The sequence below is a fragment of the Triticum aestivum genome, chromosome 5D (genome assembly GCF_018294505.1).
Source record: "Triticum aestivum cultivar Chinese Spring chromosome 5D, IWGSC CS RefSeq v2.1, whole genome shotgun sequence".
NCBI classification, from domain to species: Eukaryota; Viridiplantae; Streptophyta; class Magnoliopsida; order Poales; family Poaceae; genus Triticum; species Triticum aestivum.
The window spans coordinates 434,833,344-434,905,432 of record NC_057808.1 but is presented as its reverse complement, the minus strand read 5'-3'; the positions used below and the strand labels follow the sequence as shown (position 1 = coordinate 434,905,432).

The following is a 72,089-nucleotide window of genomic DNA, read 5'->3' as shown; positions in this document are numbered from 1 at the left end:
GCTCCTGGACTATTAACCCGGACCCTTATGTACCTAAGACCACAAGGGTACCGGAGCCATCACTGAAGCCTCTCCTCCCAAGGCCTTGGGAACTTAGTGAAGCTGAAACCAAATTGGCCGCGTCTGCTCATTATGAGAAATGGAAGGCGGATATGAAGGCGATAAAAGAGCCTGAGCCCAAGCAAGTATTCACTGAGAAGCAAAAGAAGTGGGCTAAGGATTTTTTGACGACACCGTCCCAAGCCGAGCTGAATATGCCTGACGACTATGGACATGAACTTCGTAGGCAAGCAAAAATATTGAAGGAGGAGAAAGAAGAAAGTAAAAAAAGCGGGAAACAAGTTGACCAGCTCGGGATGCAGAATAAACAATCGATCCCCCCGCTCATAGTGAAAGCCGGTCCGGAAGAGGACCCCGAGATCATAGCAGCTGCGGCAGCACTTGGATTGACTGTAGCGAGTGCCATGAAACAAGCGTCCGAGATGGGTTTGACTCTTCGTGCCTTCTTAGGCCTTGAGGATGCGCCAGTATGTGAGATAGCATTACAATATGTGCGGAATGGGCCTCTCGTCGAGCCTGCGCGGGAAAAGAGTCTACCACCACAAATGCGAAATCTGCTACGTTGGTACAAGCAATTCATAACATGGGCTGACAAAGAATATGTTTATGCGGATGTTACAGAGGAGCATCACACCAAACGGTACTCTGTACAAGTTCATATGAGTGAATTGTTCCAGCTGTTCAATCTGCGCGACCTCGACAAATCTATGCTGAGTTGCTACGTTCTGTAAGTGATTTATTTCTACCTCATCTCGTTCTTCATTGCCTGCACTATATATATATATATATATATATATATATATATATATATATATATATATATATATATATATATATATAGTCCTAACTATATTGTTGCGTACGCTATTATGCAGATTGAAGATTTGGGAATGCAAAATAAGAAACATCCATGATGTTGGGTTCATTGACCCACATATCGTTAATGGACATGTGTTACAAAATCACCCCGAAGACGTGGAGAAAGACTTGTACAAGTTTCTTAGAAAGCATCAACTCAAAAGTCATATTCTATTTCCTTACCATTTTGGGTGAGTGTTTCTCTCTTGTGCCCATTCTCTTTTGTTTACTCCATGCATGGTATGTCTAATCGATGAGTTATGCATGACTGTGCATGTAACGTGTCCGCAGGTTCCACTGGATTCTGCTAAATATTGAACTTCACACCTCCAGAGTTCTAATCATGGACTCTATGGATTCGGATCCAAAGCGTTGGGCCGACATGAGAAAAATGCTGCAAAAGTAATTATTTTCAATCATTTGAGCTCTATATCGATCGGTCTCTTTCGTTCATTTCCTAATATCAAGTAACTAATAACTCCCTTGTTCATTTAATTTTCTTTGCCCTGTAGGGTTTGGAGACGGTTCTCAGAAGAAATTGTCGGTGAATTCAAACATGAGCTAGATTTTAGAAGGTTAGTTAATGTGGATAAGCAGCCACCGGGGACCAATCTATGTGGATACTATGTTTGTGAGAACATCCGGAGACACACCTCTGAGCGGAAGGCATCGGATAGCGTGCGGAAGGCGACGGATAACTTGCGGAGGAGGCTTAGTCCAGAAGCTCGCTTCCGACCAATTCAAGATGAATTAGCAGGATTTTTCATGAGGGAAGTCATCAATCCTAAAGGAGAACACTATACCGAGGACGAAGAAATTTATATGCATACCCGATATTGGAACTTGTTCGAAGTTGTATATGGTCATCCATCCTAATTGTGTATGGAAACTTGTTCGAAGTTGTATATGGTCACCCGAGATTGAATATATATTATATATTCCTCTTGAATTCTTCTTGTTTGAAATTTCATATGCATGTATATAGTAGCGTAGAATATGTGTACTGAAACTTCATCAAAATTAAAATAAAACACAAAATAAAATATAAAAGAAATAAAACACTACAAATTAAAAAAAAAACCAGGTTTAGGGGGGCTAAAACCCTAAACCTGCGGAGGAGGCCTTTAGTCCCGGTTAGCCACGAGAACTGGGACTAAAGGTCCTCCGCCCCGACGGACTCCTGGCGCCCACGTGGACGGGCCTTTAGTCGCGGTTCGTAAGAGGCGCGACTAAAGGGGGGGGGGGCGGCTTTAGTCGCGCATATTTAGTCCCGGTTGTACGGCCGGGATTAATGGCCTTTGCGAACCGGGACTGAAGGCCCATTTTCTACCAGTGTGTTCAGAAAAGAGGGTAACTCATACTGACTCGACAACAACAAAATTGTACGGTGTCACTGAAATAGAGTATCACCGCCAAACATTTAGCTAATCTCTGTTTTTATGTGATCTCTACATGCAGAAAGTCCAAAGGTTTTTTCCCGGAGGACGTGTGCTTTTGGTAGATTACTTGTAGCGCATCCTCAACTACATTTGTTCTTGTCAACTATACTACTTAGTGGCTCATTTTTCAGTTACATATATAGAGATTACTGGTCTGTTCAATTCCATCATGACCTGCAGTTGTAGTAGATACTTCATTTTTTTCACACCATATATAGAGCGTAAAAACAACCATTTTGCATAATTCTGAGATCCACTGGTTATAAATTTTGAGTTGAATTAAATTTTGCTGTACTTTTTTTGTGCGGGGGGAGATGAATTTGGTTATCATGGACCCAGATGTCTGGGCTTGTTTTAAGTGGGTGGAATGTATGGACAGGGAAGAAGTAATTGGGCAATAATATATCAAGATTATTATTAATAAGTATAGTCAGGATTTGGTGCCCATGGGGTGGTGTACTCAATGTGACCATCGTTCCTTCTCCCGCTGCAATGCGTTGAGATTCAGTGATGAGCAACCTATAGTGTATTATTATCTTATCAACCAAAAATTGTTGTATGAGACCAGGGACGGGCAGGTATAGGAAACAATTTGGTAAGTCAAGTACTTAGGAGAAATGTCACAACATGACACAAGAACACAGTTGTTAAAACTTAATGTGATTATGCTAGCATCTACTGCTTTTCACGGTTCACACGGTGTTCAAGATGTCAGCACTTGAACTGCGTCTCTGGTATTTTCATAGCGCAGTGTGTTGTAAATGGTTTGGTATGGTTCTGTTCCGTATCTTCTTATAGAGTTGGTATGTTCTTAAATAAAAAGAGCAGTGGTAGGAACAGGGGAGAGATGGCGCATATCTTAGCCGTTGGCTATATGTTGGATGGTCAGGTTAGGGGCAACTGCTTAAGTTGCACTGGTAGTTGACTAGTTGTAACTGCACCTGATATGATCTGTCCTCCTTGTACCGGGGTGGATGCCATTATTCTGCCAAATGGAAGTTGAAACGTGTATTAGTACAAGTGCACGTGTACGACTAGGAGTAACTATTGGCTGAATGACACATATTAATGAGGTAAGCATCCATGCATAACGTGGAGTATATTTAGTACGAACTTGAGTCACTTATTTTGAGACGGAGGGAGTAGTATAAATGAAGCGCGAGCTAGAGCGCTAAGAAGCCGGTGTGGATAGCGTGAGGGGACTCGAGCTGATCGAGGAAATACAACTCCATGGATCTGCATACACCATGGTGCTGAGCAACATAGCTAGGTAGGATCGGGAGGCAACAGGAACCTAGGGGCGTAACTAAACGGGCCATTTTGCAGCAGATGAAAAATATATCCTAGCTCTCATCAAGAGAAAGAGACACAAACGCCAAAGGGTGGCTCTGAGAGATGAAGATCCAGAGATTTGGAGTGATTGCTTCTCCAATCTCCGTTGCAATTCAATACGATACTCTGTGCTACTCCCTTCATTTATAAACATAAGCCCTATTAGAGATTTCAAGACGGACTACATACGGATATATATAGACATATTTTAAAGTGTAGATTCACTCATTTTGCTATGTACGTAATACGTATTCAAATCTCGAAAAGGCCTTATATTTAGGAACAGAGGGAGTAGTAAATTCAGACGTTGATGTGGAGAGGATTTGTTGGTTCCGTTCATAGGTGTATACAAACAAACCCTATGTAATCCAAAAGGATGGTGTTAGTCCTCGGTCGACCAATCGTGCACCCGCACCATCTAATATACATCAATGGGTTGTTATCCAAAACAAAGTTTACATCAATTAAACATGACATAGACAAAGTTGGATGCATGGTTACATCTTGCCAACCCCGGATCTGATCGCTTTGTTTTTTTTCTACATCTATGCATTGCTTTGGTCTTATATGACTTTACTATTTAATGTAGTGTTTTGTGTGTGTGTATGTGCGTGCGCTTTGATGTTGTTGATTGTGTGCATTTTGGTTATGCAGAGGCCGGGTGTGCTCTTTGGTTGTGTATCCTCTTGATGCTCCTTTTTGTGCTAATAAATCCACCAGTTGTCAGAAAATAAATATGCTTTCCCTGTTCTTACTTGATTTTGTGCCAGTTCATGGTACAACCAAAGTAAATTGCCCATGTATTTGAGAGACGCGCATGCGAGCAGCTCGATGCTATGCAAAAAGTACGGGAAGGGTGGAAAAAAAGGGGACGAGTGCGCGGTAGGTGGGGCGTGTGAGAGAATAAGGTGGAAAAGTTGGGTGGTGGGTGGACCAACTTGTGAAACTCATTTGAACATGTGAAACAATTTATTTCAAAAGAGTGAAATAGGTTATTTGAAAAACGTGTGATTGAAATAGACCAATCTTCGATACATGTCAAACACATTTAATTTTTTACATTTCACATTCCATATGTTGTACAAACCAATGTTTGAATCTTATTTCAATTAACTCATATATTGTGTGAATGATGGTAGGCTTCAGCCTGATCGATGCTTAACGTCCTACTCATTTTACTGTATTTTGTAAACCCTCTACTTTGTTCACATAAACTCTGCTACTATATCCGAATGGGGAACGGGAAGGGATATCGGGTTCGTGTGCCTCCTTTTTTTTGAAGTAACATAGAGGGAGAGAGAGTACGTGTTGTCTCTATGTGTGTCGGTGAAATCCTTCTACTTGGGCCAAGCCCACGAAAAGTGCAAGAAACAAATACAAATGTAATATAATTTTCCAAAAAAATGTTCATCACCAAAAAATTGAATCAATTTTTAAAAATGTTCTGAAAATTACAAAAATCACATTTTCAAAATATAACTGTATTTTCCTGAAGAAGAAAAAATAAAATAGATTGAAGGACTATTCCATGCACAACTACTATTTCATCAGATGAAAGTGTGGAGCTGAATTGGATCCTGACAAACGCCATTAGGGTGGCTTCTTCACATCTCCCGTTCAAAATGCTATGCTGATGTAAACTTATTTCGTAAGAAGTGTTGTGTAGTGCCTAGAGCATGTTCAATTTTTTCGCCTGATGCAACGCACGGGCATTTGTACTAGTTACTCAAAAAGGTTTTCACTCGGCTTACAGGCGTCTTATTGATCACTTACTAACTGTTGTATATATATGGCTTATTGATCACATGCTATCTACTAGTATCTACCCCTTTGTAAACTTTTTATAAGACGTTTTTAGAGTCCATATCAGTATCAAAAAATGTCTTATATATTATGTTACCAAGGGAGTATATATATACACTTGAGCCGGGCGGTCTGGATCTGAATTGAAGAGAAACCAGTTGCAATGGATGTGCCATGAAGTCTACAGTGACCTTTGTTACTGCACCTGTTTTCTTACTGACACGTGTACATATTGTGCACTACTTCGAGTAAATTGTACAGAAGTACCACAATTGGGGCATTGGAAGCAGATTGGTACCAAGTTTGGTAATTTTTACGTGTCAGTACCAAGTCTGGGGCTAGACGTTACAAAAAGGTCTAAATCGCGTATAAACGCGTATTGACAGTGTATCTGACCGGTGGGACCCGCATGTCAGCTACCGATGTGGCATTCTTTTTGCAGAAAGCCCCTTGCTTCGCCGGCGCTACTGTTCATCGTCTCCACCTGTCATGTATTTGATTTTTGGTACTATCCAATACACACCCCCCTTGACAGATTGCGCTGGCACCGATGACACGGGGGCGTACGGCTGATCCCCCGCGATTTCCCTCCACTGAGGAGGAGCTGGGCCGCCCACGATACACACCTCCATCCCCATGCTGACGGTCCCAGTTTTACAGTCTGTCGAACCGAATAAGGACCGGACTACCTTGTACATGCCAGTGCGAGGATCACGGCCGAACCCAACGGGGTGGTGGATGAAGCTGGGCACCTTGTTGTGACTGCTCTCCGGAAGCGTGAGGATGTCCCTAGTGGCCGGGTTGAAGAGGTACACCTTGGTGCCCGTGGGGACAAGCACCAGGCCGTCACAATGGGAGAAGAAGCGAGCCAAGCGGAATAAGTCCCTGTCGTGCACGAGACGAGCCTCGGAGACGCCTTGCTGCCACTGATAGAACCCGATGTTTCCAGGGGAAATAGTGCCTTGGATGTCGCAGTCCAGGGTGTGCGGGGCGATGAGGAAGGATGGGTTACTTATATTGTTCGTGGAATACATATTGTGGGAAACATGCTTTGGACGATAGCTGGTGCAAAGAAACACTTCCTCCGAAAAGTACAAAACACCTCACCTCTGCATGAAAGCCACCTGTCATGTATGTTCTGAAGATTAATTCACAGCAACTTTGAGAAGTTGTTTGTGTTTTGGACCTTGAAAGTTAATTTCTGGCCACAACATGTCATCGCAAGTCCCTGCCTCTAGGGCACAAAGACGATCTACTAGCTAGTGTATTGCGCTACAGAATCAATATGTTTGAATCATTGGGTACTTGGACACATAAAGAGAGAGAGTGAATAACAACACACATGCAAGCCTCTTAGCATTATCAATGAGTTGTCTGCTTTGATTTTCTTCCCGCTCCTCACATTGCTCCTTGCTTTCTTATCATGTGTGTGAGACACGCGAAAGGTCACATATTATCATCGCACATGATAAAATCTCCTGCCATTAATTTTGCATCTTTCCTAGACCGATTCTATAATTTGAAGTCCAGTAAACTACTTTAGTTTGCTTATCCTACCAACTAATAGACAATTGACAATCCTTCCACCCATTTAGAGAGAGGAATGTCAATTCCTTTTCTCTATGGTTTTGCTTACTGTGCAAACACCGGTCGCCTCAGTCGATCAGAACAAACACTCTTTTCGTATGGTTCACAATTTATTTTCCATTTTTAAGAGGCACCCTTCATATAGACTACATAGGGTTGAGACGCAAACAAAAACTGGCATGTTCAAGTGTCATTGCATGCAAGACATGCGTGTCTCATTTAATTTGTAAAGTTGACATCATATTCGCCCAACAAAACTGCAGTAGATTCAACTAGGACCATAAGTTTGTAATGCACTTCGAGTGTTGTAAAAGAAACCGCTACCAACAAGCTGAATTTTGCTTCGTTATGGATGTTTGATTCCATTCTTTTCAATCTCTGTCTATTGTGGTTTGCATCAATAGAGACGTGTTATAATTGAAGGGAACTCCTTTGTGCTTTACAATTATGAACAAGTAATATGAGATGTGCAAGTCAAAGACCATATTACTTGTCCAAAGTTGACGGGTGCTATACCTTGAAGACATAACTGAGAGCTTTCATTCAACCTTTATATTCTGAAACTATCAAAATTTATGAATATTACAGAAAGATCATGCTTGGATTGAAAAATTGGAATCAAATTACTCCTATTTCTAACTCACGTACCAAAAGTGTTGGTTTTTATCTTGAAAGATTGAATTATGACATACATAACAACACCTCGAGTTTTCTTTATAGAGGCCAACCTAAAGTGCTAGCTTGGAACACATTCTGAACGTTTGGAAAACTAAATGATAGCAGCCAACATAAGTTGGTTGTCCTTCAATTAGATATTCACATTGTCTGGACAGCCTTATAAATGTAGCCTCCATAAGTCCCCCTCCAGGGTATGTAGGAGGCGAGGGACTAGTGTTATGTGTGACAACCACATTTCTGTTTCTATATAGGTTTGTGCAAATTGATGAATAGTTGGACACAGAAAGGAATAGAAAGTGAACAATGATGAAGCTACGTACCTAGGGTAGGGTCATAGGCCTGTCCTAGACACCCTCCCCTAGGACATCACCCTAAAGACAGAAGCATTCAAGGGATACCATCATCCACTCGACCAGAAGCATTCCACTCGGAAGAGTCAAGAGATGATACTCACTCGACCATAACAAGAATCACTCGACGGACAGAAGATCTAAAGCCACTCTGCGCAGCAACGGTCGGACGTTTACTCTGTAGGCTTAATGGTCATTTATGTCACTTTATTACTGGCGTTACCAGAAACGCTCCACCTTTATGTACCTTAAACCCTGTGTAACTGAGGGCGGGAGGGGTCTGGCGAACTCTATATAAGCCACCCCCCTCGTCAGGGACAAGGGTTCACACCCCCTGTAGCTCCACACACATATAATTCAGTCGACCGCCTCCGGGCACCGAGACGTAGGGTTGTTACTTCCACCGTGAAGGGCCTGAACTCATAAACCTTGTGTGTACAACTTCACCATAGCTGGGATCTTGCCTCCTCATACCTACCCCCCATTCTACTATCAGTCTTCGTACCACGACAGTTGGCGCCCACCCTGGGGCAGGTGTCTTAGCGAATTTTTGGCAAAGTTGCGATTTTTCCGATTCCCATCATCATAGTTTCCGGCGGTGGATTGGCTGAGGGCCGCGAGATCCATCTCGGCGTGCTCGTCTTTGTTACCGACGACTCCGCCTGGCTTCAGGAAGCTCCCCTCGACGTCGAGGCGCTCCCCGTCCGTGGGCGACGCACTTTCATGCGTGCGTCCGCGGCGTCCTTCTCCGGCAGCCGTCGACCCAGTATCGGTCGGCTCCAGTGGTGTCCTCGCTCCCCGCTGTTCGCTGACGCAAGCGGTCCGGTCGGTCGCGGCTTCAGCGGTGGGTGAGACACGCGGTGGCACGTCAGTCGGCCACCCCACAAGTCGCGGCAATCGAGCCCGATGAAACTCTCTACGGCCTGTTCGACCTATCGACTGGCTCCGTCAAGACCGCATCCGAGTGCGATAGCAGCGATCCTGCGGCTGAAGTCTTGATGGTCAATGGACCATGTAGCCCTCCTGGCTTCCCCCGCGACGACGGCGGCGATCCGTCGTGCGTTCACGAGGAGTACCGCCCCAAGCCCCTTTCTTCGCAGCAGAGGGAAGAGCTTCGCCGCCGCAACATGGATGGACTTCACACGCCCATTGTCGGAGAAACCCCCGAGGCCCGGGCCTTGGAGGAGGCGCGCCTGGCCAACCTGGCTGAGCGCACTCGACTGGAGAACCTTCAGCATGCACTCGACGAGCGTGCTCGGCAGTGGATTCCTGAGTCCAGTCGACGACAGCTTTTTCCGCCTCAACCTCAGGTATACAGCACTCCGATTCAAAATCTCACTGCTGCAGCCCGTATAGCAGAGTCTATTCAACCTTCCCAGTCGGAGGCTGGTCGAGGTTTGATGTAGATCCGGGCCTTACTCCGGGCAGCCGGAGAGCAGAACACAGCAGTGTCTCAGTCGCGGAATAGGATTCATAGCAGGTCTGTGATGGCAGATACAGTTCAGTCGGCCCATAGCCCAAGATCGCCCCACGGCGTGAGGGACGCGGGCACCGGCAAGATCAGTACAGAAACCACGAGCAGTATGATCACCGACTCGGCCGTGATGACCGTCGTCGAGTGCCCACACCTCCTCCGAGGAGTGGGTCATATGTGCCTCGGCAACATGATGACAAATGTCCTCACAGTGGCGAGCGAAGAATACCAGTCGACCCAAGGGAGCCAGGCTTTGATGCGAGATCTATTCTCGTTCAAGGTCTAGTTGACAGGAACAGAGCACACAGAAAGGGCCTTGACAGAGATCACCCGACTGGCAGCAGAGTTCATGTTTCAGGTCCAGAGTGTTTTAGCAGAGCCATCAGGGCCGCAGTGATTCCTCCCAACTTCAGGTTGGTGACGGGAATCAACAAGTTCACTGGTGAGTCCAAGCCTGACACTTGTCTTGAGGATTACCGAGTGGATATACAGATTGGTGGCGGCAATGATGAAGTGGCCATGAAGCACCTTCCTCAGATGTTGGAAGGCTCGGCCATGGCATGGTTGACTCAGTTAGCACCTGGCAGTATATTCAGTTGGGAGGATCTCGCCCGAGTGTTTGTTAGAACTTTTGAGGGTACTTGCAAACGGCCAGCAGGGTTAACAGAATTGCAGCATTGCGTGCAAAAACCGAATGAAACTCTGAGAGATTACATTCAGAGGTGGACCACTTTGCATCACACAGTGGAAAATGTGTCCGAGCATCAAGCAGTTTGTACCTTCAAGGAAGGCGTTAAGTATCGAGAGTTGGTCCTGAAATTCGGTCGGACGGGAGATATGTCTCTGACTTGGATGATGGAAATAGCCACTCGGTATGCTAATGGAGAAGAGGAGGATCGGCTCCGCAGTGGAAAGAGCAAGCCAGTCGGTCAAGACACCGGTGGAGGCAATTCCAATCGGAAACAGAGCCGGCAGGGCCTGGTGAAACTGCGGCAGTGATTCAAGGAAAGTTTAAAGGGAAACCTAAGGGGCCCTGGACCCCCAAGAAAGTAAAAAATCAAGCCGGAAATGACGTGTTGGATTTGCCATGTAGCATTCACACCAAGAAGGATGAAGAAGGCAATCTGATTTATCCTAAGCATACCACTCGACGGTGTCGAGTTCTGATCCAGCAGTTTCGAGAGAAACAACCTAATGATAAAGAAAAAGAGTCAGACAAGGATAAAGACAAAGAGGAAGATGATGGTTTTCCCAATGTCAATTCCACCCTAGTGATTTTTTCTGATGTTGAGAGCAAAAGTCGACTGAAAGTGATCAACAGAGAAGTGAATATGGTTGCTCCCGCAACGACAACATACCTGAAGTGGTCACAAACAACTATCACATTCGACCAGTCTGATCACCCTGCTCGCATAGCCACCCTTGGGAGGCAAGCGTTGGTGGTCGACCCAGTTGTTGGAGGCACTCTACTGACCAAAGTGCTAATGGATGGTGGTAGCGGCGTGAATATCCTTTATGCTGAAACCTTGAAGGGGATGGGCATTCCGATGTCCAAACATAGTGAGAGCAACATAAGCTTTCACGGCATCATCCCTAGCAAGAAGGCTGAATCACTCGGCCAGATAACCCTGGACGTGGTTTTCGGTGATTCAAAGAATTACCGTAAGGAAAAGTTGACATTTGAAGTAGTGGATTTCTAGAGTGCTTATCATGCTATTTTGGGAAGGCCTGCATATGCACGCTTTGTGGCTCGACCATGTTACGTGTATCTCAAGTTGAAAATGCCTGGTCCCAAAGGAGTGATCACGGTCACTGGCAATCGACAGATGGCGGAGGAATGCTTCCAGAAAGGTTCTAAAATTGCTGATGCACAAATGGCAGCAGTTGAAATGCAAGAGTATCAGAAAAATGCAGATCCGAGTGATTTATTGCGAGCCAAGAAGCCTGCCACAGATTCTGCGTTTCAGTCGTCCGGTGAAACAAAGCCGATTCATATTCACCCGACCGATCCTAATGCTGCTCCTACTCATATTTCAACATCACTCGACAGCAAATAGGAAGAAGCGCTCATCCAGTTCCTCCGTGAGAACTGGGACATCTTTGCATGGAAACCTACTGACATGCCAGGTGTACCCAGGGGGCTGGCTAAGCACCGTTTGTGAGTCGACCCGAAAGTGAAACCAGTCAAGGAACATCTTCGACGGTTCGCCGTGCAGAAGAGAAAGGCAATTGGCGAGGAAGTGGCTCGGCTCCTAGCCGCTGAGTTCATTCGAGAGATTTACCACTCCGAGTGGCTCGCCAATGTTGTCATGGTCCCCAAGAAGGATGACTCACTTCATATGTGCATTGACTTCAAGCATATCAATCGGGTCTGCCCAAAAGATCATTTCCCTCTCCCCCGTATTGACCAAATCGTCGACTCGACTGCGGGGTGTGAGCGTTTGTCTTTTCTGCACGCCTATTCCGGGTACCATCAGATCCGACTGTATGGACCCGATGAGATAAAAATAGCTTTCATCACTCCATTAGGGTGCTTTTGTTATGTCACCATGCCATTCGGTCTCAAGAACGCTGGTGCCACATTTATGAGGATGATTCAGAAGTGTCTGCTCACCCAAAGCAGTCGAAATGTGGAAGCATATATGGATGACATTGTGGTCAAGTCGCGTAAAGGTTCCGACCTGCTGACTGACCTCGCTGAAACCTTTGCCAACCTGAGAAGGTATGATGTCAAGCTTAATCCGTCGAAGTGCACATTCGGAGTTCCAGGAGGAAAGTTACTCGGTTTCCTCGTTTCCGAACGAGGGATCGACGCGAACCCAGAGAAAGTTGGGACCATACTCCGGATGAAACGCCCTGTGCGTGTGCATGACGTTCAGAAGCTTACTGGTTGTTTAGCCGCCTTGAGTCGATTCATCTCTCGCCTCGGTGAAAAGGCATTGCCTCTTTACCGACTGATGAAGAAATCTGACAAGTTCGAGTGGACTCCCGAAGCTGATGCAGCGTTTGCAGAACTCAAAACCCTCCTTTCCACCCAGCCGGTGCTTGCTGCCCTAATCAAAAAAGAGCCTTTACTGCTTTATATTGCAGCCACTGGACAAGTTGTCAGTACAGTGCTCACGGTCGAGCGGGAAGAAGAAGGAAAAGCTTATAAAGTTCAGCGCCCAGTGTACTATATTTCTGAAGTCTTGACTCCATCCAAGCAAAGATATCCACATTATCAGAAGGTTGTCTTGGAATTTACATGACCACGAAGAAGGTTGCGCATTATTTCTCTGATCACTCCATTATAGTCGTCAGCGACGCACCATTGTCAGAAATTTTGAACAACAGAGACGCAATTGGTCGAGTGGCAAAGTGGGCGATTGAACTTCTTCCATTGGATATCAAGTTTGAGGCAAACAAAGCTATCAAGTCCCAAGCAATAGCAGATTTCCTCGCCGAGTGGGTTGAGCAGCAACAACCGACTCAGATTCATTCGGAGCACTGGACCATGTTCTTTGACGGATCCAAGATGTTGAATGGTTCTGGTGCTGGGATTGTATTGGTATCCCCCCGAGGAGACAAACTCAGCTATGTTCTTCAGATTCATTTTGATTCCTCCAACAACGAAGCTGAATATGAAGCACTTCTGTACGGGTTGCGTATGGCCATTTCACTCGGTGTCCGTCGCCTAATGGTCTTCGGCGACTCAGATTTGGTGGTAATTAATCAAGTGATGAAGGAGTGGGACGTCAGGAGCCCGACTATGACTGGCTATTGTAATGTAGTGAGAAAGTTAGAAAAGAAGTTTGAGGGGTTAGAACTCCATCATATACCCCGACTGAAAAATCAAGCAGCTGATGATTTGGCAAAGATAGGTTCCAAGCGTGAGCCTATTCCCAGTAATGTGTTCTTGGAGCATCTTCACACACCGTCTGTCCAAGAGGATCCCTTCACAGAGGAGCCCCCACAACCTAAGAGTTCTACTGATCCGACTGAAGTCGAAGTCCCAGTCGTGGTCGACTTGGTTATGGAAGTTTTGGTCGTCATTCCTGATTGGACAGTGCCATACATTGCATATATTATCAGGAAAGAGCTCCTAGAGGATGAAGAAGAGGCCCGTCAGATTGTCCGTCAATCTAAAGCTTTCACAGTAATGGGTGGACAGCTTTACAGAGAAAGTGTTACCGGAGTTGCTCAGAAGTGCATAACACCGGAAGAAGGTCGAGTGATCGTCAACGATATCCACTTGGGGACCTGTGGTCAGCATGCGTCCTCTTGGACCATTGTGGCCAAAGCATACCGAGCCGGATTTTATTGGCCGCGAGCAAATGAAATGGCAAAAGACATAGTCGACAAATCTGAAGGTTGCCAGTTCTACTCCAACATGTCTCACAAGCCTGCATCAGCCCTGAAGACTATTCCACTCGTCTGGCCCTTTGCTGTTTGGGGATTAGATATGGTTGGACCTCTGAGGACTGGCAGAAGTGGCTTCACCCATGTGCTCGTAGCAGTCAATAAGTTCACCAAATGGATTGAAGCCAAGCCTATCAAGAGCCTCGAGGCAAGTAATGCCGTCAGCTTCATCAGAGAGCTAACATTCAGATATGGTGTCCCACACAGCATCATCACAGATAATGGGTCGAACTTCGATTCTGACGAGTTCAGAGCCTTTTGCGCTTCCCAGGGCACTCGGGTCGACTATGCTTCAGTCGCCCATCCCTAGTCGAATGGACAAGCTGAAAGAGCAAATGGATTGATTCTCAAAGGACTGAAACCCCGATTGATGCGTGTCCTCAAGCATGCAGCAGGCGCCTGGGTCGATGAACTTTCATCAGTACTTTGGGGATTGAGGATGACTCCTAACCGGTCGACTGGTTGAACTCCATTATTCCTGGTTTATGGGGCGAAGCTATGCTACCGAGTGACTTGCTTCACAATGCACCCCGAGTTGAGCTTTTCTCAGAAGATGAAGCAGAACAGGCTCGGCAAGATGCAGTCGATCTCCTAGAAGAGGAAAGAGAGATGGCCCTAATCCGGTCGACCACTTATCAGCAAGACCTGCGTCCGTTCCACGCCAGAAACGTGAGGGGTCGAGCCTTTCAAGAGGGATACTTGGTCCTTCGAGTGGATCAGCAGAAACCACATAAGCTTGCTCCTGCTTGGGAAGTCCCCTTCATTATCACCAAAGTGCTCCACAACAGAGCATATCACCTCTACAATGTCGAGCACAATAAAAAAGACCCACGCGCTTGGAATGCGGAGCTGCTCCGCCCCTTTTATACTTAAGCATTAAGACTGTTCAGATGTAATAAGAAATACCTTCTAGTTTGATTATCAAAGACACAGTTTTACAGTATCCTAAATGATTGTTGTTTTTTTATGTGTTCTAAATCCCCCAGTGGGTGCCTTAGATGCGAATCCGCTTCGCTTAAGTTTCAAAAAATAAAATCCTGCCGAGTGAAGAGCAAGCCTCTCACTCGGGGGCTTAGCTGCGAATCCGTTTCGCTTAAGTTTGAAAAATCCTACTGAGTGGTGAGCAACCCTCTCACTCGGGGGGCTTAGCTGCAGTCCAATACTCGCCTAAGTTTGAAAAATCCTACCGAGTGGTGAGCAACCCTCTCACTCGGGGGCTTAGCTGCAGTCCAGTACTCGCCTAAGTTTGAAAAATCCTACCGAGTGGTGAGCAACCTCTCACTCGGGGGCTTAGCTGCAGTCCAGTACTCGCCTAAGTTTGAAAAATCCTACCGAGTGGTGAGCAAGCCTCTTACTCGGGGGCTTAGCTGCAGTCCATTACTTGCCTAAGTTTGAAAAATCCTACCGAGTGGTGAGCAACCCTCTCACTCGGGGGCTTAGCTGCAGTCCAGTACTCGCCTAAGTTTGAAACACATCCCGATCCGCAAGGACGACGAGGTGCAGGTCGACTGCGGCCTTCTCCTCAGAGCTGTGTTACAAGTACAACGTGCGCTCCATCCTGATCCGCAAGGACGATGAGGTGCAGGTCGACTGCGACCTTCTCCTCAGAGCTGAGCCACAAGTACAATGTGCGCTCCATCCCGATCCGCAAGGACGACGAGGTGTAGGTCAACTGCGACCTTCTCCTCAGAGCTGCGCGACAAGTACAACATGCGCTCCATCCTGATCCGCAAGGACGACGAGGTGCAGGTCGACTGCGACCTTCTCCTCAGAGCTGCGCCATAAGTACATTGCGCGCTCCATCCCGATCTGCAAGGACGACGAGGTGCAGGAAGACTGCGACCTTCTCCTCAAAGCTGCGCCACAAGTACAATGTGCGCTCCATCCTGATCCGCAAGGATGACGAGGTGCAGGTCGACTGTTACCTTCTCCTCAGAGCTGCATCACAAGTACAAAGACTATTCCGAGTGAAGAACAAGTTCCACTCGAAGACAAACACAAGCATATTCAGAGATAAGCCAAGTTCAGATAAATCCTAAGGTTCCAGACCACGGATTAAAGTACTCGGGCATCAAGACCAAAGGAGTTTAACGGTTACAAAATCACTTAGCATCCCGAGGCAAATTTAAGGTGAGGCATAAAGTTTGTTCACTCTGCGGGAGGTGGGCTAGCGGACTCGACGAACTCGTCCAGGTCGATTCCGTCAGCAATCCGAGTGGCGGCAGCAATGAAGGTTTCCATGAAAGATTGGAAGTCGTGCCTTTTGGTATTGGCAACCTTGATTGCTGCTAGCTTCTCTTCTCGCACTTCCTTGCAGTGGACACGAACCAGGGACAGAGCCACATCAGCACCGCATCGAGCAGAAGACTTCTTCCATTCCTGCACTCGACCAGGAACCTCATTAAGTCGAGCCATCAGAGACTCGAGGTCATTTTGGAGCGTTGCCCTTGGCCAGAGTGTCGTGTCGATCCGCAACATCGTGACTTTCAGTCGAGCAAGATAGTCGACAACACCAGCAACACGGGATTCCAGTCGAAGCACGTTCATGGCAGCTTCGTCCTTCACAGGAGAGAGGATGGGGTCCAAGTTTGTCTCAACTCTCCCAGTTTCTTCCTCGAAGTTCTGGCAAAATTCTGCACACACAATACCATGATGAGTCAATGGTTGTATATCGAGTCGACAGCAACAAGTTAGTCGGACAAAGGAAACCACCTTCAAGCATGATGAACAACTTCTTGGCAAGCCCTCCCAAATAGTTCTCCAGGTCGTCCGGCTTGCGAGCAATGGCTTCCATCTTTTCGGTCAGATTGTTCTTGTCCTTCTTCAGACGAGTCGCCTCCTTGTTAGCTTCATCCAAAGCAGTCTTCAGCTTGGCGTTCTCTTCCTTCAGTTTGCCGACTGAAGCCAGCTTCTGGTCGGCGAGTGTAGTTTTCTCTTCGGCTGCTTTCTTCGCGGCTGCAAGGTCCAGATAATTCTTCGCCAGAGCTTGGTTCATTGTTTCTGAATGAAATGACGCTTGGATCAGAAAAAACAAACAACACCCAGTTCAGAATCAAATCAGTCGACAAGTTTTTCATACCAATGGCTTCATCCTTGGCCTTCTGCAACTTTGTCTTGGCTAGCTCCAGATCGAGATTGAGCTGAATCTGCTTCTGCTCCAGGTCAGCAAAACGGGCTCCAAGTTCACAAGATTTCTGTAATCAAAAGATGGCCAGTCGACGGATGGAAAGATTGGTTACTTCAGAGCAATAGAGTGATAAATTCAACAAGTTCTAAGACTACTGCCGAATCAAACATCCAACAATAGTCTCGGGGACTACACCGGAGGGTGCACTTAGCGTGCCCCCACTGGTTCGGTTTCCACTCGACAAGGTCTGTCCAGGCCGAGTGTTTAAAAAAACAATGACGAAGAAGGTCGTTCTCAGACCATAATCGACTGCCCGCAGTCGACCACGGTCTCGGGGACTACACCCAGTGGGTGCACTTAGCGTGCCCCCACTGGTTCAGGTTACACTCGACCTGGCCCGTCCAGACCGAGTGATAAAATTCCGATTCTCAGACCACAGTCGACTGCCCGCAGTCAACTACGGTCCCGGGGACTACACCCAGTGGGTGCACTTAGCGTGCCCCCACTGGTTCAGTTCCATTCGACTGGGTCCGTCCAGGGCGAGTGAGAAAATTCCGACTCACAGACCACAGTCGACTGCCCGCAGTCAACTATGGTCTCGGGGACTACACCCAGTGGGTGCACTTAGCGTGCCCCCACTGGTTCAAAGACTCAATCGGCATAACTTAGTCGACTCAAGATACAAAACTACGCAGCGGCATGTCAAAACACCCAGTGGGTGTACCAATGCAAAACGCAGACTGATGGAAAGATCATTCAAAGAAAGTTTTCAGGTAGCATATCCTAACAGAACAAGCGACAAGCTAAAGAGTCAGTCAGTAATCAGCTAACCTGGACGTTGCTCTAGAGAGCTGAGCTGTCGTCATAAGCAGCTTGGCTGGCCTCCCGGACCACCTTCATCTGCTCCATCATAATGCCCGCCTATCGTATAGCCTCCTTGGCAGCACCCACCTGGTCCTCTGGGACGTGATGTGCAGCAAAAAGTGAAGATGGGTCGGCTGGAGTCTGCGCGGTTGACGCTGAAGGCTGGGCACTCGACAGTGGTATGGCGAAGGTGACAGAAGTCGGATTGGCATCACCGGCCTCCTGGATTACCGGTTCCATCACCGGCGTCGACTGAGGCGTCTTACTAGTTGACGTCTTCCTGTTTCTTCTTCCCAAGGGCCTCAGCGGCACATCCTCGTCGTCGTCTGGAAGATCAATGATATTGGGAGGAGCTGCAAAAAGATCAGTCGCCAGAATTCAGTCGACCGCAGTTCAATCGACAAAACAAAGACAAGATTGCGAAGGTCATACCCGGGTTAGAAGTAACAACATCTTCCATGTCCTCGTCCTCGTTTTTGTAAGCAGAAGTCCTAGAGGTAGCAGCACTACTGGTTTTAAGATTCATTCGGTCAAACCAAGAAAAAGTCTCGGGAACCTCGGGTAAAAAATGAAGACAAAACACTCCGGCAGAAGCAACAGGGATGTCAATTTTGATTTTGGGCAGGGTCTTCTGAGACTTCGATGCTACAACTTTGGACTGCTTCGGGGCCTCCTCAGTCGGCACTGGAGAGGACGTCCGAGGGCGCTTCGAGGTCTGTCCAGTCGGCGCAGTCGCTTTGCCACGGATACTCGCCGGGTCATGGGCGTGCTTGGATCGCCTTTCGGTGCGAGGAGGCGAGTCGACTTCCTCGCCATCGCTAGAGTCGTCACTTTGGTCGTCTTCTCCTCCGTCAGAGTGCCACTCGCCGCTCTCGCCTCCGCTCGCCTCCCCTTCCGGGTCCTTCTCCTGCTCTCCGTTGGGCATCGAGTACATCTCAGTGAGGGCCTGAAAGACAACAAGTGGAGCAAATGTTAGTCGGTTGGCAAAAAACAATTACACAATAGATCAACAAAACACTCGGAAATTTAGAGTTGGACCTTGTCTGGTTCATACGAGTTGTCGAGTGGAGGGATCCTCCTGGACCCCCTGGGGTTATCCTTGTTGCCAGTGATGCCCCTCAACCACTGCTCCACCATATCCTCGTCGACTTCCTCTGGGTGGATCCGAGTGGTATCATCGATGCTCGAATACATCCACATTGGATGGTCACGAGCTTGAAGCGGCTAAATGTATCGTCTGAGGAAGACCTCCAGCAGATCCATGCCAGTCACGCCATCACGAACGAGCTGGACCACTCGCTCGACCAGCACCTTCACCTCCGCTTTCTCCACCGGAGTCACTTTCAAGGCAGAGGGCTTCTCGACTCGAGCCATGGAAAAGGGGGGAAGCCCAGTCGACTGACCTGGAGTCGGCTGGTCTTTGCAGTAGAACCAGGTCGACTGCCACCCTCTGACTGACTCGGGAAGAATCATGGCTGGGAAAGTACTCTTACCTCTCATTTGGATCCCAAGACCCCCACACATCTGGATCACATGCATCCTCTCGTCACTCGGATTGGCCTTTTTGACCGACTGAGAACGACAAGTGAAAATGTGTTTGAAGAGACCCCAGTGTGGTCGACAACCCAGGAAATTCTCGCACATGGACACAAATGCAGCGAGGTACACGATGGTGTTGGGGGAAAAGTGATGAAGTTGTGCTCCAAAGAAGTTCAAAAAACCTCGGAAGAAAGGATGGGGAGGCAAAGAAAAACCGCGGTCGACGTGGGTGGCGAGGAGGACACACTCACCCTCCTGCGGCCGCGGCTCGGTCTCGTCCTACGGGAGCCGCCCTGATCCGTGGGGAATCAGTCCCCCCTCGACCAGATCATCGATGTCATCTTGCGGGATCGTCGACCGAATCCAATCGCCCTGGATCCAGCCGCGCGGCAGGCCGGATCTCGACGAAGATCCGCGCCGGCTGGTCTTCTTCCCTTTCGCCTTCGCCGTCGCCTTCTTCGCGCGCTCGAAGGCCGCCGTCTTCTCCTTCCCCATTGCAGCGGACGGAGCTCGATCGAGCCGGCGGCACCGAGAGCAGAAGTGGATGCGGTGGAGAAACAGAGGAGAAAGGGGGAGAATGAGGCGCACTGTGCAGAAAACCCCAGCCGCGTCGCCTTATATGAGGTCTTCTCCCGAGTGGCTGACTTGTGGGTCCAAGCAATCCCGTCAAATCCCGCAACAGTCGCGCACGCAGTACGTGGTGAAAAAGGTGGCGCAGGGATCGAGGCGCCCCTGCCTAATCTTCTCCGATTACCGCGGCCTCCTCCGTCCCGCGCGCTTCCCGAAAATTCGAATCCCGCAAGATCCGCGAGCAGCAGAGCAACCTGTCAGACTGAAGATTTTTTCCATATCGACACTCAAAGCTTAGCAGTAAAAGTTCACTAGACGAACTAAGAATGGATCAAGGTGACTGAAAAAGAAGTTGAAGTCACCACGTTGTTCATTGGTCCCAGCAAGACGCTTCCGAAGCTCAAAAATTGAGTCGGAAATATTTCCAACTCCTTCTCCACTCAAACCATGAACCATTCGTTGGCTAATGATGAAGCTACGTACCTAGGGTAGGGTCATAGGCCTGTCCTAGACACCCTCCCCTAGGACATCACCCTAAAGACAGAAGCATTCAAGGGATACCATCATCCACTCGAACAGAAGCATTCCACTCGGAAGTGTCAAGAGATGATACTCACTCGACCATAACAAGAATCACTCGACGGACAGAAGATCTAAAGCCACTCTGCGCAGCAACGGTCAGACGTTTACTCTGTAGGCTTAATGGTCATTTATGTCACTTTATTATTGGCGTTACCAGAAACGCCCCACCTTTATGTACCTTAAACCCTGTGTAACTGAGGGCGGGAGGGGTCTGGCGAACTCTATATAAGCCACCCCCCTCCTCAGGGACAAGGGTTCGCACCCCTGTAACTCCACACACATATAATTCAGTAGACCACCTCCGGGCACCGAGACGTAGGGCTGTTACTTCCACGGTGAAGGGCCTGAACTTGTAAACCTTGTGTGTACAACTTCACCATAGCTGGGATCTTGCCTCCTCATACCAACCCCCCATTCTACTGTCAGTCTTACTACCACGACAAACAACAACGCACACACAAAGTACGTTGTCGTTATAAACTCTAGTCATTTTCTCTAGCTAGTTGTCTACCCGCTAGTCTCGACATTATTTCTTGCTTAGTTACATGGATTTCAGGCATGGCACATAAATATTAGCAAGGTGGAGAACGGAAGCAACAATAAACATTGCACGGTATGGGCTTGGTAGGTGTTGGGAGTACGGTCGTGCCAGGATGTTGCACAAAATAAACATGCTTCTAGAATTTAACTATTGGAATGATTGCCTATTGTACTCCTTCACCTTACTTTCACAATGTTGACATTATTTGTATAAGTAATGCAACATCTTCATTATTAATCCTTATGTGAAATACGTCTGCTGCAATTTTGAGAGAAGGCATTGTGCTTACTTGTCTAAAATAGAATCCATTCGTCAACCAAATTTGAAAATCATCAAATTAAGTTTTTCATCAAATCAAAGACCTCAAATGAAGGAAAGTTCCATGTAACCATGTTACATTACTGTCTCCGTATAGATCACTACAATAATCACAATAATAATTACAAGTTGATGCATCCAACATGACTTAATTACAAAAGGTGGGTAGGATAATTAAAGTGCATCAAGGACCTCGACGGTGTACAAGGGGCCTCAGAATGCTATCAGCTTATATATAAGTTTGCCTGAGTCATATGGACACACCTAGCTAATGAACGATGGTGAAACCACACCACACACCATGTTGATCTCAAGAGTTTATGAATTGAATATTTCACACTTTACCTCTACTTGCACTAGCTTGTTTCACTTTGTTGTTTTCAACACATGTGGGATTGTGAGGTGCAACTTAGGACCAGTTTGCTACATTTTAAGAGAATCATGGCAACACCTCTTCTCCTCCCTTTGCTTGACCATGTCATAGGTCATCTGACTCATATATAACAATATTTTCACAATAGTGTCAAGAAAACACTCTTTTCCAAATGGTTAATATAGTGTCTTTTTTCTTAGACACATCCCCTACATTGGATTGAGAGGCTGCAGTAACTTATATGTCCAGCTGTCACAAGGCATCATCACCATATGTGAATCTTTGACAACTTGGCATGATATTCGCCCATCCAACTAGGATTGTAAAGCATGTTTAGTATTGTATACTAATCAACCATGACTAGTAGTTGGTTAGGTTTTTCTCCTAAAAAAGAAGAGTAACCACCAGCCTCTACATAGATTGATGGACAAAACGATAAAGTATTTATTATTCAATAATTCCGACCAAAGCTAAGCATTGTGTTGCCGAATAAATAGGCTTAAAAATTAATAAACAAACCCATGAGAGAGTATCTCTACAATCCTACCAAGAACCCTATGATCATTGACCATAATCCACCATTCATATGACAAGTGACTTCAAACAGCAAAAATATGCCACTCCTAGACAAAGCCTTAAATAAGGGATCACCAGACATGCGCTGATGTTGACGAGTCCAATCAAAGATCTAACTTGAGATGTTCATCTCCGAAGGCATGCTTCGAGCCAACCCCTTCAAAAAGGGCATGCTTCGAGCCAACCCCTTCAAAAAGGGCACGTATGTAGCCTAATCTACACATAGTGGAGAGATCATGGGTTTTTACATGGAGTTCGCACATACTCATTGGCGACCGTCACTCCCAACAACCTCACTATAGGCTGAAGATCCCGAAGCTGAAAGAACTCGTGCAGTGGCGGAGGCTACGGGAAAATCCTTGGGCAGGCTAAACAGGCCAGGTTGAAGCTGACCTCACAAACTTTTCTATTGTGACCCACTCAATCTTCATTGTTTTTTGCTGCAGTGGGCGGGACACGACCAGGTTTTTCCCAACATAGCTCCGCCCCTGAGCCCATGCCCTTTGGAGAAAGCGGCGGAAGCATGTCCTTACAACCTCCCTTTCGGTCAGTGCCGCACCTCCTTGTTTCCACTGATGGGAGAGAGGGAGGAACGCTAGCCGTTGGGATACAACAAGAGCTGGCCTTGTAGACCCGTCAATTACATCCGTAGGAGTGGCACCTGAATGTCCATCACCATGACCCCCACCGGCCGGATCGGGCCCCTAGGGAGAGGCATCGCCACGCCAACAAATCCAGCCCGAGCCCATGCAGAGGCGGCGCTGGCGCCGACAGTACCTACACGCGCCGACAACATCTATGCCAGCCACTATGCACACGATTACAAGACCGTGAATCCACCAGATGTTGCCGGCGTGCCAAGGTCGTGCTTCGACTGCAGCATGCTTTCCGTGCAGCCAAGCCAGTCCCTGCTGGCTGTAGCCACCATAGCAGCACCGCAACGCATGGCACCCGGCCTCGCCTAGCTCTTCGCAGCGATGCTAGATGCACGCTGTCGCACTAGTGTCTGCAGGTTCTACTGCTCGGCCATGCACTAGTGTCCGCACTGGATCAAAGCCAGATCCGCCACATCCTACTGCTCGGCCATGCACGTTAAATTGTGTGCTTTGTTCAATCAACATTTGTGCTATGTACAATGGTAAGGCTCGTCATAGTGGGGAGTAACTTAGACTAATAACATGCATATGTTACTAGTCTATGTTACTACCTCTATAATGCATAGTATTATAGATTAGTATCATAGGTGGTCTCATTTATTGCCATGCATGACACATAGTAGCATCACATTTATTATGTTACGGTATCTATCTATGTTACTATAACCATCTCTCTCTTTTTTAATTGCCTGCCACATAAGCATGTTTGCGAGTCCCAAGTGCATGATACTACTTATGTTACCCCCACTATGGCCAGCCTAAATGAGTTTGATAACCGGAAGGAACATTAATTTCTAATTCTTCTGTGACATAACATTGTGAACAATTTATAAAAAAAAATGGTGCAAACCAAAAGCGCGGTGAACTTTCGCAATCATCGAGGTGTATAAGATATGCAATGGGATTGCCTCTTTTAACAGGTTGGCAACAAGTTAGCTCTATTTTCCAGCTCAGAAACCAAAAGAGTATGGTTTAGATCTTCAGTGTCTGAACTGTGACTCCTTATGTGAAATTGGTAGCTCTATTCAGAGCATAAATATGTACTTCCTCTTTTCCAAAATACTTGTCGTGATTTTACACGTCAAACGTTAGCTTGAGACGTATCTGCAAGATTTGAAAATTAATTATTGGCAACCACCATTAGTTTTGTCCTTTTATGAGATCTTCACACTTTCTGGCCAGCTACAAACATGCCACCCCCATAAGTCTGTCCGAGGCATGTAGCAGTGGTCCAGTTTCCATTTTCCTATATCTTTTCGGCAAAAGATGGATTTTATTGGCTTAAATGAAGCATCAAGAGGATACATCACACTGAACACACCCTACCTCTGCATAATTAAGATGCACACAGCCAATCCAACACACACGTGAAAACACACCAACAACTAGCAAAGTCATAAGACCAAAAGCTATGTGCAGGTGTGGAAAAAAGAAAAAGAAACAAAAAATAAGCCCCAAAGCGATCAGATGAACAAACGACAAACTACAACTGAGACCATATCCGTAGCAACCATTGACACCACATGGATGACGAGGATCTTCAACAGGAACGCCTTCAGGAAGGAAACGACACTCAAGCGACGCTGTCACCGGATCCAACCACAAAGGCTGATATCAAAGTTTTCACCCTGAAGAATCAGTCCGAACATATCCGAGCAATGCCTCCAACAAAGTAATAATGTAAAAAAACATCGTCATTGCTAGGATTAACCACACGGGTTTGTTCTAGGCTTTCGCCCTGGAGCTCGAGACCTGGTGCATAAAGCACCACCATCCAAATCTCACATCTGGTCCAGTTTCCATTTATCTATATAGGTTTCTTCCAAATTGATTAACGATCACAGTTACCAACTCTACTAATTTGCTCCAGCCCTCAAAGCTAATCATTGTCTACATGACGATCGAGCACGTACGGCCGACCAGACGTAGAGCTGGTGGACATGCACACTATGGGCTTAGGAGGTGTGAGGATTAGGGTTCGTGCTAGTATTTCCATTCCCACAGTAGTTGTGCAACGATGATAATGCCATGTGTGGTACTAACGATATGATAATGCCATGTGTGGTACTGCAACTCGCTCGCTATATCAGCGCAGCAAGCTAGGAGGCACACCATGGGTTTTTTTTTCAACACTATACAAAAGTAGACACTCATACATATGCATATATACTCACCTTTATGAAGGCACACACGCACATCCTATCCCTATGAGCACCTTTAAGATTGACGAAGTCATCACAGGCACCTTTGTAGTCGACCAAAACTCCTGCCACTGAACGCACATCACTGAAGGACTTAAAAAATAAATCCAGAAAAATGCGAGCACTTGCGTCAAGTGTAGGACTTTAACTCTAGTGAACTGGGGATGCCACTGCCCTTCTAACCATTCAACCAAAGGTTGGTTTACAGTACAACGTTGGTTTTGACATGTCAGTATAGATGCGTGTGTGAGTTTCGTATGAAAAGCGCACTGCATCATTATGGCGTTAGATTTTTTTTATGGCGTTAGATGTCTGGTACAACTCGGCATGCATGCTTTGATGGCCCATCCATCGGATATGTGGGTGGGCCGATGGTACATGGCCAGCCGGGTGGAGCATCAGCCTCGGCGATGCTCCTGGGACGTGTCTGTGATATGTATGACCGAAACGTTTGTTCTTGACGTGGCAGATGGACAGATCCTTCAACGAGTAGGAGATGTAGCATGTGCTCATCGTCGGCCTCTAGTGCGCCCACCCTGACGGTTGCGTGAGGCATGGTGCAATTGAGGAGTTTCCATTGCCCCGAAGATGCAGAGCTTCAGGATGCATGGATTAGCGCATTGATTATTTTGGGTGGGCCCTTACATGCAGCTTTTGGCAGATAGTGCAATGCTCCATCCATCCAACTTCCCGTACTTTTTATTTTAACTTTTAAAATTGAATCTATTGTATCTTTTGAACTGAAAGCTCAATTTATGTTTAAGTTTGCATATATATGTTTCTTGTGACGAGGCTTTCAAACAAGACCGCTCTTGAATACGTTTTCACAAGTTTTAAAAACTTCACCAGGATTCTTCTTTTTAAATGTGATATGTTGAAGGATTCTTCTTTTAAATCATCAAGTTTTAACCCTAAGCCCTAAACCCAAAAAATGAAACTTGGTAAAAAAAACTAAATATTATTAAGTTTTAACACTAGAAACACAGTTCATAAGTTGCCAAAATGTATTCAAAATTGGTCTTGTTTGAAAGTTCTCGCCACAACGAACACAAATATGGAATTGAAGCTTAATTTAAACTTTTGGTTCAAAAAAATAATCAATTCAAATTTAAAGATGAAAAGGTACGAGAGATGGGGTGGGTGGATCATGCAATTCTCTTAAAGCATGCATGCATGGGGCCCTTGAAACATAATCATTGGCTAAGTCATGCATGCAAAGAAGACAAGTATGGATGGGAACCTCTCCAACCAAATGACCGATTGAGGCATGCAGGGGATATCCTGTGCACAGAGAATTGCTTCTTTTTTTTTCGAGCTGCGGGTTTCTCCTACCCAACGTGTCTTGGAGTTGGAGACGAGCAATGGGTCAACTCAGGAGTACGACGCTTCACCGGATACCTGGATACGTACTAAAGAAGGATAAGTGTCGACATAGATGAGATGTCATGTGTTGAAACAAAAGACATAGGCCTATTGAAGTTTTGAATCATATTTACTGGGTTAGAGGAGTGTGGTACCTTTTATCTTCTGTTGCAACGCACCGACTCTTTTGCTAGTATATGCTACAATATGCTCATATATATTTGTGACACATGCAAATAGATAATTATTAGTGCATCGACGGACGATAAAAATTGTGTCGTTGTTGTCTTCTGCCAAAATAAAAGAAGTGCAGTTGTCGTATCGATGTTCAGCCAAGCTGTTGATTGGTCTGACTTGGCAGCCTATATCACCTGTCGCCGTCATGCGATCTTCGTAGCAATTTACACAGCACCAAAGTAGTATTGCAATTCTGAAGTTATGCCGAGTTACGTGTACCTAGGTGGACCGAAGAACCCAATCACTGGAAAAAGCTTGTCTCATTTGTCTCCTGGAAGCAATGCAATCTTCTCAAGTTTGAACCATGGTTATCTCCTCCGTCTGGATAATCCCTCCTTTGTTGTTGCTGCTCATGGTATCCGACACGGTTCCTTGGAACAGCCGTGGTGCCCTCAGGAGCTACAAGGAGAAAGAGGTAATGGACGAGTACTACTACCCAATCCCGTCCTTCTGCAACACCCCCAGGGAAGAAGCAGGGTGGGTTAGCGAGATGTTCGACTCTCAGGAATCCCTCTCCCACGATTCCGACATGGACTGGATATTCAAGCCTCGCAACAACACCTCCCCCGTAGGCGTCTGCGAGGCCGATTACAAGATGTACTACGCATATTTGATGCGTATTGTTATGTGCAGAGGAATCTGCAGGGTCGACGCCTATGTCTGCCACTCCATGACGAAGCGGCTGTATGAGGTGGAAGCACGTACCCTGAACTTCAATGGGGTGTATGCCATCTCAGGCTTGGTACTGTTTTCCTCCGTATTGGTCTCCTGCATTATAGGGCTTGTGTCATGCTGGTGTTCCAGAAGGAGAGAAGAGCAGAGTAACCAAGAGCGCGGGGGAGGATCGATGCCGAGACCGCAGTTGGAAGAGCCAGCAATGCCCCGGCGGTACCGCTACGCCGAGCTGGCTGCTGCGACGGGTAACTTCGCGGAGAACCAGAGGATCGGGCAGGGCGGGTTCGGCTGGGTATACCGTGGCTTCTTGAACAACGACGGCGCGGGCCGTCACGTCGCCGTCAAGGCGCTCAGCTCGGATTCGTCGGCGCAGGGGAGGAAGGAGTTCGAGGCCGAGGTGAAGACAACAACGCGGCTGAGCCATCGCAACATTGTGCAGCTGCTGGGCTGGTGCGAGTGCCGCGACGGCGGCCTCCTGCTCGTGTATGAGCTCGTGCCGGGAGGGAACCTGGACAAGCGTCTCCATAGCCCAGCCCGTGATCGGCTCCTCACATGGGAAGAAAGGTACACCCCGCCTGACTGAATCAGTCACTGTCGTAGTATGTTCAGTTATTCACAAGAAATTTTAAAGGTTCGAGATCGCCCTGGGCCTTGGCTCCGCGTTGCGCTATCTCCACACGGAGCTGGAGCAGTACTGCGTCGTGCACGGCGACATCAAGTCTAGCAACGTCATGATCGACTCGTCCGGCGAGGCCAAGCTCGGTGACTTCGGGCTGGCGAGGCTCCTCCAACACCGAGCCGATCCGCGCACCACGGAGGTCGTCGCGGGGACCATCGGGTACATAGACCCGGAGTTCGTCAACAGCCGCCGGCCATGCGCCGAGTCCGACGTCTACAGCTTCGGCGTCCTGCTCCTGGAGATCGCGAACGGCAGGCGGCCGACCCCGCCCGCAGGGAAGCCGGGCGGAGCTTCGGCGTCGGCGACGCTCCTGGGACGTGTCCGCGATATGCATGACCGAAAAGCCGTTCTCGACGCGGCAGACGTGAGGCTCGCCGGAGACTTCGACGAGCAGGAGATGGAGCGTGTGCTCGTCACCGGCCTCTGGTGCGCGCACCCCGATGGTAGCCAGCGGCCGTCGATGGTTCAAGTCATGAGTTTCCTCAAGCCCGAAGATGCACAGCTGCGTGTGCCTCCTCCTACGCATCGTGTCTTGGAGTTGGAGACGAGCCACGGGTCGACGCGTTCCTCTGTGGCTAGCACTACGTACCACACTCCACCGGATTCGGGTCACCTAATGACAGAACAATGAGTCAATGACACGTAAGCGCAATCTTCGAAGACCAAACTTCAGTACTCTGTAATTGTACTTAGGATTGTGTCGTAGCTGATCACTGTATTGTAGGCTTGTAGCGCACTCCCCCTCACTTCGTAGCTGTTCATGTCCACGATCAGCAGAACGTGTAGCTACAGTTGGTCCTTGTATACTACCTACTGTAATATAAGGGGCATCTTTAACCCCGACCCGCAAACCTTTCACAACCGTCTGGACCACGTCACAGAAGCAATGGTCCACGGGGTGGTTTGAACATGATTTCTCCCACAAACCGGAGATAAAAGTGGGGGATATTTGTGGGAGTCCAGACCGATCCCAAGCCCGCTTCTGATCGCGCAGGCCCATCAAAAACCCTCCCCCTCCCGCGCGTTTTCGGCCAGCGCTGCTCCAGAGCGTCAGCGCCTGCATTCATACCCGGCCGGAGCGGACGCGACCGCTTACTGGCGCCGGCATTGAAGCGGCGCGACGGCCGAGAGAGCGTCGCCCGCACTGCTTCCCGGTGCAGGCGACTGTCGTGCGTTTAAACGACACGACGGCCGCCCGTCCGTCCGTCTGCCGCCCTCATTGATGGCACGCAGTTGCCGAGGCATCTCCTCCGACGCCACCCGTCCGTCCCTCTGTCGCCCACCGGTGCTATATAAACCGCTGCCCTGATGCCTCAGCCATAGCCACAGTCATCCCTCTCCGCACCACTCCCCGCCATGGATCCCTCCGCCACCAAAGCTCTCTGGGACGGGCTGATGTCGAAGCAGAAGAAGGCCATATGGCCGCCATTGCTGCCGACTGGCAGGCCGGCAGCCAGCCGGAAGACGCCTTCATGATGACGTGCAAATGGAGGACGCCTCCTCCGACGAGCCAGCGCCACACTCCTCATCCTCTGTGGCACCCTTCTCCTCCGCTCCACTCTCGCTGGTGCATTGCACCATGACCATTGGCGAGGCCCGTGCCCATTATATATACATGGTGCGGGAGGAACGGGAGGACCAGTTCAGAGAGGCGCAGGCCGACGTCAAATATAACCACAACCTCCTCCAGGAGCATCTCGAGGCGGAGGCGCACGTCGCCGCCGGCAGGGCGGTCGCGCCGGACGCAGACCTGGCGGAGCAGGAGGCACTACTCGAGTCCTACCGCGGGATCCGCCTCGCCCGCTGGCAGTACCGGCAGCGGGTGGCGCAGGTGGCGGCCGCCGGCAAGGAGTGCGACGACGAGGCAGGCAAGGCGTTGTTCGGCGAGACCGGCGACGAGGAGGCCACGCCCCGGCGCCATGACCACGAAGAAGCCGGCACGTCCGCGAGCGCCGCCGGCAGCAAGGAAGAATAGTGCACAGTAGGTCGCCGCCGCTCGTGTCCCCGGAAGGCCACCGCTCCTTCCCGCCCGTCGACGCCAAGCTTGATGGGTTGAGCATCTTCGGCCGATTAGTCGCTTGGCGGCGACGTGGAGGCGGATAGCTTCAGTTCACGGGGCTCCGGAGGTGGAGGTTACGGAGACGGAGCCGGAGAGCGTTGAGGCAAAACTGGAGATGTTGATGCTTCAGTTCTCGTTGCTGATGGCCGGACACGGGGACTGGACGCCGGCGGTCATTTGGATTTGGTATTAATTATACTCTAGAGCCCGCCTAGCACCGATTTGATGTATTTATAATGAAATCCGAACTTGTTTGAACGAATTTCGTCCGGTTGGTTCGAGTTGTTGTGAAAATGTGTGTGGCTACGGTTGGATGACTGCCTCCCGCATCCGTGTCCACTGACTGGTCCTTCCCTGTCTGCGGACGGATGCGGGGGAATTTTTGCGAGTTGACGTTGGAGATGCCCTAACTCCACAAATGAATGGATCAAGCTTTCTAGTATTCAGTTCTCTCGGTTTAACATTTTCAATATCCTTAATGGTTTTCTTTTAGCGAAGGGTTATACATCAATACCAAATTGATACTTATTTTTGTGAGGGAATATCAATTTGATACTGATTATAGCTGGCTTCGTACGATGTCAAGAGCCAGTCGAGACATTGTGTAAGCACACTGCCAAATCATTGAGTGGAAAAGAATAAAAGAAAAACACAAGGAAAACATCATGTTGAACCAACAAATTAAGCATCAAGCACAACCACAGCCTTTGGCAACACATGGCATACGAAAAGGCTCCCCCGTAGCAATGCTTCCATTGTTCCTACATTTTCTTCTCCACTTGATTCAGTTGTGCTTCTTCATTTCCAACATGATGCCAACGATGTTGAGTACGGCGTAGATGGGACACGGAACTGTTCTATGCTGCATGACCAGCTAGTTCAGTGTGTGTTGATATTCTGGCTACACGCAAGTAAAACTAGTCTTATTGTAGCGTTTTGTTGTTGCAGAAAAGAGTTGTAGTGAATGAATTAAATGTACATATTATTTATGCACGAAAACTATATGTTTTGAAAGCACATAAAAACGTTACCATATTAAAGCAATAACGGGTCTCTCAGTTAAAAATAATAATTCCACACAAACAGTATGTTTCCATCGCACCATAAGAATGATGCTCCCATTGATTAAAAAATACTCTATTTTTTAAAATATTCATGAAATTCAAAATATTCCCCAATTATTAAGAAAAATTCCCGAATTTTATTTTATAAAATTTAAAGTGTTAAAAATATTTACAAACTGGAAAATATACAGAAAATTAAAAATTGAACAATCTTTTTATAAAGATGTTCTCTTTTTTTAAATGTTCATCTAAGTTTTGAAATGTTCTTAAAATTTTTAAAAATGCCATGAATTTAAATAGAAAGAGGAGGACAGTAAGAATGGATTTTTCTGTAAAAACCAGGTTAAATATATTTTTTAGGCAAAGGTTAAATGTGTAGGAGTGCACAAGCTGAGAAATTTACCCGTTGCGAGGTAGGCCAACAAGCAGCAACAACCCACGCAGCCCATGTATGCCCACCAAACAAAAACCCACTGCGGACTCGCGGGCATCAAGCACGACCCAGGAATTTGTGAGATCTTTGCTAAAAAAAAAGGAATTTGAGAGATCGGCAACGACGAGGAACGAACCACCGATCCATCCGCTCGTCTACGAGTCGAGTCCGGCGACGAGCTGCGGCCACCGCTGGGCCCCAGCTAGCCCTACACTGGTCCGCCCTTCGCCCTGATGCCGACGCCAGGATTCGCCCAAGCCGCCCATTATTGAAGGTCATGCCCGATCAGCGACGCTCTCGACCTAATTCTTTACTCCTTCACATTGTTCCTTTGTTTACAAGTTTGTTCTAAACAATTCGGGCAATCGCAAGAGCAAAGTGATGCCTCGGAAAATATTAGTTGGGAAGAGGAGATTCAGTGTGAACTAGCGAAAAGAACTAAGAATAAAGATTTTCCTCGACATTGTTGATGTGTGAGCATATGACAAAATCTCAAGCACACCGAGGCTCTCTATGCTCTTAGTGAGCTTTCTAAAAAGAAATGGTTGAGACTCGGGACTAGGAAGCATATTTGTTGCCCTCTGGTTGATCTGCTATGTGGAGGAAGAATAATGAAGAAAAATACCAATGATCAAGCGGTTGAGCGATCAATGAACCAAGGGAGTAAATACTAGTAGAAGGTAATAATCTTACTTAACTGATTTTATTTAGCCCCCGAAAAAATTCTCTTGCTAATTTCAATTCAATGTCATATATATTTCTTCTGATCCTCCACTCGCAGCCATCATGACATTCTTCGTCTCTCTCAACACCATGAAAATCTTGAAGTAGACATGTCCCATGGTATCAACAAAAAGCAGAGCTTTCGTGCCGCACCCACTTAAAGCCGCACGGGCAGATGCACAGATGCACATGGCTGAATCCCATCCGATGTAGAAAATCAAGAGCGTCTTGCGCCAATCTATAGATCTCTGACAGAGAAATACAGAACTCATCTACAATCAGATCAAAGAGGACCGATAACATGTAGATCGTCAGTTTGGCGTGAGAAGAACAATAGGGCAAGCCCACCAGCATCCATTAGCAATAGCACCATCGCTACTGCCTCCGCCGTCTAGACGCCGCCAGGGGTGAGATCTGGTCGCAGGCCCGCCAGACCCTAGGTCGGGACCGGCCATCGCGACTTGCAGGTGCAACTCACTGCATGGATCCATGGCGGCGAACACGCGCCCCACCGTGGCATACGTGCGATGACTCAATGCACAGCGAGTCCGCCAGAGTGGTCGCCAAAGTCGTCCAATGCTCGGCGTTGCCTGCGACCACATAGACTAACGCAGGCGAGAGAGCCCACACACCGGCGTTGACCGCGTGGATCTGGATTGGGAAGAACGGTGGTGGCCACCTCCCAGCGACTCGTGCGGACAGCTACGAGCCCTGGCCCATAATTCCTCGTCCAGGAGGGATCTACCAGTGGCTTAGCCCGGAGTTGATCGGCAGCGCGAGGTACCCGTGGCAGCGAGAGATCTGACGAGGGGTAGCCACATAAGTCAGCTGGAGAGAGAAGCAGATAAGGAGAGGGAGGTCCTGCCGCCACCGGCGACCGCACAAGGCCTTGCCCCGGCATCTGACCAACAGCGGCGAGGGGGAACGGCCGGTGAGGGGACTGCTGGCGACGTCGCTGGTGCTGGCCGGGTCGCCCTAAAGGAGCGACACAGACGTTGCTAGAGCATCTCCAGCCGCGTCCCCAGCAGGCCCACAGGCCCCTTTTTCGGCGCTGGCACCCAAAAATTGGGCCAGTCGCGCCCCCAGGAGCCCAGTTTTCGCCGGTTAGGGCCGAAACTAGCGCCGGCGGACCCAGGCCGAATCCGGCGCGCTGGGGCGCCGGGGCAATCGTTTTTGGCGCCAAAGAACAGCGGGCCCGCCAAGTCAGCGACTCGCGCCTCGTCGTCCTCACATCGCCTCGGTTTCTCGCGGGGAATCAATGCCAAGGCTGCCGCCGGTCAGCCTTCCACTGATTCCTCACGGTGGTGCTGTGCGATGGCGCGCCCCCTCCCCGCCACGCGTACACACGGCGCCACCCCCTCCCCCCGGCCGCTATATAAAGCAGCGCCTCCCTCGCCGGTGGACACACCCGCCCGCGGCCCCTCTCTCCCCGTGCACCGCCACCGCCGACGATCCCTCTTTCCTCTCCCTCCCCGTTCACAGCCACCGCCGACGATGGGCGAAAGGTTCCCCGGCAATGGGCGGCGGCGACTGGCTTCGGCCGCCGCTCTCTGCACGAGTGGGAAGCCCATCTCCTGCACGAAGCCAACTACCGGCGCCTCCCGGCATGCGCGTCGGGGTGGTGGAGGCTCCGCGTCGGGGGCGTCCCCATCCCCCCGCTGCCCAACGTCACGCGCCCCAGCTACTTCCGCACCGAGATCGAGCGTGCGCGGGCGTCTCTGACGGTGGAGCAGTGGGCCCTCCCGGAGTACGACGCCGGCAACCACGAGGCGTGGGTGGCGTACTTCGAACGCCGATAGGCGGAGTGGGTAGCCTCCACCAACAACCTGCCGGTGGTGCGGGGGACCAAAAACAAGGACGGCCGCCGCCTGTGGTGGGGTGCCCCCGGCCGCATGTTCCACGCCGTCCTCGACCACCTCGAGGGCGGCAACGAGCCTCCGCTGATGTACCCGGCCGCCGCGGTCCCCCGCCGGAGTGGCGGCCAATGGATGCCGAGGAGGACCGGCTCCTCTTCCTCCTCCTCCCACTCCTCCGGGTCGCTGGCGCTCTTCAGCGTCAAGGCCGACCCGCGGAAACGCCGCTCGACCGGCGCACCCACAGCGCCGGCATCATCATCAATGAGGGCGGGCGTGCCTCCTCCTCGGCTCCTCCCCGCTTCGTCAAGCCGAAGACGAAGCCGGGGCTCGCCGCCATGAAGACGGAGCCGGAGCTCGACGACGAGGCAGCCATGAACTGGGAGCAGGAGGACTGGGCATGGCTGGAGATGGAGCGCCAGCGCCGCGCCCTGGCAGAGATCGCCGCGCACCGCCGTGGGCGCGACGAAGGGGGCGTCATCGTGCTTGAAGACAGCAACGACAACGCGCCGCCACCGGCCAAATCTGTCCACCAGGGCGACCCCGGGCAGGGATCCAGCAGCGTGAAGAAGGAGAAGGACGATGGTGGCGACGGCAACGAAGACGGCGCTCCACGAGTTTTTTATTTAGTAAATTTTAAGTTTTCTATGTAAAAAAAGGAGAACACCGAAATTTATGTCCTGTTTGCCGAATCTTTGTAATGTTTGCCGAATTTTAGCCGAATTTATTTGCAAAAATATTTTAAAAAGGACAACTTGGGGCGACCCTGGGGGCGACGGCTGGGAACCCGATCGCCCACACGCTAATTTTTAGCGCTGGTTCGCCCTCAGGCGGCGATTTTCTGAGCCCCTTGGGGGGCCAACGGCTGGAGATGCTCTTAGGCAATATATGTTGAGCCTCAGTGTCATATATATAATGTGTTTCGCCAATGCCGACTGCCTTTTGCAAGTGATTTCATCATTAATTAATTTCATCATTTTGGTAACCACATCAGCAATGTACATAATCAATCAATATATTAAATTATGCATGCAAAGATTTGCCAAACACATTACTATCAGTACAATTTTTGGTTGAAAACACACATATTATTGCGCCAAGTTGAAGTTACACACCTTTTTTTTTGCAGTAGAGCTACCCACTTGATCATCGCCATTAAATCAAAATCTGACCGTCCAATTTAATCCGGATGGCGTGGATCATTATGAACCCTCATAGGTAGGGAGGCTCGTGAAAATGTTTAACAGCTTAGGAAGCTGGTGCTAACTACTGCTCTCTCTGTCTGGTGCTAAATTTCTATAGTTAGCAAATTAGCTTGTCTCTTTCTAGGTCAGATGTGACCTTGGGAGAACAATTTTATTGCAGTGTCACTCGTACGTGGCAGTGACTCGATCTGATCCATGGTAGCTAGCTGGGTTCAGATGTGACCTTGGGACGGGCACTAATTGATACAGTTGTATATACCAGTAACTTATATTAGGTGAAGCTTTCAAAACTAAGCACGATGCCTTTGTTCGCATGCATGCACCTACTGAACAATACAAGATTATCTAAAGTGCGACTTAAGGTCGTCTTGTGAAGATTAATTTATTAGCTAGGGCGGCACCTTTTTGCCGCCCCAAAGTGCATCAGACGCGTTGAGAACAAGTGGACAAAGTGGTGGGATCAATAATGCACCTCTCCTTGATTAGTTTTTATGCACAAGCAACCAACATACAGGATATTGAGAGAGAGAGAGAGAGAGAGAGAGAGAGAGAGAGAGAGAGAGAGAGAGAGAGAGAGAGAGAGAGAGAGAGAGGGGGGAGCCTCACCCTCAACCACAGCTCATCGTCGATGCTAAGCTGCTCTTACATCCATAGATCAGTGTTGCTAGCTAACTAACCATGCAGGTGGTGACGGGCGCCATGGGCAGCCTGCTCCCCAAGCTGGGGCAGCTGCTCATGGAGGAGTACAACCTGCAGAAGAACGCCAAGAAAGGCGTCGAGTCTCTCATCCGAGAGATGAAGAGCATGCACGCTGCCCTCTGCAAGGTGGCAGAGGTGCCGCGCCATCAGCTCGACGAGCAAGTCAAGCTCTGGGCTGATGAGGTCAGGGATCTCTCCTACGACATAGAAGACGTTGTTGACAAGTTCATTGTGCGCGTCGACGGCCCTAATAAACCTGATGCTGATGGCAACAAGCTCACAGACCTTGTGGACAAGATGGCCAACTTGTTTAACAAGGGCAAGGCGCGTCGTCAGATCGCTAGCACCATCAAGGAAATCAACAAAGATGTCCAAGAGGTGGCCAACAGGCGCGGCAGGTGCGTACCCGATTGACGGACCAACCTATGATTTTTGTGGCCGATTGACCACAGTGACTTTCGGTTCGTGGAGGGAGAGGGGGATAGACATCATCACTATCGGCATGTACTTCTATTTAGAACGATAACACTTGTGATATTTTTTAGTGGGCACATCTTCCCCTCCCAGGTACACAGTCGATAATATTGTGCCTAAGCCTACAGCTGGGACGACTATCGATCCTCGTCTCCGCGCTCTATACACTGAAGCTACAGAGCTTGTCGGCATCTATGGGAAGAGGGATCAAGAGCTTCTCAAGTTATTGTCTTTGGGAGATAAAGATCCCTCCAACAAGAGACCAAAAGTAGTCTCTGTCGTTGGATTCGGGGGATTGGGCAAGACCACTCTTGTCAGAGCAGTATATGACAAGATCAAAGGTGGTTTCGATTCACGGGCTTTCGTTCCGGTTGGTCAGAATCCAGACATAAAGAAGATTTTCAGGGACATCCTTATTGGTCTAGACAAAAATATGTACACTAATATGAATCTCATGGTATTGGATGAAAGACAACTCATCGAAGAAATCCGGGAATTCCTTCACGACAAGAGGTATACACCCTCGCCCAGTCACGGTCAAATGTTCCTGGTGACGAGTTTTTTTTTTCATGCTATGGAAGCAGTTATATAATGATTGGCTAACTAGTATATGGCTTAGAATACTTTCCGCTGCTCGGATGCATCTTTTCAAATTGACAATTTATACGTTTCCTATAAAGACATGCATAATATTGCAATTATTCAGGTAGATGTACAATTTGTAGTTTTTTTTTCTTGTTGGACGAAGTTGTTTAACTTTTCTATTGGCTCTCGGCCGTGTGTTTAAATTTTTTTGAGATTTTCCTGGAACACTAGCTCAAATGTTAGTGGTTCTGAGTAATTTAATCTTACTTATAGATTTACCCTGTTTTGGTTAACTATGAATACGTTATTGGAAGCCACCAGATTGTGAATTTGATAATCATTTGGTTATTTGGTTTGACATTTTGGATAGATATAGTGCATTATGATTTGAGGTCATTATACAGGCTATAGTTTCATAACAGTGACTACATGTGTGTTGCTACATGCCACCCATCTTTTACTAATTTATGCTTTTTTTGAATGCTATTTTTGCTTTGACACCATCTGATTCTCAGGTCATAATAATGCTATATATCGTTAACTAGATTATTGAAAGTTTGGAATCTGGTGTCCCCTTGTTTTCATCCTTATATGTACTAAATTATACATAGTTTGTGTGTGTTATATATATGGCGCTTTATTAGATCTTGTGATCTGTGCATCAACATTTCATTAATGTTCTCTCACAACTTGTACAGGTATCTCGTCGTAATTGATGATATATGGGATGGAAAACTATGGGAAGATATCAAGTTGGCTTTCTCTAATATGAACAATGTTGGCAGTCGCCTAATCACAACAACCCGCATATTTAGTGTATCCATAGCATGTTGTCCTTCCACTCATGATTCCATTTATCAAATGGAACCACTCTCAGATAGTGACTCTACAAGGCTCTTTTGTAAAAGAATATTTTCAAGTGAGAATAAATGTCCTAGTGAACTTAAGGAAGTATCTAGAGATATTTTGAAGAAATGTGGCGGTGTACCATTAGCTATCCTTACTATAGCTAGTCTTCTCACCGCTGGTCATCAGATAAAGCCAAAAGTTGAATGGCAAGTTCTGCTAGACTCAATTGGGCGTGGACTTACAGAAGATGCAAGTATGGAGGAAATGCAGAGGATACTATCATTTAGCTACTATGATCTGCCTTCTAATCTGAAGACTTGCATATTATATTTATGCATGTATCCTGAAGATCATGAGATTGACAAAGAAGATCTGATATGGAAGTGGATTTGTGAAAATTTTGTGCAGCATGGAAAGCATCAGACTAGTATTTTTGAAGTTGGGGAAACTTATTTTAACGAGCTCATAAACAGATACATGATTATACCAATATTCAATGGTTTCCGTGAAGTACAAAGTTGTCGTGTGCATGACATGGTGCTTGATCTGATTCGTTCCTTGTCAGCTGAAGCAAAGTTTTTGACAATATTGGAAAGTAATAAGGATATCACTAGTTCTCAGAACAATATCCGTAGATTGTCCCTCCAAAATATTGAGGAAGATCAAGAAACTACACCTCTTGCTAACTCAATGAGTATATCACAAGTAAGGTCCATCACTGTCTTTCCACCAGCCGTGACTATCATGCCAGCTATATCTAGCTTTGGTGTTTTACGTGTATTGGACTTACATCGATGCCGTATTGGGGCACTTAACTTTCAGCCTAAGATGAGGGATATCGGGTATTTATTTCACCTGAGGTACCTAGGTCTAAAAAGAACTGGTATCTCTGAAATCCCGGAGGAAATAGGAAATCTACAGTTTCTACAAGTGTTAGATTTAGACTTCAATTTCGAGATGAGAGTGTTGCCGTCATCCATGTGGAAGCTAAGACAGCTAATGTCCATAAAGGTTTTATTTCGCTGCTATTGGCCCCCTGGTGTGTTGGGTAACCTGACTTCATTGGAAGTACTGGAGAGGATTTATGCCTCCCCGAGCACCGTGCAAGAGCTTGGCCGCCTGGCAAGACTAAGGAGGCTTGACATTCACTTCATTGCTTGGAGCCTCGAGGTAGAGGAAACTTTTGTGGAGACTATATGCAACCTGCATGATATCCAAAGTCTAAGTATTACCTGTGATGATGTACCATACTTGGATCTCTTGGGGGGACGCTGGGAACCCCCTCGACGCCTTCGCCAATATACTTTCACATCAGACCATATCGCATGCTCTGCATTGCCGATGTGGATAACAAAATGTGGCCCCTCACATCTATCAAACCTATCAGAGGTTCATATCATAGTCAAGGATGTGCAGCAAGAAGATGTGCAAATCCTTGGGAGATTGCCAGCTCTTCGCCATCTCTGGATAGGCAGCACCCACCAAACAGAAAGGCTGCTCATCATCGGTGCAGATGAGTTCCGTTGTGTGATAGCCTTTGGAATGCATTGTGAGCCAGCCACTCAGTTAGTATTTCAACAAGGAGCTTTGCCAAATGCAGAATACGTCCGATTCAGTCTGGGCGTACGGGTGGCCAAAGAAGATGGTAACGGTGATCTGTTTGAGCTCGGCCTGGGCAACCTGCTCTCACTTCAGAGTGCATTAGTTGAAATCCATTGGGACGGGGTCACCAATATGGAAGCTGCCGAAGCATGTGCGGCAGTGAGAAATGCAATGGACACCCATCCTAACCATCCAATCGTTAATCTTCATTTGGATCCAGAGATATCGGAAGGTACAAACTACAATAACACGTGATACTCACCGATGAATGAATTCAGTGTATCTCGTTGTTTTTTATTCCTTTCTGCACTCCTGCACCTACATACATGCACATGCTTCCTCCGATAATATGTTGCTCATTTTCGCCTCTCAATCTTCAAATTAAGATACCGATGATGAGGATGATGATGAGTATGACGATGATGACAGCGGCGATGAAGGAGAAAGAATGGATCTGGAGTACGTACACTCATCCACCCAATGCTTTCTTTCATTTAATTCTTGAGACGCTCCATCTTAGATCCTAGCTCACACATTGCCTCTTGCTTTCTCAGCTAGAATCAACGGCGGTGATGGCTGGTGGGCATGATGGGGAAGTACACATACGGATTTTATAGGTCCCACGTACCAGGTGATGAAGAAGAGAGGAGAGATGAAATGGATAAAAATCTTGGCTGGTGTCGAAGAACAGGATCTGAACTAAGGTTCCTGTTGCTCTGCTACAACAACGCAAGCGCTTGCGTTATTCAGTATATCGCTTCAATTTAGAGCTTTAATAACTTCTCGTTGTACTGCTACCTAATTTGTTTTCCCCCATTCATCTGATTGCTAAAGTTTGAACTGATTATATACGGTCATGTAATGAACTTGTGTTATTCTCTGTTTCTTTCTCTTTCAGTTGGCATTGCACTCTTTTGTTTTCTTCATTAATCTGCTTGTTTGTGCCTCGTTACCATCATGTGACTGGAGCGTAGAGCCGGAGGAAGCTTTCATGATGTCCTATGCGGCACGGGTAATATACATTTCGGCGCGATAATTTTTCATCGTACACTACTACTATGGCATATTACATCACTAATTAGGGGCCATATTGGAGTCTACCACTCGTGTCTTGACCGACGGGCCATTTTAAATCCACTCAGTACTTCAGTAGTATGCCCATCATAGATGAATTTTTCATGCATGGTACGCCACTGTAGGAGTTTAGCTCGCCTTGGATGACGAACTGAAGGCTAATGTGTAGATTGTGCCTTTGGGTGGCGCATCTAATTTCCCATCGCTTCCCAGTCCCAAGACACACACTAGGTTACCATCCATTCAGATTCATGCAGCTACCTACGGCTTCATAATTGCTCCCACTAATTGGATTATATCTTCTCTATGCATGTCTTCATCGTTGATCTGTGGCTTCTCGAGCTTGCACATTTCTTTCTTTTTCCATTCTAAAGAGGTAATCGTTGCTTTGTATCTAATCTCATCTCTAGCCTCAACTCTATCAACGAGTGCACGAGCACCTATCAAATTTCGTGCTATCATTAGATCGATGTATTCTTCTTCCCAATACCAAGGCTTGCGTCCATCCTACGCACAAATTTGAGTAAACAATGAGCTACCGAAATTGCACCGAACCGAATCAAAAGAAGCACATGCACCATCTTTTTTGCACTTGAAGAACATCCATCCGGGATGTTTTGGCGTGGTAGGAACGCGGCGCACCACCTGCCGAGGGCAATCGTCACACTTTATGACCGGCAACGGTGAGCCGACGAGCCGCTGGGAGAGATCCGAGCGGCTAGAGGCGGAATCAATACTTGCATGCGGCGCTGAGGCGTTGCCGGGTGTGCGGTCTGGTACCCGGCCCATACCTGGCAAGGCATAGTCGCCGACGGCCGGATGTGGTCTGGCGCCAAACCCGGTGGCGGACGCGGAAGCCGCAGATCTACCGGTTGTGCGCCGGCGACGGGGCGAGAGGAGCACAAATCCAGGTGGTCAAGGACCACGATGGAGACTACAGAGCATCCGCGGCATCGGGAGGTGGGAGGGGCGGCGTAGGCGAAGATGCAGCGCGGGAGTTGAGCGGGGGCAGCGGAGGAGAGTGGACTTTTACTCGGCCGCCAAGCAGTGGAGTAAATATAGGGAGATTTACCATGGCTGGGTACAATTTTTACTCCACTAATGCCAATTGTGGATCGGCTAGGTGCCGCCTCTAACCAGTTATAAGGGCCGGTTAGAAATGCCCTAATAAGGTAAATCAGGCACAAAATCTTATCGGACATAAAATTTGCCTTGTGCAAGTGATTACCGTACATGTGTGCCTGTCAAGTAGACCGTCCATTTATTTTGTCTGATCCCATAAAGAAAACTAGAAGAAACGTTATGAAAATATATCTCATGACCATTAAAATATACTAGAAGGGTTGGGCGCGCTTTGTTGCGCTGTTCGTGTTGTTGGGTTTCTTAAAAAGGTGATCACTCTGATTCAATATATAAGGTGTATTACTTTTTTTAAGTCGGACCATTTAAGTTTGATCATATTTACAGAGAAATATATCAAAATTCATAATATCAAATCAATACTTTTAGATTTATCACGAAATGAATTTCCATACTTTTTTGTTTAATATTGTGGATGCCAATATTTTTCTATGAACTTGGTCACAGTTAAAGAAATTTGACTTTCTAAAAAACTAATACCCCTTATAGTTTTTAACTGGTACAATATTTAGTTTGACGCGGGGGGGGGGGGGGGGGGTGATAGAGTGTGTTTTATTTTATAATATGGTGATTTGGTGGGACATTTGTGCTGTGATTCTTTGTTATCCGAACCAACTTATATTTATGTGGGGAAATTTCTATATGGGTGGCTGCGTGTACTATATTGATGCTATAATATCACATGGTGGCGGTTCTTTTTTCTAAATCGTGGGAGGGTGCCCGGGATTGATATGTTTTTATAGGTCGATTGCTGCTGATTGATTTTAAAAATCGTTGGTCCGATCAAAATCGTAAACCAACTCAAAATTGAGTACCTCAACTTAATGAAAGAGCTTTAAAATTTAAGAACGTAGTGAATTAAAAGAATTGAACGGGAGAGCTTGAAAAATTGTTGACCCGATCAAAATCGGATGACCCAATTCTAAATTGAATACCTTAATTAATTGTGAGGCCTTAAAAATTAGGAAGCATAATGTATAGTATAAAAAAATTGAGTGATGAAACTTTAAGAAATTATTGACCAGGTCAAAATCAGGTGACCCAATTCTTACTGGAGACCTCAATTGAATGTGGGCTCCTTAAAGGGAGCTTAGTGTTATAGTGAGGTCTTAAAAATTAGAAAGCATAATGTATAGTATAAAAGAATTGAATGATGAAGCTTTAAGAAATTGTTGAATGAGTCAAAATCGGGTGATCCAATTCTTACTGGAGACCTCAATTGAACGTTGGCTCTTTAAAACTAGGGAGCTTAGTGTTATAGAGGATTTCAACGTGATAATCTTTCATCCGACACTACTACTATGGCCAATTACATCACTGATTAGGGGCCATATTGGAGTCTGCCACTCGTACCTTGACCAACGGGCCATTTTAAATACCCTGACAGCGTGTTTGGTTCAGTGGAATTGGAGAGAGGGAATGGAAGTTTGAGGCATAGAGAGTTTTATTCCTTTGTTTGTTTAGGTGAAATAGGAATTCAACACGGAAGTGAAAGTGGAATTCACATGTATATGTCCCACATCTATAATATCTAAATAGTTCATCCCCACTAACCTATTTCTCTTCACATGCAGCCTATACACCTCATCATACAAGCCCCACACATGCCACCTTCGATTTCACCTCACTGCATGTGCCACATCAGCAACCTCTATTTCCAACAAACAGCCGAAGAGTCCTACTAAAAGAACAGCCGAAGAGCCAAGCTTCTCGAACAGACACGGGATCTGTAGAGACATGATCGTTCAGCCGAAGAGCCAATCTTCTGGAACCGACGCAAGGATCCGAAGAGACATGATCGTTCCCCTCTATTTACATGCTTTGGCATCTTGAAGTCTAGGCTAGCGCCTCCTTGTCGCATCATCGTCCCTTCCAACTCTTAGTGGAGCAGAGGGTGTAAGGTAGGAGGGGGAGGAGGACCGAGAAAGAGCGGTGGTGCATAGGGAGGTGTGAGGGCCGCATCTCGGATCTCCACAACGTGTTGCGACCGCAGAGTCCGAGGCTGTTGTCGATCAAGTCGACCATTCACATTAGTGTGCTCCCTTCATGGCTGCACGACCTCTGGGAGCAGCGGCGGCCCGTGTCCCTTGCCTGGAAGCGTCGCTGCATGTTGCGGACAGTGGGTTGATCAACATGGACACACCTATCACAGGTGTGCTAGCGTTGTTGGAAGCATGGCCAATTACGGAAGGATCATCATGTGTAGCTGCTCCTACGATGCTACGACGGGTACTCTGCTTCTGTTGGAAAACTTGCAAAATTGAAAGAAAAACACATGTACCTTCCTCTTTACAGGCGAACTGATAGGCTACTACAATATTTTAAATTATGAGTTTGTGTTGCGGTCATTTATTCCAGTTTATCACCACGTCACATCTTTCAGTAAGCTAATGTTTTCTTTGACAAAATTGCAGAGAACAGCACATCATCTTATTACAAAAGCAGAATATGCAAGTCTGTAAGTGGTCACTTTTTTTTTCATTTTGATTTTGATTCTAACTTACTGCAAACATTGATAGTGCATACACATCCTAACTCAAGAATTTGCAGGTTGGTGATTTCCTTGACATTTCGTTGCAGCAGAGCTCGATTTGATAGTGCAAACATACATTACAAAAGTTGCAGCAGAGCTTGATTTTTATTTTTATGTTTCTGCAGCCCAGCAGCCGTGCTCGGTTTATTTATTTATTTATCTTGCCTATGGTGTTTTTTTTTTGCGAGAGAAATTTCCAATCTATTCATTAATCATGGCAGTACAGAGAACACAAGAGGTAATAAAAATTACAACCAGGTCTATGGACCACCTAGCGACGACTACAAGCACTGGAGCGAGCCGAAGGCGCGCCGCCGCCATCGCCCCTCCATCACCGGAGTCGAGCAAACCTTGTTGTAGTAGACAGTCGGGAAGTCGTCGTGCTAAGGCCCCAAAGGACCAACACACCAGAGCAGCAACCATCGCCGATGAAGAGAGTTGTAGTTTGGAAAGATCAAACCTGGAACCACACGAACGAAGACGGACAAAAACTGAATCCAAAGAGATCCACCGAAGACCAGCACCGATCGAATCCCATGAGATCCGACGGAGACACACCTCCACACATCCTCCGACAACGCTATTCGCACCATCGGGACGGAGATAGGACGTGGGAGACATTATTACTACGGAGGGACATTGCCGCCGCCACACAGCCCCAACCAAGACGTTCAACCTAGCAAAAACGAGAACGGGGTCCCTCCCGCCGGGGGGGGGGGGGGGGGGGGGGGGGATCCTCCGCACCTCCATAGGCCAAAGGCCATCGGAGGCGGGGCGGATCCGCGGCGGCGCCGACGGGAGGAGGAAGGAGACGTTTCTTGTGGAGGAGGCCTACGGTGTTGATCAAGTATGGATTTAAAAATTTGTTTGATTCATCATAAAGGAAAGACTAAAAAAATCTCTACAGGTTGCAGCCGGTGATGCATGTGAACTACTTTTAGCGGTATTCTAACAATCTAATTTGTGGTCACTAATTACGTCAGGAGTATATGGTTATATATAATAGCATTTTCAACTTTTTAATGATTCCATTCAGCACACCAAAACCTACTAACGTCCGGCAGCAACGCGCGGGGTATCTATCTAGTATCTATTACGGGGAAGGGCTGGTAATTGAGATGGAGAAAGGGAATTAGAGTTAAACTCTCATTTCCCTTCCGTTAGTTTGCCAAACAGGCTGTTGGTACTTCAGTAGCATGCCCGTCATAGATGAATTTTTCGTGCATGGTACGCCACTATCGGAGTTCAGCTCTCCTTGGATGACGAACTGAAGGCTAATGTGTAGATTGTGCCTTTGGGTGGCGCATCTAATTTCCCGTCGCTTCCTAGTCCCAAGACACACACACTAGGTTACCATCCATTCAGATTCATGCAGCTACCTAGCTTCCCTCTTCAGCTTGAGTATGTCGACGATAACAACTGAGATCATGTGCTGCTTTTATATATGGTGTGTACTGTGTGTCATTCCCAATGCAAAAAAATAGCGTGTTACAAGATTTAGTGCCGCCCTTATCCAAATTAAATGCTATAGAAGTTATAGCGTGCTATATTTGAAAATAGCGTTTTGCATAAAAATATCAAATATATCACAAAATTTAAGGCTTTCATAATTTACAAGGAAAGGAAACAATCCTAATTAAATAAAGAAGCATACGAGAGTTAGCTCACAGCATGTACACACCTAATTTATAAGAAAAGAGAACACACCTAATTAAACAGAGAATCGTCGTTGGCTGACTTGCCGGCGCCGGTGACATGGTTGACATATGCGCTGTCTTGGACTGTCGCCTTTGTTCACGAGTCGCGAACGTTGCCGTTGTCGCCGCTCTCTTTCACGAGCTAGTGGGAAATTAGTGACGAGTTGACTAGGTCAGGCTGTATGCATTGCGTTTGCGTCTAAGAGAGAGTGAGAGTGAGTTGGGCCAATGCGATGAGGCGATGCCTCATGTGCTACTGTGTGGTACGTGCACAAACGCTACAATGTTATTTTGTTTAGCGTCAAAATAGCACGCTTTAGCGCAAATAGCACCGTAGCGAGAAAATTAGCTTAAACATAACGTGGCCCTTCCAGATATGCTATAGCGACACTATAACATCGAAATAGCATGCTATTTTTTTCGTTGGTCATTCCACACAACCATGAATAAGTCATGCAGCAGGTACAAGTGATCATGTCGGGCTGGGAAAACTGATATCCTTGGGATCGGATGGCCTCGATTCGCATGGCCATGCTAGGGATCTGATGGCTCACACCTACTCAGCATCCAGACAATTATATGTACACTTCTCCTGCACATACGTACACATCTATGTTAATTTCCTGATTAAATGTACCTACATTAATTTGCTTTTCATGATCAACTTCTTCATTTCCTAATCTCTCGAGGCGCTGACGATAGCGATTTTCTGACGACAAAGTCAAACAAAGAATAAATATGCAGGAAGCACACAAAGGGTGTTACTTTATACGTGCTCAACCACCCGGTGTCAAACTTCTTTCCTTATTTTCTTGACACGATTTGTTTTCTTTACATGAGTATTTACACTTTTTTTCTCTTCTCCCAGCTTTCCCAACTAGAATTAACGCCAGTCGTGGCCATGGTCAAAGTCAAGTAGAGTAAATCATTTCCTTACAGATGTGTTGTGTTGTACTTCGAACTTTCACTTCCAGTTGTGGTGCTCCACATATAGATTAGTTTTCATGGACCATTTGTGTGTTTTGAGCTGTGGACTACATACAAAGCAAAATGAGTGAATCTGCACTCTAAAATACGTCTATATACATCTGTATGTAGTTTATATTGAAATCTCTTAAAAGACATATATTTAGGAATGGAGGGAGTATATGTTTGTCCTCGTGTAATGAATGTGTGTTCTCTGCTGATAAATGGTGTCTCAAGGGAGGCAGCAGCATCTGTTGTCTCATCCTTTTCCTTTTCAGTTAAATTCAGTCTGGACTGTTTGTTGAATAAATTTGTTGTATTGTTTGATCATTACTATCTGTAGACACTGAGTGATAATTAACCTTTGCAAGCAAAGATCCCCGTAATGAGAAAGGGCCGAATTTCTGGTGTTGCGTTGTCATGTCTGTGGGCATCTTCACGAAGAGGAATAAGCTACCACGGTACTGTCAAATATGACTAAAGTTTCCGGAAAGTGCAAACGTAGGCCGAGCTTCAGGGAGGCCTTTATTTCTTTTTAGTGAAAATATCATTTTCACACCTCAAAAAATTCTGATAAAAAAGTATACACATAAGCATATGCTTGTAGTATATCCATACGAAATTTCATGAGCATGTATGTTCATATGTGATGTACACAAAAAAGACAAATACATAGAATAAAATAGGCTTTTTCTTTATTGTATTTGGGCCAGATATTTTTCTTTTTGTCTACCCTGCAAATACTTAAGTGTATGTATTTCCACAAAAATTTGTAGTTTTTGAAATTTCTAAATAATTTAGAAAATATTTTTCTGGAAAACGGGCTCCATGGAACCTGTCCTCTGCAACGCCCCACTTAAAGTTCTTTTTTACTGTGGAGTTCAACGTAGAGATTGCAGACATGAAGTTTATGCAATTTTACCAGCAGAAAAAAATGTATATGCGAGTCAAATGTAATTTTTGTTTGCCTCTAGTGTGGTGGCGGCGATGGGCAAAGACGGCTGGCCAGGATCAGCTTTTGTTCGGCAGCAATGACGGTCTATTTGAATTGTTCTCCTTCAGTCAAATAAAGTAAATCGTATCAAACAAATAAATTTTGCCTTGTGCACTCATGAAGGGATTATTGCGTGTACCTGTGAAGTACACTGTCATACGTATTTAGTTCTTCTGATTACAGAAGAAAATTAGGAGGATCATTATGAAAATATCTCTCATGACAACTGACATTTCGGCGCCATAATTTCTCATTAGACACTAGTAGTACTATGGCCAACTATACATCATCAAGTTAGGGGGCATTTTGGACCCTGCCACTCATGTCAATTACATCACCCCATCAACGATGGCTGTTTGAAGTCCCCTCGTAGTATGCCCGTCATGGATGATTTTTCGTAGATGGTGCGCTGCCGTAGGATTTCAGTTCACCTTTGATGGCGAAGCAGAGATTCAAGTGTAGATTGTGCCTTCAGGTGGCTCATCTAAGTTCCCATCACCTCCCAATCCCTAGCTAGACACACACTAGCTAGGTTACGATCCATTCTGATTCATGCAAAGCTAGATTCCCTCTTCCGTTTGAGCATGTTGAAATCATGTTGCTGCTTTTATACCTAAAAGATAGAAAGTGCGCGCGCACTATTAGGGGCAGTTTGGTTCGTGTCCACAGCGGGTGACGCCTGGCCTGGGGGCTGCCTGGAATTTCCTGCTGCATGTTTGGTTGATGTCCACGAAAAGAGGAAGTACGCCTGGCCTGGACAACGAAACAGCCTAGTTAGCCTGGTGGAAAACGAGGCAAGATGATCAGCCTGGTCCCAGGCGTCCTTTTTTGGATGTCTGGACATGCCTGGTGCAGCAGCCTGGAAGTAATTGCATATATTAATTGATATGGTGCAGAAAACGAGGCAAACAGGGAGCAAACAGCGACGGGTTAGAATCCATTAGGCCAGGTTATGAACCAAACACTCCTTCCATATGCTAGCCTGACCAGGCAACTTTTTTTCAGATTCTCACGCCTGGCCAGGCAGCAAAATTTCCCAGGCGTGGAGTTCAGGACATGAACCAAACTGCCCCTTAGTCATTCCGGAGCGGCCGAACGCGAGCCGTCGGATTGCGCAGGCGTGATAGGAGACAAGAGCGCACAAGTCCACTCGCGTCCAAAAGAAAAATAGACCTCCGCAGTCCGCACGAGTCGCTATCCTCCAGCGTCTCCACCATTCGTTCCCATCCCCCTCGCGTGCGCCGTCGCCACACATCGCGCCGGCCGATGCGGCCAGCCCCGCCTCCCTGCCGCCATATCCCGCTGCTCTGTCCCGTCCACCAACTCACCTTCTCTTCCGCACCGAAACGCCTGTCCTCCATTGGCGTCTAATCCTGGGAGATCGAGGGGGAGGCGGCGGACCAGAGGAGCCATGCAAGCAGGCCGGCTGGGAACCTGAGCAGCGGCGCCGTTGTGTTCTCCTCGTCAGGCAGCCGCCCCTCTTGCCTGCGTGATTTTCCTTTTCCTGCACGCTGGCCTTGGCCGTGAGGTTTTCGGCCAGCCGTTGGGCCGTCACGGCTGGGGTTTATAGGGAGGGGCAGGGGACGCTGAAGACGAAGATGGGAGGGAAAGAGATACATCGATCTGTCGCCGGCCAGAAGTGACGGAGCGGCAGCAGCTCCAGCCCCATGCGTATGGTTCCCGCCTTCGGCCTTCCTGTGATTGAGTGATTCAGTTCCCGGGGGTTCGACGCGGGCCTCGTCCTCGATACCCTACTGGTCCTGTCTCTAGATCAGATGAAAGTAGCGCCTGATGGTGATCGATCCAACTGAGGAACAAGTCCTGCAACCCCGGCTCGTGCATGTGAAATTGGCTCTTTGCTACTGAACGGTGTTCGCGTGCGTAAATGAGAGGCGTTCCTACATATATCTACTCCTAATGAACGAGTTGGTTGAATAGTCCTTCCATTTTCGTCTGGTTTTTTTCGACTGGTTTTTTTTGTCCGGTTATTCTTTGCCCCCCCCCCCCGTCCCACCACGCACGCCCCGCAGAAAGACTCTCCTATCGATCCCCAGACGCCGCCGTCGTACGCACCTCGATCCCCTCGAACGCCCGCGCATCTTCTGTCCCCCCCACCCATAGCCGCTCTCTTCCCCGCTGGCGTCGCCCTCAGCCGATCGACCAGGTAGAAGCGCGTCCGCGTCGATTCGGTGGCGCCGCACGGGAGGGACGCCTAGGGTTTGTATTGCGGCGGACGTACGGGCGGTGGCGGGTGCATCAGTTTGATTGCGAGTGGTGGGGCGGAGCGGAGCGGCCGGGATCGGGGTGCGTTTGTTGCGCCGCGGGTTTGGGAATCTCGACGGAATCCCTGCATTCGCTGGGTTCCGGCGTAATCAGAGTCGCGCGCTGTCTTGCATTTGTATTCTTTTTTATGGGCATCTTGGCATCTAGATTGTACTGTCTGATTGATGTTTACTGTTGACCGGCAGGGATCAGGGTCAGGGGAGGCATGGCGGAGGCGTTCGACATGTACCATCGGTCTGAAATCGGCAAGGTCCTGACGGAAACACTGACCAAGATGGTGGGCAGAGGTGCGTTCAGTCCCGAGCCTACCATCGCTGTCCTCCTGCAGTTCGACAAGGTTCCCTCCGCCGCCTCCCCCGCTCCTCCTCTTGCCTCCTCCCCACGCACATGATCACCGCCAACCCTCCAGATCAGCCGGACGAGTATGCGGCACTCAACCTGCCCTCCACGCTAATTGTGCCCAGCTCCAACCCAAACACACCCATCCTCCTCTCGCCATCATCGCACGCCGGTTCATCCTCGCCGTAACCGCCCGCAGCAGAACCGGCACGCATAGAACCTAACGGAGCCACAGAGGCCGTTACACGAACATGCGGGATCTGCTTTCCCGAGACACCTTCGTGGGCCTGCTGTTCCTTTACACATCGCGGGTGGTTGGCGGAGGCAGTGCGCGTGTGTGCATCCTCCGAGTCTAGCTTGGAGGCGGCGACATGGTTAGGCGCCACTACTTGCTCTGTTTCTACAGCCGCTACTTGTTGTAGCTCCTGCAAGATTGCTGTACCTGCTTCTGGTAAGTTCTTGCTGTAGCTGATGCTTGTACATTTTTTATGTCAACAAAAAGTTTGTAATGCAAGTGGCAGGTGACAACTTACACAATTGGGAGTTTTGTTATATCCAGTTAAACACTTGGTGTAAATCTGGTATAGATACTTATAGACTGTTTTTGATGTGTTTTCCTCGTGAACCAGTGTCTTAGATTATTTCGTAATTTATCATATATGTAAATAATATTATCACTGAAATTTTATAAGGCTGTGTAAGTTGAAAGATTGATTCGACGTCTTTACATGTGAGTGTGATAGACTTACAATATCTTTATAAGTATTATTTTCTGTAGTTAGATTTTACATGATGTGTGCTACGGTTCAGACCTTGCTATTTAGATATTGTGCCTTTCATGATTTATTGAGAAATGTTGGTAAGTGAAGTTTGATTAATCACTTGTGTATATGGTTTGGGTAATTACTAAAATTGAAGAGTGCGCTTAGCCTGAATGTGTAACAGGGCGTGAACAATATATGAATCGGAGTCAAGGACTGTTGAGTACAAAAAGGATTCCTCGCAAAAAAATGTATAAAATGGATTGATATTTGAATTATATTACTAATCCAGCCTTTTTCCATCTTCCGACATTTGACTTTGTGAGCAGTGGCTATGTGGGAGGCTTCTTGAGGTGAGGTACAATTATATTGTCTTTGATTTAACTAAAATCATGCTATCGCTTCATATGTACACCAACTCCATGTCACATCTTATCTTGGGGATTGGAAGTAAACAACCGTGTCCTATGGAGTCTACTGTCTAGGAAGTTCAGAGATGGAACGTTCACGGTCTGTTAACTACAGAGATGATAATCCTAAAAAAGTAAGTCCATACTAGCATGATGAAAAGGTCCAATTTTTTTAGCATGATGAAAAGATCCAAGGACAGACCTCCCGTCGCACCAGAGAAAATGGGCCGAAAAAGGTGCCGCTCGTCGGCGTGGCGGACCCGGCGACAGCTGACGGGTGTGGAGGGAGGTGGGGTAGATCCAGTGCGTGCTCAACTGCTGATGAACCGGCTGTAGCGCTCAATCCCTGCCAAGGGCCAGCGTGGTCTCTGGAAGAGGTGAGGATGCCCTTCGATGAGCCTGGGCAAAGCCTTTGAATCAGGACATGCAATTTGATCCAGCAATTAGCAATACAACCATGGTGTTTACGTATTATTTAATGGAGAATGGTTGGATCTAGCTCCGCCCCTGTTTCTTTCGCAGATTGATTTGGTGTTTGAGCCGGTATTGACCCCGTCGTCATGGTTGTTTGTGGTTGTCGTAGGTTTGGTCCGGGCATGCATGGTTGGTGATTCCCAGGGTTGCCGGTCTTCATCTCTGTTGTCCAATGATTCTTTTATTACAGTTGAAGGCGCCTGTGATTGGTGTGCAAGCCAGACCTGAGGGACGACCAACAAAACATCCTTGAGAAGACGATGGCACCCATCATGCAATCGTTCCATGGGATTGTGACCTGCATTGAGATTTCAGTGCTTTGCACTTCGCCAGACTGAGATCAAAAAGACCCCCATTGTATCAATTTACATTCGTAACACTTTATTATGTCAATTTGTTGATTGTTCACAATGACACTGGATATTCTAACAGTTGCTCAGCCTCACGTAATATTCCAACAGTGCATATTTTTTGTAATTTTGATTGTTCGTTAGAGTTCTAGATACTATGCTCTAGTAGAGTAGGTTTACTATAACAGATTGTTTAGGAATCACAGGTGCAGAAGGTATTCTACCATCCGCAGTGTGAGGGTTTTGAAGCAGATATTCATTCTATGTGACCACGACAGGGATGGTATGTATTCTGTTTGTACTTGAGACTCTTAGATTTCCAGTGGAGTTTTGGTTTCTCCTGCTGAGATCGTACACTTGATGTTTATACTATGCATTCAAGCTATTCCCACACCTAAGGTCTGTTAGTGTGAATCTTATTTTCTTGTAGTGTGATTACTATATGCACTTATTTGCGTGCTTTCTCACTTTTATTTGTATAATCGGCATTCTGCAGAAATAGGGCAACAAGATTCAGGTATATGATTTGAGGTTCGTAGTGGAGAAGAGCTGTGAGAAACTGCAGTTGCTTTCTTTTATTGGTATGGACTATGAACCGACCGCATCATTTCACTTCCCTTCCTAGCTCTTAGGTTACATGTTAATTATGAACTGAGATAAGCAAAATATATAGTCCTGACATGAGGAGCCTCATGTTTTAGACGGCCATTTAAGCACGTTATTATCAACTATTGATTTTGTAATATTTATTAGCAGTGCATCGCTAGAATTGATTTTTTGCTTATTTTACCTATTAACTAGGATGAACATGTATCTTCTTCTTATAAGAACTACATGCATTGCAGTAAATCTGTCAACGTTATTAGTACCACAAACGTCTGTTGGAAAAACTTATATTTAACCAAAAGTTAATGGCCATTTCGAATCACTGGTTGTTTAAGATTTACACTACATTGATATGAGTAAAAAAATGACCTTGTTTTTTGTTTCAATTTTGGGGTGATGCATTAAATATTTAAGGCAGTTTGGGCAGAACAGGGGAAGTGCACACATTTGATGATTATTTTTTATGTACAATTGATTTACTTGATCAAAAAGTATGCATTTAGCATGTCTTGCCGTTGTTTTAAAAGGAATTTCCTGGTAGAAAATACACATCAATTATGTTTTTTCCCTGCAGCAACGCATGGACAATTATTTTTTCTTTTTGGCGATCACAGGGAACAAATACTACGGGGATCAAGTCGGGGATTCATGGCAAGGGATTGACATTTTTTTATCAAAGCAGTTTGCTACACACTGCCGTGTGACAGAAAAGGTGTGCTACTGTTTCCACATCTCCTTTTGCGAATCACTAATGTTTTTCCCAAGTCTTTTCTTCCTTTTTGTATTGACCCAGAAATAGTTTCGGCATTGGGAGTCAGTTTCTTCGATGTTTTCATTGTTCTTATCGGGAAGTGTGAAGTGAAATTGTGGAAATTTTCCCAAGTCCCAGGTTTGCATAGGCCCTTATTACTGGTGTGCTGGTATGGGCACATGAGGGGTGTGCTATTGATATTTTTATGTGAGATATTTGTTTCTCATTTTAGCGGTCATTCAAGTGTGAGTTATGTGTATCTGCAACATGTAATTGAGTGCCGGAACTTTCATTATACCTTATCAAGGCCATTTACAGGTTTACATGAGCATTTGGTTAGTAGCCTCATGACCTCATCTATGAATTATCCGTTGATCTAACTATCTCTTAATCTTTTTTCTCAGATTTTAGTTACCCATTGCTTACACAATGATAGTAAGACCAATTGCAGGGATGTGTTGATCTTGGTCTTGTTCTGTATGGAGGTAGGGTACAGTTGATGTTTCATGTTTGGTGAAAGAAAAGGAGCTTCCTATGTTGATTTCGGGCAAGATATACATTCTGCCATGCATTAGTAGATCAATTGCTTCTCTGTGTAGGGGAACGATTAGTGATTGAATCTCTCGGTCACGTTTCTTGATCATCCAATTAATTTACCCCCATCTATGCATAAATTGGTCTGATTGAGTTATGCCATTTTTTATGTAATAATCTATATTGGTCCTATATATGACTAGAACAATATGATACGATGCACATCGGTCCGCTTTACTGGCATCTATCTTTCAAGGTGAAGGAGGGGAGGCACTCGTGTGGAGCTGCTCAATGTTCAAGGAGATACGGCTGATTAAACCAGGTTATTTTAAAGTTCTTTATGGTTCATGTTAGCTATCTATCAGTAATAGTACAACCTTGATTTTTATGTGGTTCATGTTTACCTAACCATCAGTAACATTACTTTCTATTGGAGACTTTTTACAGGAGGTGCTTATAAAATGATAGTTGAACAAGTACAGATTTTGGATCGCGATCATCTATTTACCAGGCATCGATCAAAATCTAGCATTCTTTGTTGTGTATGCCGCATGGAAAAGATAGATATTGTCTGATATATCCGATAGCGCAATATAATTTTCTCTTGCATATTTATAATCTGCCATTTGAATCATGTTTTATGTGTTGTAGTCCAATAAAGACAATTTGCAACTTTGGTGTTGTGACGTTGGAGGCCGTGCTCAGCGGCAATGGGGGACTGTTGTAGATGCCTGACCTGAGATGTCGGCGAAGGAACGAGAGTCAACGAGGAGTGCACGCCATGGGTTCGTGAACTGGCCAAGCCACCGTTGTTCGTTTGGTAATGTCCGACGCATCAGAGGCATAGTATGACTTGCGCCGATTTTGACGTCATCTACCAACATCCGACGAAGGGGAACCAGTCCCGGTTTCCATCTTGATGGTAAGTTCTCTAATCTTCTATCTCATGGGATGTGATGTGGTTGCTTTCATTATGGCTTTTGAGAAAGAGTTGAAATTAGCTTATGTGCTTCACACAATTGAAATTCCAGTGATATTATCAACCTTCAGTGAGCAGTGACAATGAACTCCATCTCCCCACACCACCACACCCAAATAGCGTAGGATAGACTGATGTTTCATGTGATGTCCTTTAAGCTATGTTTCAGCTTGTCTCGACCCAGCATGTATTTTTAGTTTCAGTTGTTGAGCTCTGCACTACAAAACCGAGAAAGACCCAAGGCTTTTTACAGGTCAGGCATGTTTACTAAAATGTTTAATTTCTAAAACATTTCCAGCAATATTTGACTTGTTTGCTTGCTCAACCTTACAGTGGGATCATTTCTACAGACTACAAATAGAGGGAAGTTGTCTTGTGCCTTACTAGAGACAGATGAACCAATAAAATGATTGGAAAGGCTCTTTCCAATAAAATGATCTTGTACAGTTTATTTCTTAATATATTTTGGTCAGTATGTTGTTTATTTTCTGAAAATGATACTCCATTGTAGATTACCTATGATGAAAATTACATTCTCTGCGGGTGCTGATTTAGATATATTACTATGGGCAAAGGAAGTTCAAAATTTATCTCAGTCAAACATGTGCAAAGGAAATTCAAAATATGTTATATTAGGGAAGATTCTTAAATCAGTCAAGTATCTAGAGGGTTGATTAGGACACTCCTCATAATGTTTGGTACTTTACCATTTGGGATTAGGCCATTGGTGAACATGACAATGCGGCTGTTGGTCACGGATGCCGGGGGCATGGGCAGGGTTGAGGAGCTCACACAGTGCTATATGTGACAACCTGCGACTGGTGGCTGGAGGTGGTGTGCCTGCTGCTTGGTTGGAAGTCCGACATAAACTCCCACGACCGACTGGTAAGCATGGTACGTACCCAATCGCCAAACTATCTTCTTTCACCTCCTTCCTGTGTAGGACTTAAACTTCACTGCACACCGAACATTCCTACTTTCAGTCAGTCATTTCTGCCCATTCCGAATGTTAATACTAAATGTACATGTCACCCACATTGGACCAGTCTAATGCATTTGAATTACCTTGATCTATGGGAATAGTGATATAGGCATGCTACGTGCAAGTGCTTATCTAGCCAAACCAAAGATCATCCTGTAGTTTTATGCACACCATCCCAATCAGCAATAGATGCATGGTTGCCCATGTGTTGCCACAGAACAATCCTACAGTGGGGCAGTGCTATCCTACAGTGGGGATGAGAGGATTCAGCGGCTTCACCGGTGGCTTGTCTATCTCCAGGAGATGGAGCCCGCCGCCTCATCGATGTGGGAGCTGCATTGCACGTACAGGGCACGACGGCTCATGGATGCTGGAGCTGTAGTGCACTGTTTAGGAGTTCAAAAGCATGAAGGAGGAGATTACCTACAAGTGTTTAAGATTTTGTATCTTGGAGGCAGTGCCTCAGGTCATCCGCTAACTAGGCAAAGAAGGCCAGCATGGGCCAGCACTTTCTCATGAAAATATAGGATATACGACTCTGAAAAGTACAACACTTTTCATTAAATTTACTTGAAAAAGTAATTCAAGTTGCACTTTTCACTATACTTAAGTACGTAGTACCTTAAATAAATTGATTTAGACATGAGAAAATATTACACAACATAGAATTAGCGAACTGGTAACTTAAACGCCACTCATTACAATTTTACATTTTCAGTAATCATAGTAGTAGTAATGATAATATGCAATTTTGTATCTTGGAGGCAGTGCGTAATGTGTACATTACTTTGTTGGTTTAATTTGTACCTTGGGTCATACTATAAATGCATATGCAGCTATTTAGAATAAGCACGCATCGAGCGTATGTAGTACACTTGCCTCTTTTCTCCTTTGCTCGAGTGGCACACATCCCTTTCTCAATGGTTTTGCACTATTGCTAGCAACTCTGATCATCGGTATTGTACGAATAGGATTGGGAGGCATCGAGAAGATACAGACGCGAGTGTTAGGAGCCATGATCGCTATGAGTTCATTCGTACCAGCTTGCAATTACATTAGCTGAAATGGGTTAGAAGTGGATTCACAGGGAATTTGGAGATGTATGTGCACTGCCAAGGGATCGGGGACAAATAGATACATGATGCAGATTTTGGATGATTCATCGTGGACTACCAGATTGGTACCCAAATCCCTCCATGTCCCACTGCTACGTGGGGCGTCTCCTCTTTTCCATCAGAGCAGGTGAAGGCTGGCTTTCATGTGTTATTAGGAAGAAAATATTAATAAGGTTACCAGAAGGTCAGGTTCTAACCGAATTAAGAAGAAACAAGAGATATGAAATAAGGGGGGAAACAGAGCAGAGCTTGAAGAAGATTCAAAGAGCGGCATTTTAATATATATGGAGTAGTAAAGTTTGCCAATATATATACCAGAATGAATCGGCATGTTTGGTTCGCGTTGTCACTTGCATGAGATTTCGCGTGTCACTGTAGCCTGTCCTACGCCAGCCTGGTCAAGTCAATGTCACGACCAAAAAAGCGGGGAAAAGTAAGGGCTGGTACCAAAAGTAGGTGGGGTTTAGTAGATTTGCATGTGCGGCCTTTGGTTCTGGGGAAGTGTTGCATGCGGTGTGAGAGATGCATACAAGTTCTCAGGGAATATTTCTTGCTTCGTGTTGTGCGCATGCCTGCATGAGGAGAAATGCTTGATTCGGCCATTCCTCTGGAGCCAGGTTTTGAGGTCCTTTGGGCATCATGCTAGCCACGTAGAGACACGTAGATTACCAAACAGCTAAAAAGGTGAAATATTACGTGATTGAAGGCAGGGGGACGCGAATCAAGGTGCCAGAGAGAGGTGGTTGAAGGCAGGGGGACGCGAATTGCTCAAGGTGCCCAGGTTCGGGCCTCTTTTATTGCGGGAATGGACGACCAGACGGGCCACTATGGGCCGGCCCAGTTATTTGCACGCGCCCGCGCGTAGCAACTACACCGTTTGGGACAAAAAAGTAGAGATCCCGGCCACGTCATACACTCCATGTTTGGATAGCTTCTGAGGGTTCGATTTAGACCGGGATTAGTCAGTTCAGGGTGCGAACGACAGGGATTCGGAGGTTTGGGTTTGATTCGCCGAACCTCTACAAGATCAAGGTTTAAAATGGACTTTTTTCCAACTAGAATCGCATTCCTCTTCGGTGGTTGGCACCTGAGGAAATGTTGATTGTGCTCCCACCTTGTCATTCATTTGCGATGACTTCCATCGAATCAAAGCCAGTGCACCACACATCTCGCATCATGTGATTTCTATCGAAAGTAGTCTCTTAACAAAGTAGTCGAGGAACAAATGTCACACGGCTTCAGAGACGCTCAAAAAAGTTGAATTTCAGATATATTAGTTCATTTCTATATGTAGGCATTTTTTCTGTGCTACAAAACATTCTAGCTTGGATTGGTATATGAGTTATGAGCAGACATGTGGAATTTTTAACAAGGGTGTTTCTTTTAAATTTGTTCAAATATTTTTTTCCCAGTGTAAGAGCAACACGATCAGTGGTGCAAAAACCCTATTTCGTTGCAATGGCATAACAATAATTACCATGTGGTTACAACTTCATATTTTACCATGTTAAATTGTAGTTACTAAAATTTTGTGACCAAGGTTGTCATCAGAACAGAGAGAAGTAGTTGCGGAGAGTTTTGATGGGGTTAGGCAGATGCCCCATTATTCGTAAACAAGAAGAAATCAAGATCAATTTGATGGAGTTGTGGCTTAGCACAAGCACGGTTGGATCTAGTTGGGTTCAATAGAGGTATGGTATCGGCAACCTTTTAGGGAGGGAGATTCTTTTGAATAAGATAGCTGCCCAGAGCTTGTGACGTGTAGATTGTACAAATGAACCACAGAAATAAACCATTACACAGATAGAGAGACACCATTTTAAATTGAAGAGGCATGCTAGCCCTTCCTGCCCACATTGGCTCGACCACACATTCCTTCCACAATGGTTTTGTATCTGCCAACTAGTTGTGTACTGCTCTCATTTCATTTATGAGTACAAGTGTACCATTTCATGCTTATGTATGAGAGGCACCGAGAAAATGCACACACGGCCATCGCTAGGCATCGACGATATTACCATGTCTAGGGTAACCTTGTCATTGTTTGTTCCTCCTTTCTTGCGTAATTTCTACAGATCATCAGCCTCGCCCAGTGTGAATACTTCCCTTGATGGTTTTGCACTGAATCCGTTCCAGTAGAGACACCATCAACCTAGGTTACATAGGAGCGAGAGCTCAAGGAACTTGCATGCGAGAGTGTCAAAGAATATACGACATGCCATGTGTTCATTCAACTTGATATATTTCACACCGGTGAAGACTGCATCTTCTAACCTTGATGCTTTTAGCACTTTTGAGCACTAATAGCTAGTTGGAGTGTTTATTTGTGCATGCATGCCCAATTGTGTTCTGCTTGGGACCATCACACATATCTAGTTGTGCCAAGATTTTCCATAAATTTAGTTCTATGAATTATACGCATAGTAAGCAACATGATTTAAATTAGTATATTCATTAAGGAGCTCAGGATGAGTTATTAAAATGTTTTCTTCTTAAAAGGCACTCCAACATGCTTTCAATAAATAGCTTTGTATACGAAGTGGATATATAGTAGTTGCTAGCTTGAATGGCTTGAAACCAAATCCACATGTTATTTACATGCTTGTGTTACTCAAAGAAATATTCTCCAAATAACACCTTGTCAACTAATTAAGCTAAAACAACCTAATCATTCAAATAGCAAACAAACATTTGTAGCACTCCACACACACACACACACACACTTCCATTGAGCTGATGCATCACATCCAATCCATAAATTGTATACATATGTTGGACAAACAAAGGTTTTTTTTTTTGCATGGGTGTTTTATCTACACCACTAGATTTTTCACTATTAGTTGCTTCCCTTTGGTCACTAGCTTTGCCTTTTTTTTTGGTGCCTGATCAGGTCATGACAACATCAACTCGGAATGGGAAATGGCACACTTAGTGTACTACATTTATTGCATCATGATGGCCCTATCGAATATCAATTGAGTCGAATTCAATTAAGGCATGTACAACAAACGATAAATCAACAATAACAACAACACATCTATGTACACCACCTACGATCGACCTCCATCGTAATAAATTTATTGATCTTTCTATTGCGAACTTGCACTTGCTTCGCCCGAGTTAGCTAGCTAGTTTCACCGACCTCAAAGCTGAAGCATCTCAATCATTGTACAATCAATGTGTTAATTACTTATGTGGGATTATGAGGTGGCGGCAATTAGGATGCGTGGTGCTTCCTACATAGTCGCACTGCCTCATATAGTTTTGCATAGTGGCCCTGCACTTGTTCTTTGTGTGTGTGTCACATACCATTGGTTTTCTGGCCTTCTCCATGTAACATTGTAAAGTGTTATATTGCAATCATTCTTTTTGTTACAAGTATTATATCACATTATAATTATGAAGTTCACGGGTAAGCACATCCATCTCAATTCTCAATCACAATTCCATGTATACCACTCAAGAGAGAGTGCACACATGTGATTGGATGGAAGCCAAAACAAAGGTAAGAACATGGGAGTAAGGTTGGCTGTGGCCCACTTGTCGTCACTACATACCTATGAGAGGAGACATTACTGTTTCGGAGATTTCAGGGGCTTGGGCAAGATAACACAAAGGGCCCTAAAGCCACATAAACATATGATATTTTTTCTATTTCATTGTAAATAGATACTTAGTACACTTTTTATGTTGCCTAGTAATCTCAACTATCCAAACAAAACGAGGTCATCAACATTCACAGTAAAAGTATTCACCCTTTTTAATCAACGCCTATTTTTTGTATTAGGTGAATAGGTAACACTTTCGGGCGTACTCCATATACTATCATCCTACAGTTTTTTGTTAGGTTGTTCCTCAACAATAACTAAAGCTAGTTCGTCTGAATTCCCCTCATTAGAAGTACACGTGTTTGTGTCTGTTCGAACAAAATGTCAATAGTTCCTTTCAGGGACTCAAAGTCATATGCATGTTTTTTTCCTCAATACTAGAAAGATACTGGCAATCTAGCGTCTGATGCAATAAATTAAGAACACTGCTAAATAAATTTAAAAATTCTAAGAAAGGCATGGAACAAGGTACCTGGATGCATGGGAAGAAAATTACAAGTTGCAAGATTTTTGATGTGGCTTGCAACTCACGAACAAATATCCGAGTTCAACTTTTCTTATCCCAATCAACACAAGACATCAAAGTGTGAGAAAAATATATATATATGAGGATGACCTTCACGAACGAATGGATGATCTGACAAGACCTAAAAGAGGGGATCTATGTTGAAGAGGAGTTGATGGGGATCTAGAAAATTGCATTACAATTCTTCTGCTAATCGCACCTTGCAGCAAAAAAAACAATTAGACGGCACGGTCAGAGCTGGGTGTCCATCTTTGCATGGCTGATTTGTTGCCAATTGGGGAGGAGAAGGAATAGAAGGCAGGATGATTATGCATGTGCGACAAGACAAGAAGTAACCAATCTGCAAGTTTCCTTTTGTGAGAATCGAACGATTACATGGGTTGAATATTACTCATGTATGGAGAACTAAGCCATCGGGGGCTCGTGGAGGTCACCCCTCTGCCCCCACCCCCACCCTCACGGACGGCCATGAGAGGAGACCCACACGAATTAAATGTGTGGGTTTTTTTTTCAAAAAATCTAACGCCCACATGTGTGGGCGTTTGGCAACTCACCCACACGTATGGATCCTCGTCCAACCAATTCTGCACGAATCTTGGCGCGTTTTAGCAGTTTTTGTGTGCCACGTAGGACTAAGCTGGTGTGTGGGTATTCATCCGGTCGCCCACACGTCCTTTTTTCACCACACGGGGGGCTGGTGTGTGGGCGTTTAGCAATTCGCCCACACACCAGTTTCACACACGCAGAGGGGGTTGGTGAGTGGGCGTTTATCACTTTGCCCACACGCCCGTCTCCTAGCCCACACCCAAAGCTGGCAGTTGCCATGTGTTTCTGCAGGTACATGGCAACTGCCTCTAGCTTTGCTTGTAAGTAGATGGCAACTCTTTTTACCCGAGTTGCCATGTGTTTTTCCATGGTACATGGCAACTGCCCTAGCGTGCACGTAAGAAGATGGCAACTCTTTCTTTTTACATGGCAACTGCCCTAGCGTGCTTGTGAGCACATGGCAACTCTCTCTTTTACCCGAACATGTTTTTTTGCCATGCCTTTTTATAGTGCTACATGGCAACTGCCTAGTGTTTAGTAGGTGGCAACTCCTAAAGTTTTGAAATCATGGCAACTGCAGTAGACCAGACCATACATGGCAACTGCAGTTGAGCAACCATAGCAACTGTAGTTGTCCGACATGGCAACCGAAGTTCAGCGACATGGCAACTGCAGTTAAGCAAACATGGACGAGGGTCTGAACCATGGCAACTGCGGGACGCGCGGTGGCGGGGCGTGCGGGACCACGAGGTACGAGGCCTGACGTACGGGGCGTGTGGGCGTTATCTATTTCGCCACACGCACGCGTGTGAAAGGGACCGGGAGGGGAAAAAAGAGGTGTGTGGGCATTATTTTTTTGCCCACACATGGGTGTGTGGGCTGTTCCTCTTATACACCACACAAAATGTGTGGGCAAACCCCCTAACGCCCACACGTGTGGCACTTATCGGCGTCCTTTTTTTTTGATAAAGGACATTTTATTGAATTTTGATGCGATTAAATATGTGGATAGACCACCAACTCCTCTTTAATATTTGTTACGATTACAAATATTAATTAGTATGGTCACAACGGTCGTGTTCCTTGCCCAGGACAACGCTAGCGAAAGTTTGCATTTGTCCAGTGGTGTTCCAGATTTCTAATAAATGTGGTCAGGCAGCATTGAGGTGATGGCTTATCCTTAGTGGGCTCCACTATTATCAATGTTTTCACATGGCAAACACCAAAAATCGGAATACTATCAGAATACATTGCCAAATACAGTGCAGATCACCTATCCCAAGTAAGTTGTGCAGCTGTGATTCAGGAGCTGATAAGCTCGAGTACCGTTTTGCATTTCCGGGTCAGAACTTCAACAATCAACCCGTTTGATAACAAAGTATTTTTTAAATATTTTGAGAATACTGCAGTTTTTAAGAATACCGTAGTTATATTTACAATGAGTTGTTTGGTTGCCTCTAACAATTGTGGTTTTAAAACTGTAGTATTGTCTAAACTGTAGTTTTTTCTTTGCATAAAAAAAACTAAGACCTCTTTTTAAAAAACAGAGCAGGCGAAAAGACGGGGGGACGTCGTTATCTTCTTCTGTCGATCTAAAACAGAGGCATCGCTCCCACGCCGCCGCCGCCGCCGCCGTCGCCTTATAGCTCCCTTGGTGGCCATGGGCATGGGGAAGGAAAGAGACGGGTATGCAGAGACCAAAGCTGAGTATACATCCCTTCACTCTCCCTCGATTCGCTCCTTCCGCCTCTCCACACTGATCGCCGGCACCTTCCTCTGCACAACTGTGCCTTTCCAACTATGCATGTCGCGGACCAATTAGCGGGACATATGCCTTTCAACTATGCATGTCGCGGACCAATTAGCGGGACATATGACATCATCTCCATGTACACCACCTCCGCATATAAATTAATTGATCTTTCTACTACTAAACCACACCTGGTTAGCTAGCTAGCTGGCTTCACCGGCCGTTATCATTGCACCGGATAGAATGAAGTTGGTCTCTGGTTGCTAGATCGATCGATGTATATATTAGGACCACGGGTTTGGGAGGTGATGGGAATCATGATTGAAATTGCTTGTTATTAGCTTTCACCGGGTCAATCATTTGGGCACCCTTGCACCAAGGTAAAATTCAGGGGAGACGAAGCAAATCAGAAAGGCTATTGGTATAAAGAGGACTCTCCCTCCGATTTCATTTAACAGATACCTCCATGTCTTCTACAACTACTAAACAGAAGGAAAAAAAAGGCAACACGGACTATATAACCTAGGGCACCTAACCAGGCTTAAGCTGATTATTTTTTGGTCGGTCGGACTTGTTGGCTGTGTGAATCATGCTATGCACAGGCCGAGCATTCTTTCGATACGGTTGTATCACCTTGATTGATATATCAATTCAGAGCTCTTTTACGGTGATTGGCGAGTTACGAATTGTAATTTCGTGTAACTCCCCCACCGTTTTTTTTCACCGTTGATTTTAACCTGTTAATTAAAAAAATTGAGTTTAGTCAATAAGGGTATTACTAGGAAGTGTCCGTGCGTTGCAACGGAGGAAAGAAAATTAGTATGCACACATATTTCAATATTACACAAAACCAAATGAAGCGTCTAGTTAGTTTTATTCTCGACATGAATGGTGTAAAGAAGGGAAAGCATGTGAAGAAACACATAAGAGTTATTACATAATATAATAAAAATGTCGTATACTTTTTAGACCGTGCATCATGTATGCTTCTATCGTGTGTATGCTAACCGTGAAGTCTTCGTTGTACTAATTTCTCCTTCTGTTGCGACATATGTTGGGTTCTCCATCACAATTGATTCTTTGCACGGTGTGTTGCGCTTCAATGCACGGTTAGCTGCGATTTGTCTTATTCTAGCTTTTTTTTGCTCTGGTTGCATATTTGCATATTTCCGCCTTTCTCTTGCGTATTTTTTTGTCTTTTGTGCTAGCTCCATATTTGCATATTTCTTCCTCCCTTGTGTACTTTTTTTTTTGCAATTGAGTTGAATCCTTCATTATTTTGTTTTGCTGATAGGCTTGGCACCACTTTTTCAATTTTTCCTGCTTTCCTTCATTGGTCATCCGTGCATGTCGCTCTCTATATCTTTTATTTCTTTGGTCCTTGGCATCCAGGACTAGAGATAGTGACCCAAATTTCTTCACTGCATGTGAGTTTTGTATATGGTATGAATCTGTTATGTTTATTAAAAAGAAGAAACTGATTAGATTTTCCATCATAAATAGAACATATGTAGCTACTGGTAAGTTACTTTAATTACATTGGACATTAACATTAGAATATATGTGTTGTTTCTATATCGAAAATTGCTTTTGGAGGCCTCCATTTGCAAAATCCAAAATTCATATTTTTGCTTTATAGAAAATTCTGAAAAAATACGCATCTACATAATTACCCAATCTATTTTAATAACTAAACTACTTTCATTTATTATATCCTTTTGTTCAAATAATATATTTTTTAGTGCGGTATCCCTAAACAAAATTTGAAATAAGCATGCATGAGTCAACTAGATGTGTTGATAGAGTTTTAGGTTTTTTTCTGAATGCAATTTAGGAAACAAAATAATTATATTGAAGTAAGAGCACTGATATACATACAATATTTGTCATCCGACTTCAGTACGTTGTTGAAGGTCGGCCCATAGATACATATGATGAAGCATATCACACTGACATCGGACACTAAAAATGTCCTACACACAACACTTTTTAAATGGCTAGTACTACGCGCCGGCGGACAGGTCAGGGGTTCGGCCGGTCGCATCCAAACCGTACATGCAAGCGCGGGAGGCCGTCAGATTAGCCTTATCGCTTCGCACAAAGTCAACTCTCTCCTTTTTCCTCACGCACGCATTCCTCGCCAGAAGAAAAAAGGGGAACGCCGCGCCGCATGCAGCCCGCACGCACCCAGGCCACCGGTCAATCCCCGACCACCTGCCCCGCCCCCACCACGCAGATCGCCGCCCTCGCTGCTGGTCGGAGTTTGCCGTCGCTGTGTTTCCACTTCTGCTCCCCCCTTTCTCCCCCGTGTCCATCTCTTGCGCCCCTGCACCACCTCCTCCCTCCTGTATCCTCCGCATGCTTCTATTGCAGCGCCGGCAAACTCGCCGGCGGCAGCCCGGCGACTCCCCCATGTTCGAAGTACTCTGAACTCGTTCACCGTCACCATTGTAGCATCTCGCAGACGCGGTTCCAGCTCGCCACCGACACCGTTGTAGCATCTCCCCCCACGTCCAGAAAAAAATCTGGTCTCGCTATCGCCATCATTGCAGCTCGCTGCGGGGGCCATTGTAGCATCACAGGGATAAGGTTCCAGCACGCCACAGGCATGGGCGCAACATCCTGCTTTGTAGGAATCCAGCTCGCCGCGCCCGTCGTTGCAGAACGCCGTGATCACCATTGTAGCGTCCACAAGACTTGGTTCCAGCAAAACACGAACTCGATTGCGGCTCCACAAAAACGTGGTGCTAGCATCCCTACAGTTCGCGTAGGAACCGCCGCGGTCGAGAACATCGTCATGGTTGCAGCTTTCCGCTTAGCCGTTTCCAGCACGCCAAGCGGCCGGTTCCAGCAAAACTCCATGGCCGCTTGCATCTTGCCGGCGTGCTCGTCGCCGCGCGGGCTGATGCCACAGCTCATGCTCATCGGTCACATCTCACAGTTGTAACATCTCGGTCACTGGTTCCAGCAAAAAATGAGCGTTGTTCCAGCAAAATCAAGCAATGGTTCCAGCAAAAAATCATCTTCACCGTTGAGTCGCAAGCCGGTTGCCGCTTGCACTGTCGCCGGTTGTAGCAATTTGAAACGCTGGTTGTAGCACGGCGTGACACGATTGTAGCAAAAATTCCCGACCTCGGCTTGTGCAATGTAGCAAAAAATGCCACACCGGTTGTAGCAAATGGAGACACTGATTGTAGCAAATTGTGATGCCGGTTGTAGCAAAAACCGGAGCCGGTCGTAGCAAAAAAGCGAAGTCGGTTGTAGCAAAAACCAAGTCGCCCACGCGCTATAGCTTCGCTCGACGCTAGTTGCAGCTTTCTGGGATGTGGTTGTAGCATTCTCTGCTTCCGTTGTAGCAAGAACCAAGTCGGCGCACGCGCTGTAGGTTTGCTCGCCCGTGGTTGCAGCTTCCTGTGAGGTGGTTGTAGCATTCTGCGCCGAGTTTGTAGCAAAACGTGAGGGTCGTTACAGCTTCAAGGGTTTGGAACAAAAAAAGGTATGGCCGGCGTCGAGGGGCGCATCTCCGGCGTGAATGGATGTAGGAGCCGTCTGGCCCTGGTGTGGAGGATTTGTGGAGGGGGAGGTGCATGCTCGCCGTGCGGAGAAGAAGGAAGGGAGGAGGGCTCTGTGGGAGGAGGCGCTGCGAGAGAGAGAGAGAGAGAGAGAGAGAGAGAGAGGAGAGAGAGAGAGATGCGGGGGAGGACGATACAGGAGGTGGAAGAAAAGACGGAGAAGGCACGCACACACGTGAGCAGGGCCCACATCCCCCGTGTCGCCAGCCGAATCGTTGCGAGGGAGTGCGCATGGACGCGACCGGCCGAATCTTCGGCCGGCACTCCGTCCCGAAACGTTTCCCTTTTTGGCCAGTACTACGCGCCGGCGGACCGGCTAGGGGTTCGGCCGGTCGCATTCAAACCGTGAGATGCAAGCGCTGGAGGCCGTCAGATTAGCCTTATCCCTTCGCACAAAAGTCAACTCTCTCCTTCTTCCTCAGGCACGCATTCCTCGCCAGAAGAAAAAAGGGGAACGACGCGCCGCATGCAGCCCGCACGCACCCACGCCACCGGTCAATCCCCGACCACCTGCCCCGCCCCCACCACGCAGGTCGCCGCCCTCGCCGCGGGTCGGAGTTTGCCGTCGCCGTGTCTCCACTTCCGCTCCCCCCGTCTCCCCCGTGTCCATCTCCTGCGCCCCTGCACCACCTCCTCCCTCCTGTATCCTCCGCATGCTTCTATTGCAGCGCCGGCCAACTCGCCGGCGGCAGCCCGGCGACTCCCCCATGGTCGAAGCTCTGAACTCGTTCACGGTCACCATTGCAGCATCTCACAGACGCGGTTCCAGCTCGCCATCGACACCGTTGTAGCATCTCCCCCCACGTCCAGAAAAAAACTAGTCTCATCATCGCCATCATTGCAGCTCGCCGCGGGGGCCCTTGTAGCATCACAGGGATAAGGTTCTAGCACGCCGCAGGCATGGTCACAACATCCTGCTTTGTAGGAATCCAGCTCGTCGCGCCCGTCGTTGCAAAACACCGTGGTCACCATTGTAGCGTCCACAAGACTTGGTTCCACAAAAACACAAACTCGATTGCAGCTCCACAAACACGTGGTGCCAGCATCCCTACTGTTCGCGTAGGCATCGCCGCAGTCGAGAACATCGTCATGGTTGCAGCTTTTCGCTTAGCCGTTTCCAGCACGCCAAGCGGCCGGTTCCAGCAAAACTCCATGGCCGCTTGCAGCTTGCCGGCGTGCTCGTCGCCGCTCGGGCTGATGCCACAGCTCATGCTCATCGGTCACATCTCACAGTCGTAACATCTCGGTCACTGGTTCCAGCAAAAAATGAGCGTTGTTCCAGCAAAATCAAGCAATGGTTCCAGCAAAAAATCATCTTCACCGTTGAGTCGCAATGCCGGTTGCCGCTTGCACTGCCGCCGGTTGTAGCAATTTGAAACGCTGGTTGTAGCACGGCGTGACACGATTGTAGCAAAAATTCCCGACCTCGGCTTGTGCAATGTAGCAAAAAATGCCACACCGGTTGTAGCAAATGGAGACACCGATTGTAGCAAATTGTGATGCCGGTTGTAGCAAAAACCGGAGCCGGTCGTAGCAAAAAAGTGAAGTCGGTTGTAGCAAAAACCAAGTCGCCGCACGCGCTATAGCTTCGCTCGACGCTAGTTGCAGCTTTCTGGGATGTGGTTGTAGCATTCTCTGCTTCCGTTGTAGCAAAAACCAAGTCGGCGCACGCGTTGTAGGTTTGCTCGACCGTGCTTGCAGCTTCCTGTGAGGTGGTTGTAGCATTCTGCACCGAGTTTGTAGCAAAACGTGAGGGTCGTTACAGCTTGAAGGGTTTGGAACAAAAAAAAGGTATGGCCGTCATCGAGGGGCGCATCTCCGGCGTGAATGGATGTAGGAGCCGTCTGGCCCTGGTGTGGAGGATTTGTGGAGGGGGAGGTGCATGCTCGCCGTGCAGAGAAGAAGGAAGGGAGGAGGGCTCTGTGGGAGGAGGCGCTGCGAGAGAGAGAGAGGAGACACAGAGAGATGCGGGGGGAGAACGATACAGGAGGTGGAAGGAAAGACGGAGAAGGCACGCACACACGTGAGCAGGGCCCACATCCCACGTGTCGCCAGCCGAATCGTTGCGAGGGAGTGCGCATGGACGCGACCGGCCGAAGCTTCGGCCGGCGCTCCGTCCCGAAACGTTTCCCTTTTTATATTGAAGTAAAACAAATTTACCTCGATGCAACTCTCGCCTTCCTTCAGTCGCTCTCGTATTGCGGTGCCTAGCTATTTGGGCGCCGTCTTCTTCCCTTGCCGCTGTCCATACCCTCCTTCCGCCACAGCACGCCATTATGAGCTGCTCGAAGGTCACCCCGGCTAAGCTCCTCCTCCAGCCATGGGAGGAACGCCGAGGACGTACAATCCTTCCACCACCGCAGGGCCCCGGAGGATCATCTTGGCCTCGTCCTTTGCCCAGCATCCCGGCATGCTAGCCCTCGTATAGTTCGGCGTCGGGTTCCCTCTCACGAATCTTGTGCGTGCATGAGCCGATCGGTTCTTCTCTCTCTCATTGATTCACCCCTCGAGCCTATCGGTTGTTCTCTCTCTCTCATTGATTCACCCCTCAATTAATAACCCGCTTAATTAGCTCATTAAGCTCATGCGTGCTTTTGCTCCCGTCATTTTCCCACGCCGCCTCAGAGCAGGTACAATAGTACACAGTCAGCAAGCTATTAGCAGTTCCATGTCAGCAAAATCATAGCTGGAAGAGAAAAGGGGGGAGCGGGCGCCTGAGCTATCGCCAGCTCAAGCGCAAGAAACAAGAAATTAATCCTGCATGCAGCCCGCATGCAGCCGTGTGAGCCTGCGTTCCTCCCCTTTCCACCAATGAGCCTGTGCCTTCTTTCCTTCTTTCACATGCAAGCATTAAATAGCTAGTTTACAGCCCATCTATTATACTAGCTGGCTACTATAAAGGCTCCAAGTGACATGGCGTTGGTATATAGCCAGTAGCTAGCTTTCTTATTAACTATGCTCTCATGAAGCTTGCTTTTCCTCTCGCTATTTTCCCACGTCTCAAGTGCCACGTGAGTGCAGTTTCCTAGAGGTATATTAACTGGTCTAGGTGGATGTGAAAGACCGAGGTGGTACTATTAAATACGTGAAGCCATCGATGCAACTCAGGCACAGGCAGGTATTTAGCAAGGGTCAGGATGGAGGAAACATTGTGTATACTTCTTTGGGCCAAGGCCCAGCCGGACGTACAAGCATTGGAAGGGAACGAAACGTTTTATTAACAACGTACGGGCAGGATAGATTAGTACCACCTCGAATATATAGAAAATAATATGAACAACATGGACAGACGAAAAACGAACGAAATTACAGTGGTAAGAAGCAATAGCCGCTTTATTATTGGGAAACGTTTATAATCGGCGGACCGGCCGAAGCTTCGGCCGGTCACGCCCCTCGCTCGCGTCGACTCGTACTTCTGCACATGGGTCCACGCACCAAACAAAGCGCTCCTCACTCATTTCTTCCTCGCTCCTCTGTCTTATCCACAACAAAACTCAGCCCGTCCTGCATCCACTCTCCTGTTTCTCCGATCCCCGCCGGCGAGCGTGCCAGAACCCACACACTCCTGGCTCCACTCTGGCTAGCCGGCCGCGGCCATGGCTCCGTTTCTCCACTCCCCACAGCAAACCGCCATGGATCCCTAGAGGATTTTCGAGCTCTTTTCATGGTGCTTTTTCTCTCCTTCCTACAGACCTGGAAGCTACAACGGCGCCACCCAACGTTGGTGCTGCAACCAGCACCAGCCGGAGCTGGAGACGACAACAAACAGATGTTGCAACCCGCACCTGAGAAAGCTACCACCCGTGAGAAGAAAAGCTTGAGCCGAGATACACAAAGCTGGGGCGGGTACCCATGGAAGCTGCAACCAGTGCCTGAGAAGCTACAACCATTGTGGGAAAAGCTACAACGGGTGAAACAAAAAGCTTCAACGGGAGGTGACATAAGCTATGGCCGGAGGCGACGACATTGTTTTGTTGCAACCGTGTTCACTTTCTGCTACCACGGTGACGACAATTTTCTACATCCATCCACGGCCCATGACAGAGCTATGACCCATGACGACGGAGATGACTTTTTTGCTGCAATCGTCGTCAATTGTTGCTACAACCGGCGAGGATTTTTTCTACATCCATTCATGATAGAGATACGACCCGGCCGGGATGGCGAACGATGCCTCGTTTTGCTACAAACCATCACCGGCATCGACCCTGTGCTACAACCGCGTTGCTTTTTTGCTTCAATCGGCATCACCATTTGCTACAACTGGTGTCTCC

General features: G+C 46.9%; 2 protein-coding genes and 1 long non-coding RNA gene across 9 annotated transcripts; all 3 read left to right on the top strand.

Annotated features, from left to right (window-relative positions):
- Positions 1–27,205: 27,205 nt before the first annotated feature.
- Positions 27,206–28,910, top strand: LOC123125325 (probable kinase CHARK). Its single transcript, XM_044545839.1, has 2 exons — positions 27,206–28,164; positions 28,232–28,910. Exons 1-2 carry the CDS (start codon positions 27,230–27,232, stop codon positions 28,908–28,910), a joined length of 1,614 nt encoding a protein of 537 aa, XP_044401774.1. The 5' UTR covers positions 27,206–27,229.
- A 7,285-nt stretch (positions 28,911–36,195) lies between these two features.
- LOC123122445 (disease resistance protein PIK6-NP) lies at positions 36,196–40,717 on the top strand. Its single transcript, XM_044542646.1, has 5 exons — positions 36,196–36,713; positions 36,883–37,302; positions 38,073–40,057; positions 40,212–40,284; positions 40,380–40,717. Exons 1-5 carry the CDS (start codon positions 36,295–36,297, stop codon positions 40,381–40,383), a joined length of 2,901 nt encoding a protein of 966 aa, XP_044398581.1. The 5' UTR covers positions 36,196–36,294; the 3' UTR covers positions 40,384–40,717.
- Positions 40,718–52,070: 11,353 nt separating this feature from the next.
- LOC123122444 (uncharacterized) lies at positions 52,071–57,167 on the top strand. Of its 7 annotated transcripts, none has more exons than XR_006460216.1 (7): positions 52,071–52,399; positions 52,606–53,245; positions 53,343–53,427; positions 54,027–55,059; positions 55,185–55,969; positions 56,050–56,610; positions 56,999–57,167. It is a non-coding gene; the product is annotated as an uncharacterized lncRNA (long non-coding RNA). The 7 variants fall into 7 exon arrangements; XR_006460215.1 differs by having other exon boundaries at positions 54,027–55,969; positions 56,050–56,184; positions 56,437–56,610; XR_006460214.1 differs by having other exon boundaries at positions 54,027–55,969; positions 56,050–56,601.
- The last annotated feature ends 14,922 nt before the right edge of the window (positions 57,168–72,089 follow it).

What these genes read in the sequence shown, in the direction of transcription:
- LOC123125325 (XM_044545839.1), top strand. Translation starts at nt 27,230, where the DNA reads ATGGTTATCTCCTCCGTCTGGATAATCCCTCCTTTGTTGTTGCTGCTC. An exon ending in CTCCTCACATGGGAAGAAAG is followed by an intron (nt 28,165 to 28,231) that starts GTACACCCCGCC and finishes GAAATTTTAAAG; the next exon opens with GTTCGAGATCGCCCTGGGCC.
- LOC123122445 (XM_044542646.1), top strand. Translation starts at nt 36,295, where the DNA reads ATGCAGGTGGTGACGGGCGCCATGGGCAGCCTGCTCCCCAAGCTGGGG. An exon ending in GAATTCCTTCACGACAAGAG is followed by an intron (nt 37,303 to 38,072) that starts GTATACACCCTC and finishes CAACTTGTACAG; the next exon opens with GTATCTCGTCGTAATTGATG. An exon ending in GGATCCAGAGATATCGGAAG is followed by an intron (nt 40,058 to 40,211) that starts GTACAAACTACA and finishes CTTCAAATTAAG; the next exon opens with ATACCGATGATGAGGATGAT.